Here is a 71,718-nt window from a genome sequence, read left to right on the forward strand (position 1 = left end):
ATCTCTGAAGGGAAACTTGTGATTGACGTCAAGTACTTCTTCCTTCATGTCCACCAGGAAACTAAGGATCTTTGTGAGGAAACATCTTGCCCCATCTCAAGTGGTGATTTTTCGTTAGCACACCAGCAGACACTGCCATCTATTACTCCTCCGGTAATATTATTTCTTCTAACGCTTTTGAAGTTAGGAGTATTATCAAGAGAGCAGAAATGATGCTAAAGCTATTTAATTTTTTGTGAGATCTAACAAGACATTCAAGGATACATGCTTTACATCCCTCATTGGTTTCGTCAGAAGTATGATTTGTGATGAAATGTCATGGCGCAAGCTGGCCCTGGCCCTCATAAGTAAATCTATACGAACAAAAGTAATGAAGGCAATCTTCTCTTTCACTTTATTTAGAGTGATCAATCCTCCATGCCCAGGTTCAAACAAACAAACAAGTGTCTTTTGTTTCAAGTTAATACCTGATGGTAACCATGGAGTTGCCTTATAGATTGCCCTATTTAACATGCTTATTGGTTCTTCATAAAACTATGTGGGGGTAAATTTTTAGCAAGGAAAGGAAGCTATGCCTATACGGACTATTCCTTTTTCATTAGAGAATGGCAATTCTCTTGTTTACCACAAAATTTCAGTTAGATGAAAACTATGAGTTTCCTAGCCTAAGAAACACGGTTGATACTAGAAACTTTGTTTTTGTTTTTGCAGCTGGTGTTGGTGGTTTTGGTTTTGTAGGTATTGGGTGGTACTACTATTATTCTTGTAAACTTGTCCCAATATGCATCCATGATTTGTGATCTTTGTCAGTGAGTTTTTTGTATCGAGTCATTCTGAGTAAACAAGTAGAGCAAACTAGGTGAAATAGTTCCCGTCAGACTATAAAAACTTCATTTCTGTTTTGGGTTTGCTGTCCTTGTGATTTTTCTTTACCGAATATAACTTTTGAATTTTCTGATATAGACTATTTATAGTGCAATGCTATGCCTGTATCTGTTGAGTTTATGTCATTGCTCCTTTCTGCCCCTGCTTTTAGCATCCCATCATTGGAATTCTATAGAACCGAAGAACACATTCTCCTCCATAATACCTGGTTCCGGCTTGAAACAGGTGAAAATCGCTATTGAGGAATTTGGTTTGGTCATTTCATTGCTTTTTTCTGTTTGTGTAGGGTTCATACACGATTACCATGAAGATGGTGGGAGGTGGTGGGGAGGAACTGACCTGCATTACCTTCGGCTTTAGCATTGGGTTTATCGCGCCTGTTGCTGATGCTTAAGACACGTGTCGGGATACTTTCACAGAGTATGTTGTATGGTGATTACACTTTCAGCCCTTGGTCCCGTCTCTACTTTCACAGAGTATGTTGTATGGTGATTATTACACTTTCTGCTCTTGTTCTTGTCTCAAACAGTTACGCTTTTGAACTTCCTATAGTTTCCTGCATGTCCAATGTGCATTGTACCAACTATATTGAATTACAAAACTAAAGTGCTTTAGCTGTAATTAGCTGTAATTAGTCTCTCAATATCAACCTTTTCCTTCGTGTATCCAAGTTTACACCCCAAACACTTGGATGCACAGTTTCATATTCTCACTTATAGTGCCCAAATTGTTAAAATTCATATATGCTTTGCCAAAATGTTTTGAATGTTCAGTAGATGGTATGCACGTTTAGCACGCATCAGTTTGGCACGAGGCAATATGTCCACATTAGCAAGGGAGAGTCGACTGTTCCGTGTGAGCTTGGGCTTCAATGAGCTGTATGTTAATTTTGTTATGTCGAAGTTGATGTCAATTTTTGTCGTAAAGAAAACTCCAACTTGCTCCCGAATGATTTTTTTCTCGCGGTGCTTTACCTCTAAAAAGGAATAGTGAAAAATTCTATTTTGTAGATAGTAAAATAGAATAATAATGTATACGATAGTGCGGTAATATGTTGCATTTTATTATTTAATCAGATAAATTGCTGGAGACTTAAAAATACTATTTCCAGATGGTCTATATTTGAAGAGATGTCCATATTTTTTAAAAAACTATTCGTACTAAACTTCCTCTATAATAAGTGTTCTCGGATCACATTTTGCAACTTGAGAGTTGTAATGAGCATAGCTCTTCGGAAGAACATAATTATTAGGGAAAACTTCAAACAATACTTTTCTGGTTTCACACTTTTTCATTTTAGTATTCTGTGATTTAAAATGTATCAAATTAGTATCATTTGGTTTCTCATTTTATCACTTTACTATCCTGTGGTTTAAGGTGTATCAAGTTAGTACCTTGTGGTTTTGCATTTTATCACTTTAGTATCTTGTGGTTTCACACTTTATCACTTTAGTACTCTACGGTTTAAAAAATCACAGGGTACTAACTTGATATAAAATTAAAACCACAGGATGCTAAAGTGATAAAGTGCAAAATCACAGGATACTAACTTGATACACTTTAAACCACAAGATACTAAGTGATAAAGTGATAAACCATAGGGTACTAACTTGATACATCTTAAATTACAGAGTACTGAAGTAAAAAGAATTGAAATCACGGGGGAGATTTTTGAAGTTTTTTCTAATTATTATCCAAATAATGAGTACGTTGATTATTATTATGTTATCCTATATACGTACGATCCAATTACGACGTGGCAGCGCGTGGACCGAGCCATTGAAGTCGATTGTAAATTCGCATCAGAGCCAATAAAGTTAACAACTTTACACAATCCTTTTAAATATTTTCTTTTGATGGAAAAGTGTGTAAAAAAGTGTGCAAGTGCTACATGGTCACGCGTTTATGCTAAAGCGGGGCTTTAAAACTCATCATCATCATTGATAGCCCCGTTGTTGGAGGTACCACCAATTACAAACATCTCAACTTAACAAAAATATTATCGAATCAGTAAAGCAAATTGTAAAATAGTTATCGACGTAAGAATCATCATTAGAAAATCTGGCGCATTCGAACATAATGCGTCTCAAAAAAATGCATTTTGCATAGAAAATTTTGGAATATTCGTGGGTTGCGCATCTGGGGCTTCTTTGGCTGATCTTGATTGTAAGAAACAAAAACAAGACCTTTTAGTATGAGTAAATAAAAATTAAAAAATTGTACACTGTACAGTAATAGTATAATAATGTTTAAATGTTTAAATGTGTGTATAGGAAACCCATTGTTTGGAGGGGGGAAACAGAGTGTTTTTACAAGTTTATACACAAATAGAGACGGCTTAACTACCATCTGCATCAGGAATATCAATGGTAGTAAGATTTATCATTTCTTTTTTTTTCAATGAGCGAAAAATAATGGGCTATAAGATCTGGAGTAATATAATAGCCATTAAACTCTTAATCAATTGCGTTAGGTGGTGATAAAATTGATCCTACAGTCGTATCCTTTTATAAATATCAAATCAAGCTTAAATCTCACTTAACAATAATAAAGCTGGGCTCTTAAAAAGTGGTCACATCATTTATATCTAGCTAACGGCATCTATTTTTCTGAGAGAAGAATATAATAAAAATGTTTTTTTTTAAATAAATTTGATTGATTCGAAACTCAATATCATCTACATGACTACTATATTTTAAAAAAAAATTTCTCTTTTTTCGCACGCATCGCGAATCATGACCCTCGCACGCACGCCCCACTTTGCTTTTGAGTTAGTATATATATATATCCTCTAATATCCTCCCCCCTGTAGGCTAGCTCTAGTGCCTATTCCTTTCAAAATATCAAAAACGCAAAAAAAAAGGTTTGAAAACTGCCTCCACCCCACCGCCCTCTCTCCCATCCAAAAGATATGGGCGAAAGTGGTTGGGTTTTTAGGATAAACTTGGATTGAACTTGATACCAAATTTGGTAGGATGCTTATGCAGATGTTGAAACGTGGTATTTGATATATATTGATAACTGAAATTGAAATAGTAAGCGTAATTTTATTCTATAATAAAAATAATTTTTCTAATATATTTTAAAAAATGAATAACAAACTAACATTTTTTTGCAATGTTCAATCTTATCTTATTCACAGTTTGTTAAAGATTCGAGTATTGGTAACTGAAATTGAAATTTTAAGTTGACAGATTAGTTATTTTAGATTGTTAGCTGATTTTTTTTTTTTCTTTTTGAGAAAAGAATTGCGTCAGCGCTGAGAAAGAGGAAACCGCCCACTTCGTTGTGGGTCCCGCATAGAGATGAGATGTATATAAATAAAAGTGTATGAGCAAAATCAAAACAAGCAACCACCCCTCTCTCTCTCTCTCTCTCTCTCTCTCTCTCTCTCTCTCTTCGTAAACTCTTCTTCTTAAGACTCTTCTAAGAATAAGAAAAAAAAAAAAAAAAAAAAAAAANAAAAAAAAAAAAAAAAAAAAAAAGAGAAAGAGAAAGAGAAAGAGAGAGAGAGAGAGAGAGAGAGAGGATGAACAAATTGAAGGCGAGGATCCTCCGCACCCTCAAATCCCTCCCCACCCGCGGCGTTTACGATCCTCCTCCTCCTCCGACGACGACGACGACGACGACGAAGCAGCAACAGCAACAAACGACCGGCGCCGACGACGACGCCGACGATCTCTTCTTCTTCGACGCCCCTCCGTCCCCCGATTCCATCCTCAACCCTAAAACCTCCCCCTCCTCCTCCCCCTCCTCCTCCTCCTACGTCCTCGTCCACCTCCCCGACTCCCCCCAACCAATAGCCGCCGCCGCGGCCGCAGAACCAAACCCTAGCAGCAGCGACGACGAGGACGACGATGATCGTGAAGAGGAGGAGGAGGAGGAGGAGGAAGATTTGCTGCGAGGATTCGAGGTCAGGTGCCCGCCGGGAGGGGAGGAGGCGGTGATCGTCTACACGACGAGCTTGCGGGGGATAAGGAAGACGTTCGAGGACTGCGGGCGCGTGCGGCTGCTGCTGCGGAGCCTGGGAGCGGCGTTCCACGAGAGGGACGTGGCCATGGACGCGGGCTACAGGGACGAGCTCCGCGGCGTCCTCGGGCGGGGCGCGGCGCCGCCGAGGGTGTTCGTGAAGGGGAGGTACGTGGGGGGCGCGGAGGAGCTCGTCGCGCTCCACGACCAGGCCAAGCTGCTCCCGCTGCTCCGGCGGGTGGCGGCGGAGCGCCGCGGCGGCGGCGGAGGTTTGTGTGCGGGGTGCGGCGGTGCGGGGTTCGCGGTGTGCGCGAGGTGCAGCGGCAGTTGCAAGGTGTTCGACGAGGGGAGAGGGGTCGCGATCCGGTGCGCGAATTGTAATGAGAATGGTCTGGTTGCGTGTCCTCTCTGTTTGTAGCTGCTGCTCAGGCCCGATGGTCTGTTTTGGCTCCGCTTTTACTTCTGCTTCTGTGGTGCAATGGGTAATCGCAGAAGCCATACCAAACAAGCACTTGAGTTCTTGTCTTATTATTGTCTTTGGAGATCGAATTGTTAACTTCGAAGATGATAAATGATGGGGACTGTAATTATTCAAGCAAATTGGATTGAGATTGATTCGTGTGCATCGGACGGATGCATGTAGATTTGAGATTTCTCGGGTATTGGCTTTAGAGAGAATTATAACAATATTATTATATTTGTGAAAAATAAATGTATATGATTGCGAGACTTTATACGGGTTCTCGCAATCATATTTTAACCCTGTAATGTTTCTCGTGCTGGAATGCCTCGTGCTGAGAAAGGGAATTGCCTCGTGCTGGAATGTTTCTCCAACTGATTTGTCGTCACTACATGGTCTAATTATCATTTCTGAGTTGACTTTTTGAGTTATTATTAACGTGTAATAATCCAGTCTAGTTTCAGAGATAGAGCATTTTATTGCATCTGCTGAAACGAATTGAGTGATCTAAATAATGGTCTCCACATCTTGGCTCGATTAGCAAAAACTTATCTGCAATTTTTTTTTTTAATTCTTTTAACGAGTAGAACATCTAAAAATACTGCAAAGCCTAGTACCTTCGCATATTACAGCTCGAATAATTGCACAAATTCAGATAAAATAACCACCAAATTTGGCAGATGCTACAGGCTACCTAACAAATTTTTATATATAGAATAAGAAACAAAATTCGGAAGAAGGTCAGGCTAATACATTGAAAACTATACAACATCGAATGATTTCTCCGCTTAACATTATACTGATATCTAATATCTCCTTCCAGTTCCAGAACCTAATAATGTGAACAAAAGAGTGACAGAAGAGTGCTATATAACAGAAACAAACTTCGGTTACAATCCAAGTCTGAGCCTGGAACACGCAGGTAAGCCTTCAATTTTGTCGATATTACAAGAGCTACAAAATACAACAACAATTATAATTCTACATGTTAGGGTCGTCGCTATAAGATCAAATACCCTAGTTACATGCTATCGATCGTAACAACCGACCGAAGCAGCACTAACCTACAGAAGATTCATACATAGAGACAAACAACACTGGACTCAAACAATAACCTACGACTGCCTGATAACCACCAGAGGGAGCTCTGGAAACATAGAAAACTATTTAGAAGAATCCGACATTTCAGGAGTCGGGTGGATGCTGCCCATCGTCGGAGTTTGCTAAAGGTGCTTCCTTGTGGTCCACATCATGTTTTTTATTGTCCATTTGGCCGCCGTTCTCCGTCGAAACCTCCCCTTCACCTTTTCCTTCCTTGGCCGAAGTATCCCCCTTGGATTCCGGCTGTGGGGGGAGTGCTTCTGAGTCAGCCGGTTCCTCTTCCACTTTCTTTTCTTCTACAAGAGAGCCATCCTTACTAGGTTCTTCGGAGTTTTCGGCCTTCTTTGCATTTTCCTCAGTTTTCTTTTCGTCATTCTCCTTCGTCTTATCTGCCGAATCTTGCTCTACAGCAGTTTCATTCACGGCTGTTTCCGTAAGACCCTCTTTAGAAGTTTCAGTTCCTTTCATCTCTGCACCAGCAGTTTCTTTCATCTCCACATCAGCAGCAGCATCTTTAGCTTCTTCGTCTGTAGCACCAGCATCTTTCTCAGCTCCTGCAGTTTCGTCTTCTTTCTTCTCCTTCGATCCTTTTTTTGAGCTTGATTTCCTCTCTCTTTTCTTCGGTTTCTCGCCTTCCGGGGTTTCAGTTGCCTTTGCTTTCTCGCTGATCCTTGCCGAGCGCCTTGGAGTATCACCTGTTTATTTTTTTCTTTTGAGTCATTTAAGGAGGAAGGCAAAAACAAGCGTACACACATGCATAAGAATAAAAGCAAACGAGGGAAAGGAGGTTTTACCCGTTCCCCAATCAAATTCAGATGAAGAGGGGCCTCCAGGATAGGACTTCAGGTACTGATCCAATTGCTTCTTATTCTTAATCTCCTCGCCAGTAGGCGAAATGAAAACTATTTCAGTCCTTCTTGGTGTTCCACCCATTTTAGGAGTGAACTGCAAATTCAGAAAGCAGGGACAGCGTATTGTTGAATTAGTCCATGCTCACTGAGGGGTTTCAATTTCTCATGATATTTCGTCAAAGAAAATATTTCTCATCATAAGCAATCATCTAGGGACAGTTCAAGTAAACACAGCTTTAAATGTGACAGCAGAACAGATCATACAAAAACAATTTTGTCGGAGCAACTATTCTTTCTTCTTCTTTTTTTTGAAGTGTATATTTTCCTAGAACAATTATCAATATGCTTTAACAAGGATCTTATTCTTCAAAGTTTTTCCTAAGCAATTTAAAAAAATTACAAACGAAGGTTTTGAACACCAGTGATCTATTCATACAAATCCGGAACATATGATAAAAGATGCAATTAAAATATCGTTTTCCTTTCTTCGCTTAGGCATTAGGGTGAAGTTTTCTAACAAAGAAAATGCTGCATTACAACATTTAAGGCCTTGGTACTTGTTTGACCATTTGAAAGTTGAAACATTCATGAAGGGACGTGTAAAATATATGCAAGTCCAGGATAAGTTATAAAAAAAGCAGTTTAAATATCATCAATTTCGCAAACACACTCTAATGACCTCATGGTCACCAAGCAGCCAAGCTGGGCTCCACCAGGTCGGTACCCTGCCACCAACCCCCTGCACCCAGTGGCCTTACCAGTTCTCCATCCTCACATGCTACCAGTGTTCTAGTCCAATGCTTCTGTTGGTCCACTTGCCAATCATTGCATAGCAGATGCATTGTTAGTCACTAGTACATCGAGAAAATATGTTCTGAGATTAAGTCCATTATAATTCAATCTGTGCTTCGAATAAAATATTTTATTCAAAGAGCGATGACACAAATTAGGATAGAAGTTAAAACAGATATTATTCACATTTCTAATGTACAAATACACGCAGAACATTTAAGTTTCAATTTTGAGATAAGTGAAAAAGGCACAATGGCTTTTAATCATGATAATAGCAGCATACAGTTCTTGGTAGGCAGAAATGATCGAATTGCAATAAATATTCATCAAGGTAGCATGGATCAATGAAGAAATTTCTTGAAAGCTGAAGGAAGCAAAAGTAGGAAGTGTACGACAATCAACCATTATGGGCCATACATTCACTCTGCCTTGCTATCCATTTTTGCTCCAGAAGTCAAAGAGAAGCCATCAAAGAGACAAAAGGGGCATTAGGCTGATGGAGGTTTGAGGTTACGACAATGGGTTAGCTAGTTTCTGATTTTCTGAGGTGATGAGTATTGCCTAATGCTTCAGTGGTCATAGGTCAATACGGAAAGAATCAACAGTGTTACGAAGTTCCAAATTCTGTGATTCCATGTCTGGTTCTGATAAAGAAAAGAAAACAAAGTATCTCCAATAGAGGATAGCTAGTCGTACACTAAATATCTCCCTTATATTAATAATAAAATCCAATCCCTCTGCCAAAGAAGTTGCATGCCAGGAAGCAAAAAACAGGGTAAAAAAGTTGCACACTGTGACATCACAAAGCCAACGACTCAATCGTGGAAACAAATTCACTAGATACAAGAGTACAAATTTGCTACAGCTGACTCAATTATGGAGACTTATGCACTAGGTTGCCCATTTCTATAATTATTATACTTGCCTTAGTCTAACTGTACTTGTCTTAGCAGGCTACTAGCTTCGAGACTAGCCATCTTCATAAACGGCTACTTTGGCACTTGTTCTTTGTTTTGCTTAAAAAGAAGCTGATAGGATATGAACCAGTTTAATATTTTCACAAACTATTCAAGCAAAACTCTAGAAGAGACTAATGAGCCCAGATGCAACATCCTTGCTCACAACCTTACCATACAATCTTCAACATTAGAACAACCAACTTGGTGGCAACCAAAGTTTAATCCAAGTGTTGAACAAGCCACATACTACAAGTATGATAGAAATTCAGGGTCTACAGTTAAATAACAAGCAAATTAACATTGATACATATCAAAGATGACACGAATAGATACCAAAATGTAAGAGCAAAGTGTAAATCTAATTTCTCTCCATAAGAACGCTAAGCATAACAAATGTGAAAGGTTCACTAACTAAAAATGAAAATAAATTCAGCATTGTAAAGGTATAAGATAGCATCATAATCACATGTATATATATTCTTTAAGCTCACAATTCAGTTGTTCAAAACTTTAAATCACCTTGACTCTTAGAAAGTCAATAGGGCATCATTTGTAAACAAGATAAAGTAAGAAGAAGTAACTATTGAGACAAAGCAGCTCGTTATCAAGTGGCTTTGCATAACTGATGTCAAGAAAAAGACAAAGGTGCGTAGAAGGACCGGTTTAGGGGGAATCAAAGTAGAACAAACCAGTTACGAATCCACATGTGAAGGTAATGTGCCAGGTATAACCATTAGTGAATATAGTAATCTTCTCAACTAATGAATATTGTAATCTTCATGACAACTGAGTTATACTGGTCAGCCAAATCAAGTTCCACTGATTTCTTGATTAGAGTTATAGTACACTACAAATACGTGGTTGCCTTAGCCTAATTTCCTCTCATTTAATAGTTGAAGACAGTAAGTGCTTGAAGATGCAATATCATTATGTGCCTCATCCATCATGTCCCAGGTAATGAATCTTGACTTTCTATGTATTAGTTCGAATCTCTACAATTTAAAGAGCGCTAGTGAGGAATTTAACAAATCCAAATGTGCTTGCAATCGATGTAACAGAATTCTTACTGTGCAGGGTAACTGTTGCCATAAAAATAGATATCTCTGCAGGATATCCATAAGTACTAAGAGACATAATCCACAGCTATAACATAAAATTGATTAATTAGCTACCTCTTCTGCTGCTGCCTAAGCAGCAAAACCTCGATGTAACAGTATTCTTACTGTGCAGGGTAACTGTTGCCATAAAAATAGATATCTCTGCAGGATATCCATGAGTACTAAGAGACATAATCCACAGCTATAACATAAAATTGATTAATTAGCTACCTCTTCTGCTGCTGCCTAAGCAGCAAAACCTCGATAATTTTGTATGCAGCCTAAAATTACCTTATATAACTGGCAATTAGATCAGCACAGAAACTTCAATCTCATCTTCCTATCATCCTAGCCATAAGCAGGAAGCTCATACCTAGCCCTAGCCAATCTTCACTAGTTTAGAACGGAACAGTATAATTTCCTCAACAACCATTCATAACCTCCAAATTTTACTAAACCCTAGTTCAAGAGCCACCTAGCACACAAATTCACATCGGATACACATCAAACGAGCTCAGAAACCCTAGCAACCGAATCACGAACACGCAAGCAACCAAACGAGGCGAAATTTGAGCCAAGGAAAGCGAGAACACATCGAGATCAAAGAATTCAACAAGAGCAGAGAGATCAGGAACCCTAACGAGGGGAAATCGCGTAAGGGATCGAGATCGAACCTTCTTCTTCCACCCGGGGGGAGCGGGGAGCTCGACGGAGACGACCTCGGCCTCCGCCTCCGCCTCCGCCACGTCGGCGCTCTCGATCGCCCCCTTGGGCTCGTCGCTCGCCATCGTCGCCCTCGTCCTCGCGCCCTCTCCCCCCACCCTGTTTTCGAGTTTTTTTTGGTTCCCGCTCTCGCTCCTCTCGAGCGCAAATCACCTACGAAGGTACAGGAGAAAGGGCGTACAAATTTTGGATATATATCTAATTTTTTAAAAAATTATTAATATAAATATATAAATACAAAATAGAGAACAAAAAAAAAAAAGAAAAGAAACGGCGTTTATCCATGTCCCACCGCGGCCGCAAACGCCGTTACGGAAATTTACAGTGTGCGTGTACAATCTCCTTTAACTGACATGTGGGCCCCAGCCCACTTGTCAGCCAGTTGACCGCTTGGATATACATTGAGGGTATTTTACTAGGCTTGGTGTATGGATCTATCTCATACACCGTTCCACATTGTTCTCGAAGCCAGAAGTTAATTCATAGATTTTGATACTATATTTATTTTTTATTAAAAATGAGACAGTTTTCAAAATTAATAACGAATATTAATCGTGGTGCATGAATATACGGATACACCATGCGCAGCCAATTAAGTGAATGCGGATCCACCGGGTCCATAGACCGACGCGTGGTGGAGACGGTGATGTAACGGAACGGGGTTGCGTGGGAACGGTAGTGGGGTGCGTGCGCGTGCGGTGAGCGGAAGGGACACGTGGAGAGCAGTGGGAAAAGAAATCATAGCTCGGGATTATATGGCTCGGTCTAGGAGACTCTGGACCGGACCTTGCTTGCTTTTATTTGTATATATTTATTTTATTTATTTATATTATATTTTTTTATTTTTGGTCAAAATAGGAGCATCGAAAAGAGGGCGTGTTATTATTATTATTTTTATTATTATTATAATTAATTGAAAAGGATGCGGCGCGGATGCGAATCTAGTTGCTTGGCCTCATCCGTAGAGCTTATAACGACGAAAAAACAATAATAATAATAAACAATTTATTAAATTAAAAACCATGTTGTACTTGTAATTAATTTTATAATATTTTATGAGAACATGCGTGTTCGAGATCTCTTGTGTTTGTTTTCAACCTTGATCCAACCCAATCTCGGGTTGGGCGATGAGGTTTGATTCAACCGGTTTCAGGGTCGAACCAGGCTCGGACCTAAAAAAGGCTCAAGGATTTCGAAGTAGGCCAGGGTTTAAAATTTAGGCCCCAAGTAGTGTTAGACCTATTCGGGCCTCCCTAAATCTGGCACGAGTCGGATCACAACCCAAAACTTCGTGTCCATGCTACGTCGATGTGTGTGCCTGTATGTGCATACACGTATACATAAATACATACGTACATACATATATATATATATATTGTAACTTCTCTATAATGTTTCCTTTTAGGTTATATCGACTAACAACAACTGATGAAAACAAAATTGTCAGGAAAGACACTAAATATAAAGATGTGAACTTTGACATTTTGTCATTGAAGTGCTTTTAAGGCGTGGAACTTTAAAACTCCGGCTCAAAATTAAAAATTGAAAAACATAAAAGCATCCTTTTTTTTTTAATGATAGTCAAATATGTAACCAGGCCCTTCCAATTGTATTGAACCACAATTCATACTCTTATGTATGTATATGTAATGTTTTTTTTGCGATACAGAAACATTTTGCTTCAGTTGTGATTGCGATGGTGCAACTACTAACTGCAGGAGCTTCGGCTTCTTGTTAATAAAAAACTTCAAGTTTCAATAACAATCGAAAACCTCAGAACAAATATAATCTTTTTCCATCAACAGAGACTTGCTGGGAAAAAAATTAATAATAAATTCAAACAGAATGTCAGATGTTTCAATTTTTTAGACTTCAGACGATTTACAATCAAACCAAAGTTTAGATAGATCCCCGACCTGTTCTACTATAAATCACATTATAGCTTCTATAATAGAACACTTTTTTTTGTTTCCCCGCTGACTACTAAGCCATAAATCTACTAAGCCATAAATAAAATTTGGCAGTCTTTCCCCTGCTGGGGCCCTTGGCCCCCCTAAACAAGTCATAGACAGCTCAGTAAACCAATGGGTCTCAACCTGACTTCAAGATGCCAACTACTACACACATTAACAATTAATCCACATTGTACGTAATCCCACGGATTTTATTATGTAACAGATAACGCGTTCGACGCGTACAATAGATACATGAATAGCTAATGACAGCATCCGCGGCACGCAGAATAATAGGCAGGACTAAAACAGCTAGTACATGCCACATGCAAACCCACATACTGGTACCTTCCTATGCAGCCAAGCTTATAGTTGCATCAACACTCAAAACCAAAATAAATGCAAAGATTCCATACACACGATAACTTATGAAGGACCGGATTTAAGAAGAAGATATTGATTAATTATCAAAGTCGAGGAATTAGAACACTGGACACAGTTAGTAGGCAATGGATGACACAGAGAGAGAGAGAGAGAGAGAGAGAGAGAGAGAGAGAGACTAAACAACTCTTCTATACAAAATAAAGACGGAAGGGGAGTCGGAAAACACATAGGAAAAACACTACACAGCAGTCGGTTTAAATTAAGAGGCGGAGAAAGAAAACGATTAAGGAACCTCTCTTCGATGGGCTTCCTTGATGCTTTCAGCCGAACGATCTTACATGGACTGATACAGGCTAGTGATAAGATAGCACGCCCTCACCCTCGCTTATTAGTGTCCCCCATGCAGAAACATTCTATACAGCAACTGCAGGTGCTACGGTTAGTGCTGCGCCTGTCTCTATTGGCAATGGGAACTCCATGTTTGTCTCCTTAGATGAGTCGGTGTAATGCAATTCGATTTGGAGTCGGTGGTGCAGCGGGGTAGCAGAAGCCATAAGCCCTTTCTTGATATCGACCAAAAGTTCCCTGATCGGAATGGCCGCCAAGAAGCTCTTAATGTACTCCTTGCACGACTCCTTACCCTCGCAAACGAGCTCACCGTCTGCAACAGCACTATTTTCGCCATCGTCCTCTCCTTTAGAGTTAGAACTCTGTGCGCCACTACTTGCAGCTCCATTGGAATCAGAATTGGCAGTTTTTTCCTCACTCGGAATTTGACGAATCGAAGTACTCGCATCGAATTTGAGAATGTAAGCCTGGTCACAGCCTTCATAGAGCCTCTCCCCAAGCGTATCTATAATGTAATAAGCATCACGCTCGACCTTTAACACGAAGAAGTGATCATTCCAGCTCACAATGTAGAGGCACTCCGGCCCACCATCTCTGCTAATCTCATCCCAAATGCAATCGAAGGACATGGCCCCATGTAAAAACTCAAAGCCGCTACTATCCTCGGTGCCTTCTGGATGGAAAAAACCAATAAAGGACTTGCTAGGGTTAACAGATAGCGGGCGGACATTCGCATGAAGAACAGTTTCAAGGTCAAAATGCTTATCAGGGAAGCGCTCTCGATAAGATTGATTGTCGCAGAGGCTTCTCCACTCAAGGGAGCCGTCTCGAATAAGGCTGTCGAACTGGGACTTAATAGGCATCATGTTAGGATTATTGTGAAGCCAGTCAGCGATGACGGCCACAAGGGCAGTGCACGCACTCTCACCGGCAGCCCGTTCGCTTCTTTGATCGATTGATGCGAAAAAGACTTGGGTGGAAAGCTTCATGTGGCCGTCGCGGCTCACTATCTCCTTTGTCTCCCAGCTACCAATTACAAAATTGTCATCACCAAATTCTGATACTGATGAGTGGTTAGTAGAACCTTCTTCGTCCTTTTGCTTCTGCAAGGGAAGAAAAGATGAAATATTCTCAATATTCCCCCAAGAACCATATGAGACCATAAGACAGATAAGAAGCATACCAGGGCAGAGAGAGATTCATCGGATGAACTGAGAACCCTCCGATCATAGTCGATATCGTCTCCTCCCTCCTCCCCATAAGCCTTCTTCAACAAAGGTTCCCCTTTTGCCTTTGGCGACCGAAACCCTAATTTTCTCTTCCTCCATGGGAGGATGATGCTCCTCTTTGATGCCTGCGACACAGATTGCTCCTGAACAGATGGTGCTGTCTCTTCATTACGTGAATAACCAACATCAGATCTCCGATGGCTGTAATAAACCCAGTCCTCATACTCCCCATCAAAACCAACATCACCGCAAAATGAACCGGCAAAGTTAGCATACGCTAATGTCCCGTAACTGAACGACTTCCTAACCTCCTTGCCCTCTTCTATTTCTCCTTCATCGAGATCATCATCCATCGAGTCTGTATCGAACGGGTATGCTTGCTCCACTTCTTCACTCCTAGCGGAGCACTTCCCTTCACTGCCTTCATCATCTCCACAAGTCTTTTTAGGTTTACGAGTTGACACAAGCTCTCTAAAGATTTTCACCTTTCTCAGTCCAGCTTTAAGAGCGGATAGCTCGTCCTTTTCCGCGGGCTGACCGTCTCCAGAAGAAGGCGATAATGGAGCAGGCACTATAGGCCTCTGCTCTGCCTCTGATGTTTCTTCACCAAGTCTCAATTCCAGTAGGTTGAGAGAAATCTGCAAATAAGTAAGCCTCCGAAGTCATAAAAGAATATTATTTTTGACAAAGAGAATGTTCAGAAACTCCTTGCAAAGTGGGAATGTCCAAAATTAACAATTCATGGAAAAAAAACAAAAAATAGAGGAAATCCTGAAACAGCAGGAGCTTTATTTTCTGAAATTACTAGCTGTAAGATGTACCATAAAGTCTCTATTGGTCGGGTACAAACCAAATATGCAATCATGTGACAACTAAACCATAAGAAATACGTACATGAAGTGACGGAGGAGATTCGGTGGTAACACCAGGCAGAACCAATGGAAGCTTTATCTCAATCTCCTCCTTTGCTGTCGATGCATATTCAGCCAGGTTCAGTGTAGCAGTTCCAAGAATGGATGCCTTGTTCTTGGATCCTTGATTCACGCCCTAAGGCAGAAGAAATAAGGTTAAAGATCAACCACAGTTTGCATAATAAAAAAACCGAAGGGAAGATGCCGTAATGCAAATTGCTTTTACAGTAAAAGCAGAAGAAACGCTAAACGCTAAAAGTCAGGGTAACCTCGATGTTTAACATCCTCATGGAGGATGTGACTATTAACCTAAATATAACTTTATCCTCGGGCAAAGGAAAATAAACTGAGTTTTTAATGTTCCTATGCTGTCAAAAAATGTTGGGCACTCTATGAAGTAGAAGAAGTAAAGATGGAATTTTTTACAACAAAATCCTTTCTTTCTTAACATCATAACATGCTCATAAACCAAATCGGTGGTGAGGCATATGGATTACAAGTGTTGCCCACTGATATGTTTACCAATTTTTGATATTTGTAATCAATCCTTTCTCATGCTAAACAAGAATCTGGACCTCATCAAAACTGCAGGAGACATGTTAGTTTCGTTGACCATCAACAGGTTCCTATATTTTAATCATCAAAAACTCTGAAGAACCAAGCAATTAACATATTGATGATTTGTCTTCAGAATCCTCAAATGACCAAAAATAGAGTAATCGAACAAGAAGTGCCCCAAGCAACAGAGATGCACTGTATATCATCTCAAACAGAATAGGAAAAAAAAGATAATTTTGATAAAAAGATTCAACTGATATAGGAGGAAAATAGCTTCATGCATCAAAGATTAGCAAGAAAAAATAGAAAATAAGAAGAGAAAATAACTAAAATTAAAAACCTAAGGAAAAGAAAGCAGTATGCAAGAGAATATAAAAGATCCGATCTTTTTGTGAGAAAAAATTGATGCTAATATCAACTCGCATGGTAATATCCCAGATGTAAGATGCTTGTGACTAATAAGCACCTATTAATTCCAAATCGAAACATGTTATATAGTAATTGGAAAACCCTATACACGACAAATTGCTAAAGAAATAGGTCAACATAGGATGGAGTTTAAAAAAAAGAAAAGAAAAGGCCCTAATTTTACATTCACAAACTATAATTTGATTGAAACCCTAATTCCACCCTAATCGAAACCCCAAGGAGGCAAAAAAACTACGAAAATCACTTCAAAAAACCCTAATCAAGCAGAACGAAACAGACGATTCGAGAGCAAAATTGGCCAAATTCGAACTCACATTGAAGACGACGAAGGACAACTCCCACGGGTGGAACGCGTTCTCCCTATACGACGTTAGGGTTACGACGCTCTCGAAGTCCTCGTTCCACTCCACGAAACCCCTCCCCTCCTCCTCCTGCTCCGCCTCCTCCCTCCTCTCCCCATCGTCCTTCTCCGCCATTACCTCCTCCTCCCTCGTGCAGTTCCTCCTCACCGTCCTCCTCAGCGGCCCCAGCGCCGCCCTCGGCCGCCCCTTCCACCTCACCTCTGCCGTCACCCTCGCCGGCGCCGGCGCCGCCACCCCCTCGACCCTCCGCACCACGAGCCGCACCCGGAACTTCCTCGCCGTGAGCGGCGGCCATGGACGCCACCGCATCATCTTCGCCACCATCTCCGCCGCCTCCGCCGCGGATTTCCCCCCTCCCCCTCTCCCCCAAATCGCCTCACAATATCCTCAATTCCCCACCCAAAAAAACCACAAAACCTCCCCAAAATCGGATCTTGCGGGATCTCCCGAGATTATTCCGGCGCCGAAACGTAGGTCGAAACTGATTCCCCAACGAAAATGGATTCTGGTATTTAGGTCGAAGCGCGAGAGAGAGAGAAATAAAATAAAATAACATAAAAAATAACCAAATTTATATTTTTTTTTTTAAAAAAAAGAAAAGAGTGGAGATGGAGAAATAGGAGGCACCGCCGGCTTTTATGTGTCGTTGTTAATCCCGAAACCCTTATTATATTAATCTAAATCTAACGGTAACGCCGTGGTTAGCACTTAATTAAGCACGCAAAGGGATTAAGAACCGACCAAATTTACCAAATACCCCTCAGGAGTAAAAACTTACCAAAGCCCCTAAACTATACTCTATTTTGAGAAAGTGCCTGAGCTTTACTCTTGAGCCTGATTGAAATTACTAAATATGATTAAAAAAAAAATAGGATTAATTTTATACAGGTTCTTACAAGTGAATTATAAATATATTTCTGTAAAATTCACCTTTCATATGTTATTTCCACAAAAGTCCTAATATTTTCAAATATATCCCTTTAATTTGTTAACATAAAATATTATTTATTTATAAGTAAAATAATTTTTTTGTCATCACAAATATGTCATTCTAAAAATCTCAATTATTAATTAAAAAAAATAAAAATATCAATTCACCTTATTAACTAATCAGAATTAAGTATTTTATTTATGATTAACTAATTTTTTCTAACAGGTTCTAACGACATAAATATAGTTAAAAATATCAGGACTTTTGAAGTGACAATATATGAAAGCCAAACTTTGTAGGGATATATTTATAATTTATTATATTTGTAGGGACCTATATGAAATTATTGTAAAAAATATATATAAACAAATAAATTGCCTGAAAATTTTAATTTATTCAAGTTAAACTACCTGAATTCTTTAAGAATAATTTACTGGGCCACTTTACATTAGTACAATAGCTGAGGGTTCTTGGTACAAAAAGCGACAACAAAGTGGGTGATAATTTAAAAAGGAATATATAAATGCATTCGAGAGAAAATGGAGCGTTGGAGATATCTTTCGAGGATATTTTGGAGGTACAGCTGGAGCTTAACAGGACAAACATTTAATAGGGATATTTTATATATATATATATATATATATATTTTAATATATATAATTTAAATATTTTTTTTTAAAATTATATATATATATATATATATATATATGTTATGTAGAGCAGGGCCGGCTGTGTCTAATGAGCACGTGAGGCTTCGTGTTCCTGAGCGTTTTCGATGATGGATTTTATTGAATCGACGATCGGCTCGTTAGACTAATCTAGCGATTTAAAGCTTTCTAGAAAATAATTTTGCGATTCTTTTGATATTATTTACCTATGTGCATCGAAAGGATTCAAAATCCATAATTTTATGTTGTTTGTTGTTGTTTATCTGCCCGTTTTCAACTTTAACGGTGTAGAAGTATTCAATAGATGAATTTTGATACAAAATTCTATATGGATCTTATAACAAGATCATATTTCTGATTGAAAATTTTATGCTTATTAGGCATCACTTTTTATAGGATTTTTATTTTCAGCGTTAAAAATTATTGATTTTGATCCTTTCGATTGCTAGGTAAATGATATCGAAAAATTGCAAGAAAATATTTTCTAGAATTCAAAATACGTTTAGATCAAGTTTAACGGAGCCGATCGTCATTTCTGAAACTCGCATTATTGTAATCCAAGATCAGGGCACGGAGGCCTTGTGCGTTCCTGGAGGCACAGCAGCCTTCTCTGTATATGTATATGTATGTTATATATATATATATGTATGTTATGTTATATATATTATATATATAATATTTATATTATATATTATATGTTTACTAGGATGTATGTATGTTATAGATATTATAATATATATATAGTATATATATATGTATGTATATATAATATATATAGGATAACTAGGCTACTATCTATTTATCGTGAGCCGGAGGACTCCGTGCTACAGTTGTTTTCGATGATGCGGCTTTCTATAATATTATTAATTAGTATATGCTATGTATATGTATATGTATATGTATTTATGTATATGTATAATGTATGTATGTATATGTATATATATTGTATGTTATGTATATGTATATGTATATGTAATAGTATATATATTATTGTATATATATAATATTATATATATGCGGGACTGAGGCTACTAATGAGTAGCAAAAATTTCTATTGGCTACAATTTTTTAGCCTTTGGATCAATTTTTTTTTATTATTTCTAACACTTGGAATTAGAATACTATAACTCAGTTGGGGACCACTAACCCTGGGGAACTCAACTTAACGACTAATTCATCCTTGACCCTTACAATTTTCATAAAAGGTTAGAAATTCGTGATAGAAAAAAAGATTTACTATTAATAGTATCGAGCCTTAATCTATAATATATATATATATATATATATATATTCCACCCTTTTAACAGTGATTTTAAATAATAATAAAATAATAATAATAATAATAATGTTTTGTAACGAATTACACAAAACTAGGAAGGGATTATTATTATTATTATTTTTTTTAAGAGATAGGTAGCATGCTATTCGCTTTATTTATTTTATTTAGAAATAAACTTAGCTGTAAATGTGAATCAACTAGGATTCGAACTTAGGTCTCGGATACCAATCAATAAGCTCTTTGCCACTTGCTCTGGGAATGGTCGGTCTAGGAAGGGATATATATTTTTTTTTAGAGATAGATAGCACGCTACCCGCTTCGTTTATTTTATTTAGAAATAAACTTAGCTGAAAATGTGAATCAATTAGGATTCGAACTTAGGTCTCGGATACTAACTACCGAGCCCTTTGCCACTTGCTCTAGGGACGATTGGTTCTAGGAAGAGATATTTCACTTTACATTTTCGTACCCCTTTATTGTTATAAGTAACAACAAACAAATCGATTGAAGATACAAAAAGTATATTGTGGATTTTTTAAAAGTATTTATTTATTATTATTAGGGGCAAAAGTTTAGGATAAACTCCCGTTGATTTCGATATCGGATTTGATAACATGTGAATACAAATGTCAAAATTTAGCATTCGACACACATTGTATCTTAATTTGCATTTGAAAAAAATTAAAAATATGAATATAATTTCTTTAAAAATCTAACTGTATATGACCGTTTTTAATCCTAGGAGACAAGAGATAAAATAATTTTTTATTGTATTTTCCGTTTATTTTATTATGAGTTTCATGTTAAAATTACATTTATATTTATTAAATATTAAAATATTTTGGATAGAATATAGGTCTACGAAGTTTTAACATGAGTCCAAATTTTTTTATTGTATTATATGTCTAATTTATACTAATTTTAGTTTATATTGATATATGAATACTAATATATATCATTATCCGAATACAAATTCGAGTCATATCTAAATCCAAATCTATTTTTAGTGAATATGCTAACGAAAAGTTAGCATCCGACGCAAAGTCAAATTAAAAAAAAATATGAATGTGAATATAATTTTATTAAAAATCTGATCGTATTCGAACGTTTTCATCACTAATTATTATTATTAGTGTGATAGATNAAAAAAAAAATTATAATCTACGCACATACATATTTAGCATATTTTGAATGAGATACAATAAAACTCTACTACTGTTATTGTCATATTTGTTTTTAGCAGCTGTAGTGTACATTTAAGGTGAGCAAATAAAAGCATTTATTATAAGATGCATCTTATAATACGTAATTTTAATTAAATATATAATGTATATACACAAAATATTATAACATTAGGTAATCACAAAACTCAACGGTTTTAACAATCATTGCTCCTCTAATAGTAATTTATTCAAAGTCTCAAAGCAATTGGTTAAGCATCTACAATAAATATATAGACGTATTGCATGTCATCGAAAAATTATCAAATCAAAAATACATAATAAAAATTAAGAATTTTATTAGCATTTTATTTTTGTTCAATGAAGCAGTGGCTATCAAATTCGATCTTTAGCTTAAATTTTTGGACAAAGCAGTAGCTATCAAATTTGCTTACCTTAAAATCAAAGGACTCCATAGAGAAATAAATAAATAAATTTAAATTTGCAAGAGAAGTGATATTATATATGTATATAAAATATAAAAAGCCCTGTAAATTAATTTGTTATTGTGATAGGAATGGGGGGTCGCAATCGAAGCAGGGGAAGTGGGAACGTCGTTTTAGGAAACTTTGGTTGTTTTCAATCGCAATCCCTGTTTTTTAATTATTGTTTTTAGTAATTTTTATTTAATATTCGATTCAAAAAGTCTTCATGGAATCCGCGTATAGAACTATAACCATACAATAATAACATGTACAAAAGTTCACATTAATGGTCTCTCTCTCTCTCTCTCTCTCTTTTTAAGGAAAAATTTTAAATATCATTTCACATTTTCTCATTTTAATACTCTATAGTTTAAAGTATAACAATTTAGTGTCCTGTGATTTTATTTTTATTTTTTTATTATCGATTCCACTAATCTTTTTCGTTAAATCAGTAACAAAGTTAAACTAAAAGATACTAAAATGAATATTCGATAAACTTAGGTGGGGTATCTGAAGTTTTTTGTATACAATTTAACGAAATATTAACAAAAAAGCAAACGAAACGATAAAAATGAAACCACAGAATACTAACTTAATACACTTTAAACCACAGGGTACTAAAGTGAGAAAGTGCGAAACCACATGAGTGGTATTTGAAGTTTACCCCTTTTTTTTTGTCCATTGAATTTTATCACCATTTATTAATTGATTAATTTGATCGTATTTAATGTAAATATTAAAAACATACATAATTTATCTACACTGTTTTGATCTAACCTTTCAAAAATTTAAATTCGCTATCAAATTTTTTAATTTATTTAATTTAAATCAGTCAACAGTGTCTTAACTCTTAAAATTCAAGCTAATAACTTATTTTAATGAATTTATAGAGGTTAGAACCTAGATAGTAAATTCGCGAATTATTCGCGAATTATTGAAAATCCGAATTAAACGGTCCGTTTACGAATTTTTCCGAAAGAAAGAGAATTATTCGCGAAATTTTGTGCCAGCCGAGTTATTCGCGAATAATTCACGAATTATTCGCGAATTATTGCCGAATTATTGAAAATATGAATAAAAAACTTATAATTTTATTTTTAAATATAAATTATTTTATATTTTATACCAAATCAATTTTTTAAGCCGAATTTTTCAACGAATTTAAAAATTAGAAAAAAAAATTTATACGTATTATATCCGTACCGAATTTTTGCCGAATCCGAATTAACTAACTATGGGTTAGAATTGTATGAGAGTATACTAATTAAACTTGTGAATAAAGACATATTCAAATTTTGGAGTCAAACATTGTTGATTGAGTCTAATCAAATAAATTGAGAGGTTAGACCGTAAAACTAAAATTTTGAAAGGTTGGATAGCTGATTCAAAATAGTTCATAGTCCATATATATATATATATAAAAGTGTTGTGTATTTTTACCTATTTAATATTGTTTACCCATCTATAACAACAATAACTTTGTTAATATCACAATTCTAAAAAAATATGTAAATTTTTTGCAAGTTCTTTGGAAAACCATGCCTCTAGAGAATTTTAATATTAATTAGATGGAATAGTACTTAGCTTACGCGACTAATAATAATTTTTGTGATCAAATAAGCCAATAAAATCTTATAAATGTCACATATTAAATATGATTATTGCAAATAGTGACAGTGCGCGTGCTTTCATACTTACCAACAAATTGGATGGACCGATAAAATGAATTACGTAGGAATGCACCCCAGAAACCAACAAAATCAATTTTTCATTCTGTTTGTGTTAAGAGTAATAGTCGCATATTGAATGAAAACAATAATTCTGTTCTGTATATAATCTGTACAGTTTATATGCTAAGTTAAAAACGGAATCGAAAAAACTATTAATCGAATCCTCACATTGGAGATGTTAACAACCATATATTTCTTATGGACCACAACAATGGCAATGGTTCCAATTCCACAAACTCATGATGATTAGAAATGTTATTCTACAGTTCAGAGGTTGAACACAAAACACTAACTAGTGGGATGTGGTGGAACCTTTTTTTTTAAAAAAAAAAAAAAATTATTTGAGTCCAACCACACACAATCTTTTTTGAGTTTCCTTTTGAGCAAAGTAAAGAGAAAGTGGTGGCAGGTACCAATTAACAAGTTCCTTCGTATATTGATGATCTATGTAGAAAATATTTAAGTTCGTACCATTTTTGATCATGCTCATGTGATTCGCATCACTTTTCGATTTTGCATTGTGATTTAGTAATCTCATCCGTAGATATATAACAAGTTCAACCATGGACTAGTTTTTTTTAAAAAAAAAAAAACAAAAAAAACACACATGTACGCAATGTATTTATTAGTTAATTTACAAAAGAATAAAAACAAGTGATTAATTATGACAATCACGTACTTGCTTTTGAGCTCAATTTCTCATGCATGCACAACTAACTAAGCATTAGTTGTGTTTTAATTAATTTAATTAATTATCGTCTTCTATTCACCCACGACACGCATTATTATATATTTCACACGAGTATTTGGATTTAATAACTAGTTTTAATTTTAATTCTATAAAAAATTGTCAAAAAAAAGAGAAAATTTTGATGTTACGAGATATGTGTATCTTAGCTGTCTAAAAAAATCTTTTACTTGGGGAACAAATATCTCCCAAGGAAAAGACACATACCAACACTTAGGACTTAGGAAAGTCACAATTAATTAATAGCCTACTACTGCCAAATTTTAGTGTTCACTCTCGGTTGCTTTAAATTTCGCACAAAATATTTATTTTTGTGCATATATTTAGGACAGTAAATACATTGTAGCAGTACTTTTATTACCATTTTTTGTAAAATCTTAATTGCAACGTGGGCTTCACAAACAAATAAATCAAAGCACTTCGCATTATGTACAACAGCATATTAATATTTTATAAAAGTAATATTCCAAATTTTTTTGTTATTATGCATTATTTATATCATTTATATATATATTTCTCCTAACTCAATCTTCGTTGAAAGTGCGGGTAATTTCATATGGAAAAATATTTTGCATGCTATCTGCGACTGAATGGTCGGTGCGCGGAAAAAATTTTCTATGCACGAAACTGTACATACATGCGCACACAAATGGTACCTTAAAAAATAAGTAAAATGCGTCATTTCTAAGATAGAAATATTATACTAAATTTGAAATATCAAATTTATTGGGATTTTAGAATAACCAAGTGTCACACATCCATATTATTATAATCATACATATATCGAAGTAAACTCTCAATAAACAAAGTTACCATTGCATCATCTATACAAGTAACCAAAAGTATAAGACTAGAGGTAAAAATGTCACTAAGGGGGTGTTTAGTTTCTCGCAAAAATCAAAAACTATTTCTCTAAAAAATAATAAAAATTGTTTTTTATATACTTTTTTCCAAATAAAAAATATAAATAATATTTTGCATAAAACTTGGAAAAAATGTTTTCATAAAACGCGTGTTTACTAGAAACTGAACAAACGAAAAACATTTTTCTTTGATTTTTTTTTTCTGCGAGCCAAACACCCCCTAAATTCTTTTAATTGCGAGTACGTAGCCCAACTTTGTCCTATCTCATCTTGTTGACACGAGACCCTGTCACCAATATCACCATTAGTTATTTAACTAATTGAGATTAGGTTAAGATAACACTTAAAGATTTAAGAAACATGCATATATATATATATATATATACTAATAATCTTGCGTCACTCGACACAGATTAATTACACATGCATGGGATGCTGTAATATTGGTTTAGTTGATTGAAGTTATTTATACCAAACTTTTTTGCTTATCCAGATATAGAATGTTAGAGAGATATAGACGCCTAAATTGGTCACAGCTCCATTAAGATACAAAACTTCTGGATGAAATTATATGCCAGAACAATGATTGAGTAATGAATGATTTATTAACTAATTATTCTATACAAATTTTATTTTAACTTTACATCTCACTTCTTTGTTAATAGTAAATTATAGCGTCGCACCAGTAATATGGTAAATGCTGGAGAATTAATACTTCTTAGTATAAATGAAAATAACAAAAATAGTACAAATTTCAAAGAATGTAAAAAAGGTTGAGAAATGATTCGGTACTTTTTTGTAAATAAAATAAAAAAGATCTTAACCGTTGATTAATAGAGGGTAAAAATGTAACTTTAATATTTAGCAGGTAAAAAGATTATTTTATTCAAGGTTAGTTTGGTAATTAAATAATACAATATTTAAAGAAACTTTTAATTGAGGTCCTAAATTTATGCATTAATTAGCACTAATTTAGAAAATTAATTGATTAACCAAATTTATGCAATTATTAGGCATTAATTTAGGAATCTACTTTAAATGTTTTAGTGTTTCTCAAATTATGCATTAATTTAAATTATAGAAATTTTAGAAATAGTTTTATTTCTAAATACGATGAATTTAAATTTTAAAAATTAAATACTTAAAATTTAAAAGTGAAATTTAAATTAGAGGAATTTCATATTACTATTTAAAAACTAAATTTCAACCAAGATTTAAAATACAGTTTATTCGCATCAGTTTAAAACGTAATGCATAACAAACTTAGAGAGTAAAATTTCTACAACTAGATTTCTCTAGATGAATTTCATATTACTATTTAAATTTTAAATTCAATGATTTAAAAACTAGATTGAACCGATTGATTTGACTGATTAGACTTTGATCTATTCTATCAAGTATCTGATTTTAACCTGTTGAACCGAAACCGGTAAAGATAATAAATATTTTAAACAGAATGATAATTTAACTGTTAGAGCTAATAAATATTTTAAATGTAATTTTAAACATATAAATTAAAAAGATTAGAATTATTGGTGAGAAAAAAAATAGTTAGGAATTTGAATTCGAATCTCACTAACAATCACAAAACTTATTTCCGAACTCGACAGATTTCAAAAATCCATATCCAAATTCAAAACTGACCAATTTTTCGAAACCCAAAACCAAACCTAAACCAGAAGACTAGAATTCAAACAATTATTTCTGTTTACCATATTTCAAAGTATTTATATGAAACTTAAATTTTTAAAATATAAATTTGAATATAATATTAAATTTTAAATTTAAAAGTGAAATTTAAATTAGAGGAATTTCATATTACTACTTAAAGTTTAAATTCAATGATCATATTGTCAAATCATTTGAAATTTTTTCTATATGAAATGCCAAATTATGAAAGGAAAGATAGAGAGAGAAAAAGGAAACAAAGAAACAATAAAAATTTTGAAAATATAGTAGATGTAAAATGACTAAATTGTCTATGTATTAAAAGACAAAAATATCATTTTTTGAGGTACCTGGTAACCGGTACCTCTCCCAAAGTGACCTGCTATTGCAGGTCACAATTTAAAAAAAACTAAATCTGAGCCGTTGAATACGTGTGAATGAACAGTAACAAAAAAAAAAAAAGTATAGAAGCATTACTCAAAAAGGTTATGGAGATATAGCAAATGCTAATCATTGAACTATATAGAGTCCGGCTACTATACTCTTACGAGTGTAGAATTTTTGTACTCATAAGTTTTTGATCGTTAGATTTACTCCTTTGATCATTTCTATCTGTTAGATTATAATATTCAACAAACCAGCCACTCAATTCTAGCAAATCAGTATCATTCTAATCAGGAAATGCTATCATACTAACTGCTCATTTCTTCATCCAACAGCGAAAAAATTTATGAGTACAAATAAATTAATACTCATAAGAGTATAGTAGTCCTACTCTTACTCTCTCTCTCTCTCTCTCTATATATATATATATGTAGTTCGGCTATGATACTATCAATAGCACCAAGGAATTGGTGCTATCGAGTTTTTCACTATCAGATTTAACCCTTTAACTATTTTCATCCATTGGATTATACTATTCAACCAACAACTTACTCAACCCTAAGGGGCCCACATCATCATAACCGTATATTTCCTCATCCAAAGGCCAAAAACTTAATAGCACTCCTTAGTGCTATTGATAGCATTCCAGTCTAATTATATATATATATATATATATATATATATAGAGTTGAGCTATGATACTTTTACAAGTATCACCATCATGGTGCTATTAGGTTTTAAGCCATTGGATCTACTTTTTGATTATTAATAGTCCTTGGATTAAACACTATTCCACCTACCACCACCTACCACCATCATCTCAACTTCACATCTCAACCTCACATCTCTTCATCCAAGGGCTAAAAACATACAAGTATCACCCCCATGATACTTTTACAAGTATTCTAGCCCTACTATATATATATATATATATATATATATAATTGAGCTCCTATACTTTTAAAAGTACCAAGTCCTTGATGCTTGTAAGTTTTTAGCCTTTGAATTAATAGATGTACGGTTAGAATAATGTAGGCCCCCTTGGATTAAGTTGGTGGTTGGTTAAATAGTATAATCTAACGAATGAAAATGATCAAAATCGTAGATATAACGGTAAAATATTCACAAGCACCAAGTGCTTGGCGCTTTTACAAGCAACATAGCCGGACTCACTCTCTCTCTCTCTCTCTCTCTCTCTCTCTCTCTCTCTCTCTATATATATATATATATATATATATATGTATGGAGATGATAATTTATGAGATGATTAGAAGCTGGGAGAACAATAGAGTAATTAGTAGTACCCAAAACCGTCGTAATTAACTAATGAAAACTTAATTAATTAAATTGGACCAGAAAATTTAAAAAAGATTGTAAGCTTTAAACTTTTTCATCAAAAGGGCAAAAAAAAAAAAAAAAGGTAAAAGCACAGCCACAAAAAAAGAAAAAAGGAAAAAGAAAAAAAAAAAAGTGGGACCTAAAAAAGTTCAACTCCATCCAATCACAGGGCAAAAAGCAGCTGCTGCGAACCACAGCTTATTAGGGTTTCTATGGGGGCACTTTTGTTTGTATTTATTTGGAACAGCTTTTCCAAAAAGCGTTTTTGAATATTCTTAATTTTCCTTCCTATTTTTAGAGTTGAATTTATTATTTATTTACCCATCGTATTTTATTAATTAATACTGTACTTATTTCAATTGAAGGATATTAAATACTATTATTATTTTATTGTCATTTGATCGATATCCATGCTCTAAGCTAAGATAAAGAAAATGAAAGAGTTGTTGCGTACGAACACTTACTTAAATTTTTTTGTATAAATAGACCTAATGTTTTTTTTTCTTGAATATATATAGATGCAATGATGAGATGAAAAATTAAAATATATATTTTACTAAAAAAATTAAGTAAATTTATATAAAAGTATAAGTTTTAAATTTTGATCATTTTTTACTGCGTGCTCAAGCAGATAGTCAAAAAAATAATGAAAGAATATTTTAAAAATTTGGATATTTTAGGGATTTTCTAATTGTTAAATTTAAATTACAAGGAAGATTAATTCTAGTGAAATTAGCATTGTTTAATGCTGGTGCAAACTAATTAATTGCGACAGTTTTTATTGTATTACAAGTGTAGTAACAAGTGTTAATTTGCTTTTCTATGTTAGGGCTTTTTTTTTGTCCTTTCTCTATCTTTGTTGTTTAAGGAAAAGTAAGAGAAAGAAAAGGACATTTTGTATGCATCTACAACTACAATACAACCATCAATAAATAGGATTTCATATGACTTGGCAATTTGATCATCGCATGGTTCATCTCCTCTTTCTTTATCCTCCATCACAATTTCCAAGAAGATGTTCACAGGAACAAGAGACTAATAAAAAAAACAAAATATTAATGTTGTGATGCTCATACATGCTCAAGACACCAATCATTGTTTAGTCCATAAAGTAACCAGAAAAAATAATAATAATTATTTTATATATAAAGAGAGAGAGAGAGAGAGAGAGAGAGAGAGAGGGGGGAGGTTAAAATGCTTCTAGAAGCAAACAATAATGTTTAGTTCTGCATCATTTTTAGTAGCAGATTATCTGAATCAGCAATTCATATTATTAAACTTGGTCAAGGCTACTTCAACTTTTAGATTTCAAATTTTGTTATTTTACGACATCATTTATATATCTATTATTGGAGTGGTCTCAAAAATAATAATTTTTAACGGCTAATATAAAGTGAATTTGAGATCACTTGACAGCTAGACAGATGGTTTTCTAAAATCACTAAAAGGTAAATTCTTAAAAAATTATATAGTTTAAGTCGTGTTCAACTGTACCAAGTGTTGATTTGGATTTTTTATTGTGGGGGAAATGATGCAAAAGTAAACTCCTCCGTTCAGCTTATTATTCTTGGTTCAAGCAGTAAATAGGACTTGTATGAATATTCATTCAGAAACCCTCAATTTACTCCTCAGATATGTAATGATAATATGATATTCTCTTAATATAACTATAGTAGAGTTATATTAAGGACTTGGTGGTTGCTATCCGAGGTTCCAAATTCAAATCCTAGTTGATTCACATTTCCAGCTAAGTTTATTTATTTATTTATTTTTTTTTTTTTTTTGAGAAAAAGGTAGCATGCTACCCGCTTCATTCAATAAGTAGATGAAATAAGCAACATGGGTGAGACATCAAGGCCTCAAGTAAGACAGAGACAAAAAACGAAAAACAGGATAGTGGAAGTTGTTTGCAAACTACGGCTGATTCTCCTACACTAACTACGAGGTCTATCTACAGCTCTACGGGTCAGGAGCACCCCACTGAGCTATCAGATGTTTGATCTTATGCGTCCCCCGGATCGGATCGGCCTGGGCCTTCGCGAAGATGACTCCATTCCTAGTCTCCCAAGCCACCCACCAGCAAGCAATAATACCGCTTAAGTCGTTATTCGAACCCTTCCGACCCCTCCATATATATCACAGTCGGTGTACGTCAACTCCCAATTCTCCTAGCTGGACATCCTCAAGCGACATAGCCATAAGGAATCTGACCAGAGCGCATTGTGTAAACAGATGATCAAGCGTTTCTAGTTCCGACCCGCAAAGTACACAACTTGTATTCCCCGTCCACCCTTTTTTCAACAGGTTGTCAATAGTGGGTAACCTTTTTCTGAGCACGAGCCAACAGAAGACCTTCACTTTTAGGGGGATACGGAGTCTCCAGATGTCAAAAGTCCTGTAATCCCTTGTTCCTCCATTATTTAACATAGTGTAAGTAGATCTTACTGAAAAACGACCGTCCGAGGTCCACCGCCAATACACACTGTCCGTTCCTTGTTGAGTCCCGAAGGTGAAAATCTTTTCCTTTAGGGCCTCGATGCTCTGCTGAACTCTGTGGTCAGAAGTGTTGACACCCCGTAGGATCTTGTTCCAGCACCATTCGTTTCCATTGGAGCAATAGCTGATTAACCTGGTTTTATGGGGTGGGAGGGGAGATAGCTCCGGAAAGGATGACGAAAGTGAGGTTTCCCCCACACCATCGGTCGGCCCAAAAATCAATACTTTGCCCATTTCCCAAAATGTAGGAGACTCCCCAGCTAAGTTTATTTATTAATGAAATAAACGAAGCAGGTAGTGTGCTACCTATCTCTCACAAAAAAAAAAAACCTATAGTAGAGGATTATTGCATCATATTTTCATGGATAAACTTCAGTTACCACTCTTGTGAAAGTATAAAACTACATGAGTGGTATTTGAAGTTTTTTCTATTTTTACAGATGCTCCATGCCCATTTGATTAAATTTCTTCCAGAAGGGACTAGAACTAATACAAGTTGTAACAGGGGAAATGTGGATGGAGTGAATTATTGAAACTGATATTTGTATATCCCTAGCATCAAGGACTTTACACAAGAATCTTGATTATTCAAAAGAAGCACCTCATCATAGCAATATAAGTTAGCATCTAAGAAGAAGATGCCAAAAAATATGCTAAATATTTCTCCTGCCCCATCAAGGATTTTTTTTTTTTTTTGATTAAACAGGGATATAATCTTAACAATTAATTTGAATATATTGAGCTCTTTGGGGTGTGACATATACACTACTCATCAAATCAAATGTAACCTAAAGAGGCTTTAGGGAAAAGATGGAGGGAAAAAAAAGAAAGAAAAAAAGTGGACAACAATGAGTTTTTTTAAAAAAAAACAAAGGAAATTGGTTAATGAGAGTGATCATTCTCTTTGTCTTTGTCTTTTTTTCTTTTTTTTTTTTTTGAGGACTTGGTCAACAAACTTTAAGCAATGCCCAAGTCTAATCCACTTTAAGTAGGCCATACTTAACTAATTTTCATGTACCAAAGAATATTGAAATCATAAGGAATCATAAAGAAGATATGGATGTGGTGTTACTATTTTACTCCCTCAACTATAGAACATTTTGAAAATAGTCTCACGAACTTTATTATTATTATTATTTTGGTTAAACCTTAGCTTACGCTATTATTTAGCGCATTTTTACTTTGGTATCGTGCTATTAAAAAGTTATACTTAACTATTCTATGATTTAACATATTTTCACTTTGTCACCTTGTGATTCAAAAGTGACACTCAACTATTATGTGATTTTATTTTTTTCACAATAAGAATCTATCTTTTAAAAGGATACTATCTTATTATTTTTTTAAAAAATATTTTATTATCTCATTTGAAAGCTGATTTTTTCTATGAAATAAAAATAAAACTATAAAATAATTAAGTATAACTTTTTAAACCACGTGGAGTCAAAGTGAGTCTTCCCTATTATTTTTTATTAACACCAATTTAGCCTTTTTGTTATTTTAAATTGAGTTGCTGGATTAAACTGAAGATCTATAGTTGAATACATAGGAATGGTTCAACTTGTAGCCAACAAAATATGTAGTTCAATTGGTTGGAAAATAATGGGAATGGTTCAATTTAATAGAATTTCTATTGAATTTAAGAAATGATTTAATTTTATTGGTAGAAATAACATTCAGACAAATAAGGAATCAATTTTAAAAAAAAAACATTTGAATGGTCTACTTCAAAATGGCCTATAGTTGAGGGGCCAAAACATATTTACCAAACAGAATTACAAATATAAAAGAACACATAAGCAAAAATTTTTTTTCCCTAGCTTTATGTAGTTGTCATTTGGGCACTCAAAATTCTTTGTCAAAAGAAGTAAAGGGAGAGATAGGTGGGGCCCTCTTTGTGAACTACAAGTTTACATGTGTAAGTTTGAAAACTCTTCGGATGGTGAGAGGGAGAAAGAGAGAGAGAGATGATGTGTGGAAAAAAAAAAAAGAAAAAGAAGCTAAATGTATATACATTCTTTGAGAAATGCTAAATCTACGACGAAAAAAGATTGTAATATGTATAACTTTTCATCCAAAAAAATGTAGAATTTATCGGTCCCTTTTGATAATACAAATAGAGAAAAAAACAAGACTTTTGGATGATAAGAATTGTAGGATTACAATTCAAAATAGGTTGCTGATCTAGTTCTCTTCGTATTCTTTTTTCATGATCTAATATGAATGGTATAATGCCGACCGTCCCTAGCGCAAGTGGCAAACAGCTTGGTGGTTGATATCCGATGTTCCAAATTCAAATCCTAGTTGATTAACATTTTCAGCTGAGTTTATTTTTGGGTAGCATACTACTATCTCTCAAAAAAAAAAAAAAAAATGGTATAATTTTAAAATGATAAGCAAGTGACTTATAAAAATTATTAGGACACAATACTTATATCTATATTATAGGCGTACAGATAGCATTATTCTGGATGGAGTTATAGTTCCCCATAGTTAATGGAGGAGGTTGTCCATATTACATGCTAGGAGAAGACTTCTTTTGTAGCCTTGTAGGGACTAGGATGTTCCACATCTACCAACTAAAGGCTCTGACTTTTTATTTTGTTTTAATGGGAAAAAAGAGGAGAAATTAAATGGATTGGTCCCTCTAATGCCAATAATTCAACTTGGTAACCTCACTACCATAACTTGAATATGGAGTGTGTGTGTTTCATTCTAGATGAAGAGACCTTTTGGGAGGGTGTGTGGTGTCCACTACATTTGACCTGGGCTAAAAGTGAAAAAGAAAAATGTATGAACAGTCCCTATGCTGTCTCAATTATGAACCTTGGTCCCTCCACCTTTTACTTAAAACATCTTTCTTTTTTCTTTTTATTTTCCCTTTCGGTTTTAGGCTATCGCCTTCAACATACCCCGTAATATCATTACAAATATTTTTCCACTAAAAGTCGGAAACTCAAGCACTTCGGTAATGAAAACAGTATTTCAGTAACTAAAATAGAAATACTAGGCCAGCAATTTCAGTCATTAAGCACTTAGGATGCGTTTGGTTCGCGCCATCTTTTTAAGATTCTTAGTAATCTAATAGGAATAAAAAAATATAACGGTGTTTGGTTAAACGCATTAAGTAATCTAGTTTGTAATATTGGATTTACTTGGAAATGAGATGTATCCCAAAGTACTAATCTCATTCCTTTGAGAGGGGGTGGGTATTCTTATATTAATGGATTGGGGTAATTATAATATGTCTAATCTCTTTCTTTCTTCTCACCCGTCGGCTAGTTGGTATTATTTTTCTTTACACTCTAACCTCATATCTCTTTCTAAACTTATCTTTTTCTCTCTAAATTTCAACTCTTTTTCTCTCTCTAAACTATGCTATTTCTCCCCCTCTTTTTCTAAAATCTCAACCTTCTCATTCTCTCTACCCTCGACTCTATTTCTCTTTCTATTTCTTTAATTATACTCTCTCTTTCTAACCTATATTCTCTCTCTTTTTTCTAAAAGAATGTTGAAATTTTTTATAATATTATTTAAAATTAATTAAGAAAATAAATTAACTAATTGTATATTTTCGTAATCTTAAATAGCATGACTAAATAATATGACCATACAAATCAAACACCGAAATATTATATTCTTAGTAATAGGATTAATAGAAATAAGATTCTCGGATATCTTTTTACTCCTAGTAATCTTTCATAGTGCGAACCAAACGCGCCCTTACTGTTAAATATGTTACTTAAGAACAGTCCATTCTTACAGACTAAAATACAATATATGGGAAAGTTTAGAAAATATTGGCACCACAGGGACCAAGTGACAATATTAGGATTGCGTAGGGAGCATTCATAAATTTTTACCCTAGTGGGCCGGTGTATGCTTCGACCCAGATGGTTTGGCCCGGCCCAAACCTCGCCTAAATTGCGATCCAATTTGGGCCCAGCAGCAGCCCAATCACCATTACTGCTCTGCTGCAGTAAATCAAATAGCAATCTATTTACAAATCATGCCACGGCTAAAATTCAATTGAATTGGATGATGATGATGGCGAAATCTAACCACCATCACCTTTTCTTAAAAGAAATTTGGTGAAATTTACTAGTACATAATTGGAAAAAAGTTACTAAGTACTAAAAAAGTTATCTTGCGTCGATACGATTCCGAAAAAAACTGTGTCGATCTTCAAAAAATAGAATGAGAATCGAAACGAAATCCAACCAAGAAAGAGAATGAAAATCAGTACGTGTCGTTGTGGTCGAGAGTGATGTCAAAAAATTTAGAAAAAATATAGAAGCGTTGTTGGGATCGAAAATTCACACACAACTATTATTTATTTATTTATTTATTTTTAAGTTCAGAGACCAACGGTTTAATTTGTCCTAAAAGAGTTATCCCGCAAATCGTAACCGTCCATTGCAACACTACTCTAACAATTCGATGCCGCAAAAAATTAAAATAAAAAAAAAAGAAAAAGGGGAAACACGGTCCACGCTAACTCGGTCCACGGGGACCATCCTGACGCTGACCAGAAAAATTCCATGGGCTCCGCTTCTCTTTGTCGATAGACCCGCGTAGACTGGGTCCACCACTTTTCCTTTTTTTGTGGGTCCCCTTTTTCCCTTTTCCAAATCCGGATAATAGCGAAAAAGCAGCTCCAAACACTATAATCCCCCCCTTAATCACCGTTAAAAACCGTCCTATTTCCCAATCCAACGGGCCACCCTACCATCCGCATAATGCGGCGTACGGAATAAGAGAATTTACTACATGCACCGGATGTATGAGATGTGCTTGTGCACCCGTTTTAGAGCCCTACGATAGATAGAATCTATTAAAAGGTCTATAAGCGAAAGGTCACCAATAATCATATTTGGTATTTTAAAATCGTAATCAAGAATAATAGAGTGCGGTGCATGACGCAGAAGCATACACCGGTTGCAGCCGACTATTTCTCGCGAAATAGTGAGAATCGTAGCCGTCCAGTAATGGACGGTGGATTTGCACGCGTCCGCATGGGTTCTTACACGGGGGTAGTATCGTCATTTTACGAAAGTCCCTGATCCAGTTCTAAGACAAAGGATAGGAAGTCACTCCCAACCGGAATATACAAAGGTTCCTTCGTTTCACGCACACAGAAAAAAAGAAAAAAATTAAATGCACCCAATAACTACCCAAAATAATGGAGCAAAAAATTAGAATAAACATGTGAAAATTTTATTTTAATATTTTAATATATTCTATAACAATTCATTATTAATGTGATAATTATAATATGTTGTACTGTACAAACCATAAGATTATAGTACATAAATCACAAAGTAATGGAATATACGTTTTTCAAATTTTGGGTAGTTAATTGGTTTTCTTAGCAAACACAAAGAGTTTTCTTCCAAATAATAAAAAAAATAATTATTATTAAATAAATATTAGCGCCTCTGTTCCCCCTCACTCCTTTCTCCGCATCTCTCCTCTCATTCCATCATCTTGCCCCCCCTCTCGCCTCTCCCTCTCTCTCTCTCTCTCTCTCTCTCTCTCTCTCTCTCTCTCTCTTCGCCATTTCTCTAACCCTCTCTCTCTCTCTCTCTCTCTCTCTTCGCCATTTCTCTAACCCTTGCTCCCCCTGGGATCGCGCGCCCCCTCCCCCAACCTCCATCGACATGGCCGCCGCCACCGCCGTCGCCGCCGCCGCCGCCGCCGCCGATCACCCTGCCGCCCCTGAGGACGAAAGGGTCTACCTCGTTCCTTACAGGTAACGAACCCTCCCCTCCCCACTCTCAATCCCCCTCGATCCCGATCGATCGGTCGCAATCTCGAATCCTAGGACACCAATCCCCCAATGCGCCTCCTCTCGGATCCCCCGGGGCTTAATTTGATCGGTTTCTTGGTCTAAATCGTCGCCTAGATGGTGGAGAGGGGCGCAGGAATCGGTGGCGGCGGTGGACGGGCTCAGGGGGATCCCCTACGCCGCGACCCCCGTGGCGACGTCGTACGGGATGAAGATCATCAGCATGTTCAGCTCCGATCTGGTCTTCAACCTCCGCCGCAGCGAGGATTTGAACCAGGGCGATGCGGAGGAGGGGGTCCCCGGGCGGAGCTTCGCGTTGATTCCGTCGGAAGTGTGGCTGCAGGCGTTCAAATGGTGAGTGCTTGAATAAATTGCTTTCGATGGCATGTTTGATTTGGATTGTGGACTATATGAACTTATATATTAGTTTTACGTGCTCTAACTTTCTTTGTTCGAGAAGCTTACTTGTATCTTGATGCTTCAGAAGTCGTTCTTGATGATTATTGTGGGGTATCTGTACTTCCGGATTAGTCGTTCTTTGATTTTTTTACTGGGGTTTTGCAGTCATTGTTGGTGTTCCTGAAGGGAACACCACTATAAGGCTATATGTATAGCAAGTTATTTAGGGCATTCTTATCTTGGATGATTTTACGAAAGAATTTATAACCATATGTTGTCCACTACACAATAAGAATTGAGTGAATGCAGCTCAAATTTTAACCTTTCTAATATTGAATCTCACCATGAGTTTTTGAAGAGGGTGTTCAAAAGAAATCTGCAATACTGCCAAGAAGCTTGGCTTGATTGGAGGGTTACAGACCCCGAACCTTTTCTGCAGGACCTAAAACATTGCAGATGCAGGATTATAATGCAGTGTCTTAGCATCTCATAGACTTTCCTTTTATATGTACCTTTTGTTTTCTTTACTTATTTCTTTTTTCATTTCTTTCAGTCAAGGTTAAATTGTTCTTCTATGCTTTTTTTTGTGTTATTGTTTGTCCTTTCTTTCATAGGCATACTGACTCTAATATGGCTTTCAAGAACAACAAGAACCTGTCAATCTCTGAAGAAGGCTTTGGTGGTGTTTATCCTTTAATGCTCAGGATATCTGTTATAAGGGAAACAAATATATTGGCTGTGAAGATTAGTAAAAAGGTATGTCTGAGTCATGTAATCATTATTGTTCTACTCGATGTAACTTCTAAATTTGCATGTTTTCAAAGCTTACAAATATTTAACCTTTGTATGTTTGTAAATAATTTTCTATTGAAGTACTAGAATGGTTCAACACATGCAGAACATTGAACTTTTGATTCAAGTACTTGTAACCCACGGCATACAAATAATCTGCTAGTTATTTACAAACAACTTTTGATTCAAGGGGTTTCTTTGACTACTTCAGATGCATTATGCACATTATTTTGGCTGTAACTGATGATCAATGAATTGACTAGTTACTTGCTAATTGCCAGTTAGGTCAATTTGCGCAAATTTGAACAAGTTTCTCTCATCCATATTCAGAGGGACTTCAGTTTTTTCTGGTTATTCAACCTAATCCTAACCTCGCATACAGCTAAATTTTATAAATTATAGAACCTATTTAAAATATACACTGCACTAAGGATATATATTATATTCTTTTTTTCTTCTTTTATGTTATACATGAATCATAGTTGAAACAAAATTCACTATTTCATGTCTTGTTGTTGTAAAAAATGAGTTAATTTTGTGCTCGGAATTTTTCCCTTGTTAATCTTGCTTTTGTGAAACCCGAATAACTAGAACTGAAATTGCGGTTTGGCTCTTTCCAACCTGAGGCCAGGTTGGGTTAGCATTGACAAAAGCCCAAATTGAAGATGGGTTTGAATTGGGTAGGGTTCAGAGGGTTTTAAATGTTGGGTTGGATCAGAATTGACCGTCAATCTGACCCAACTGATGCCGACCCAGATGCATCAAAGGTAGTTCTTTCATGATCATTACCTTTTGAAAGCACTAATTTGGTCACTTCGTACATAAATGGTTAGTCTTTAGTAGGTCTTGTGATTCTAGATAACTTTAGTGTCATTCTGGTAGTTTTTAGTTTTGGGAGCTAATATGCAATATTTGCATTTTTCAACGAATTAACATGGTATTAAGAGTTTCTAGAGAGACATGCAAATTTTTCCTTTCATGATTTCCAATACAATTTTTTGAAGCAAAGTCAACTTTCAATTTTTTAAATATTGTTAAGCTCGGCATCATGTGCTCTAAAAGACTCCCGGAAAGTAAAGGTGGATAAACCTTTGTTAGTTGGCATATCATATGATTGAGAGGATGATGATGAAGATAATATTGTCCTTCGTGACTTCATATGCATATTATGCTCATCTGGTATTTGGCAAATATCCTAATTTAATGAAACACAGCATGCTGTTTCTGTAGCATTCACTTTGAGTGGTTTAATGGAGTTTCTCCTCCTCATCTTAAATTTTATTCTAAATAAGTATCTTGGAGGTGTGTCTTATCAATAGTATAGTTTGGCAAGTTCACGAAAATTTTTAGTATACTTGGCTGACTAGTTTACCATATCGGTCATTGGCGCACAAATTATTTACAGAAGTTTTGTTTGTTCTAACTATTCATGAAATATGAACAATTTGAGAAATTTATTAGTTATTTGTTGCTAAGAGTGTAAATTGTCCTTCTGTTTTTAACTTTTGAAGTGAGGGGAGAGAAAATAGTATTTATTAGTTTTCCATGCATTGCAGTGTCTATAACTCTTATGTTTCAATTTGCCTAAACTTCTGCTCATTTTGTCTAATGATTTACCAAATTCCAAACTTTTCAAGCTTGTCAAGTTTGTCCGTTATTGCCTAACTTGTGGCTGTGGCTCTTATCTATATCATCATGTTTTCAAATGACTACCTACTAGCACTATCAGTTCACGCAGCTTGTTATTTGTGAGTTTTCTTGCTATATTGCTTATTTGATAATTATTTTAGCATTAGCAGTCAAATGTATTCATTTAAGATATGACATCATATTCCTAACGGTTAAGAGTGCATTAAACCTTTTTAATTTTCTTTGTAAGCATTAATGAATCGTGTATTTTCAGGACAATGCAGTCGACAATTATAAAAGAGCAAGCAAAATATTTGCTGTAGATGCTGAGCCAGTATGTTTGCCTGCTTTGAATATTTACTCTCTATTTCTAGCACAAGGACGCATACTATTTGGGGCTTATATGCACTTTGTGTTCTATTGGATTAGGTTTATATTTGGGATTTTTCAGGACAAACAAATCTCATCTTAATGAATGAGTGGAATAGGCTACCTCAAGATTGTCGCCAGTCTGATCAGGAGGTAACTCTCTAACTATTTTGATCTGGTTCATCACCTATTTCCATGTTTGGCTTCGGCTATGAACATATTATGATAAATGACTAAATAACGAGTACTTTTACTCATTATCCATTTCATTTAGTTCAGTAAATCTAGCAGTTTCTAAGTGCATCTTCTTAGCATCATCTTGCCGTAGATATCGAGCTAATATTAAGTGTCCTCTCCACTTCTATAGTTTCAGTTCTTGGCTTAGACTACAATACTAGTAGAATTGTAAAACTGTAAAGCTGTCCACTAAAACTGCCTGTCTACGTTTTTTAGGCGAATAATGGTGCAAATTATCTTAGATCATGCATTCAGAGTTCCAAACAAGCAGCAAAAGTTAGAACAACAGAAACCCTTCAGACTTTCTGAGTGCTTTTAGTGGAATTACTTTTATTAAATGGTTATGATGAGGAAAAATAGTCGTAGAAACAATAAGTACTGCAGTTTGCGGGATACTATGCTGTAACTTCTCTATCTCTTCATTGCAGGATTTGTGCAGATGTGTTATGATGCTTGGCTAATATTAATATGGCAACATTTTCTGGGATAGTATGTTTCATATTTGTGTTGTTTGATTTTCTGTCTTCTCCTCTAGTGACTTTTTGTATAGCATAGAATTGTCCACAACAAATTTCAGCCCTTAGATTACCACATTCTTTTAATTTGATCATGTTAGTCTCAACTCAAGTGGCACTATTCAATTTGCCCTTGGTTACACCGGATATATATATATATAGATATATATATATATATATATATATATATATATGTTCTTTCTTTGATTAGCGCTGTTGCAGTCCTAAGGTGAAAATGTATGGAGGTCCCTCAACTTCACGAAATTTGGAGATTTATGCCTCAACTTCTTTCTTTCTGGTTCTACCTCCTGTACTTTTTATTGATCCTATTTAGCAACACAATTATCCATTTTGGGGCTGCTATTAAGATTTAACTCCTTATTTCTCACGTGATAGTACTTGCAACTTTTAGCATGTATCTGCCACAGAATTGAGATGGAAATGACACACAAATAAAAAGAACAACACTCAGCACCTGACAAAATCGAATCTAAATAGGGGGAAGAAAGCTTGAAGAAAATCCACATAAACAACCTTTTCCATGATAAAATACCATCTCAATGCATGCATACAAACACAGACCACACACAAAACAACCCAATAAAAAGAAAAAACCAAAAAACCCACTAAGACCTTGTTCGGTACCTTTGTCTTTTATTTGTTTGTTATTTGTTAAACACATTTTGTGTAATCTATACGGCTGTGGGGTTGTTTGGCAACAAAAAACAAAAACTTTGCATCTGGTTGGGTCATATTATAAGCTAATTCACAATGACAAGAACAGAGAAGCATAAACACTCATCCAACAACATAGAATTTGTGTTTGATAAAAAACAATACACAGCAACAATACCAAAGGACAAATTAACAGCTAGATGCCTATAGTAAGAACTAAAAAGGTACTCTTAATGCTGCAGATAAGTATTATTAATCACTTTTGAGCAGTATTGTCCCTCCAGACTGCAGTGCTTGATGAGCAAGTAAATATAGACTTACTCTACATGATCAGAGTGTTTACATCTTTTATGATAAGCAACTTCATATGCGGGGTTTACATTTTTAATTGTTATGATGTTCTATATGTGCAGATTCTTCTAGAACTACAAGTCTATGCATTATCTGAGCCTATGGGTTGTAAAGTTGACGGGAAGAAAGATGAGTTGACACTGCAACAAGCTAATATTACTGGCTTTTCTGGTGATGATTTAATGATGAGCAATGGCAGTCATGCGGATGTGAATTCTGACTTTTTAAGCAACAGCTCAAAAGGAGTTGGTTCCTTGGGGTTAACGGGATTAGAAAATCTTGGAAATACATGTTTCATGAACAGTGCCATCCAGTGTTTGGCACACACACCAAAGCTTGTTGACTATTTTCTTGGAGATTATAACAGAGAAATAAACCCACACAATCCATTAGGAATGAATGTAAGTTACATAGTCAGTCTGTCATTATCCGTATCAGAAATATTTTAAGTATAGCTCTGTGTCATGGCCTCAGCTGAAACTCTTTACTTTTCATTCTAATTGCATCTTGTTATATGGACGGTATCAGGGTGAACTTGCTTTGGCATTTGGAGATCTATTGAGGAGGATATGGGCTCCTGACAACAGTCCAGTAGTCCCACGCCATTTTAAGGCAAAACTTGCACGTTTTGCACCACAGTTCAGTGGCTATAACCAACATGATTCGCAGGTTACTGTTTACTTGTTTTCAGAATATAGTTAAAAGTTTGTTTTGAAAAAGCAATATTTTACTTGGGAACTTAACATCGAAATTACAGCGGGATTTTGAAGAGGGAAGTACTTATTGGATCTTAATAATGATTTGCAGGAGCTTCTTGCTTTTCTGCTCGATGGACTCCATGAAGATCTGAATCGTGTAAAATCTAAGCCGTATATTGAAGCTAAGGATGCTGATGGTCGTCAAGATGAAGAGGTGGCAGATGAGTACTGGGGAAATCATTTAGCTCGAAATGACTCTATTATAGTCGACATATGCCAGGTGAATAGGGCCTTTTTCTGTATGGTTGGAGACTAACAGTTTTTGAGATTTTCTAATCTCAAAGATGCAATGTCTTGGTTGAAACTTTACTGTTGCCAACCAAAAAACATGGTGCTTTATAGGTCTAAGTTTCAACTTAGCTTACATCCCTCTATGCCTACCACGGACTCTTGCTCTCATGCTTCTAAATTACATTGCAGCATTTTTCCTGTAGCTGAAAGCAAAATTTACAGATACTTCCACTTGTTGAATCTTGCCATCCTTGTTTCTTTCTTTTAATATTCTGAAATTTGAATGGTTAACTTTACAAAGTTTTGGCAACGATTGCTTAATTTGTGTATTTGGATGACAGGGTCAGTACAAGTCAACTTTAGTTTGCCCCGTTTGCAATAAGGTGTCCGTCACATTTGATCCTTTCATGTATTTGTCACTGCCCTTGCCTTCAACAACAATGAGAGCAATGACTGCGACAGTTTTTAGTTCTGATGGTAGTTCAGAGCCATTTCCATACACCATAAGCGTTCCAAAGTTTGGAAACTTAAAGGATTTCATTCAGGCTTTAAGCATTGCTTGTTCATTGAGAGACGATGAGAGCCTCTTGGTTGCTGAGGTGTGTTTGCTTTCTTACGCCAAAAGTACTCTCATTTGTCCAACCTGTATACGCTGTATGTGCAAATCTGTGTCTTTGATTTTCTGTCTGAAAGACGTAGTTGTGCAGGTTTATAACAATCGCATTATCCGTTACCTTGAGGAGCCTTCTGATGCAATATCCTTGATTAGAGATGGAGATAGGTTGGTGGCATACCGGCTACCAAAAGATAATGAAAGGGCTTCAATTGTAGTGTTTATGCATCAACGCAAGGAGGAGTAAGCATTATTCTGTTTAATAGATTCCGAACTGTTTTGTTCTTTTTTGCTGAAATTTTAGTATTATGCTTGTTTTCATAATTTGGACTTTCTCTTTGTTTGATAAGCAAGATGTAAATTTCATTGCTGCGTCTTGCATGAATCTGATCCATCGTCATGTCTAACCAGCATTGCACTTAGTTAAAAGAAAGTACTGACATGAAAAGGCTGTGGAGAATATTATATTTTAATCTTTTCTATTAACTTCTATGTTGGCCCAACTTCTCTAGTCTACCACTTCTCTAGTCTACCACTTCTCTAAAGACTAGCAAGGGGACTAAAATTGCAAAACATTGTGCATGTTTCTAGTCTTTTTTAATATTTATTCTCTCACTGAAAGAACAAAATAAGTTGAATATAAAAGGGAAAATAAATATGATCGACACATCTATTACTCTGTTAGCATTTTTATGGATAAATTGGTATCTGATATTTCTTTAGTAAATGTCTTTAACTATCACTGAAAAACTCTTATGTTTTTCTTAATTGGAAGGATCGTTCTGAAATCTTTATTTGATCCAAAACATATGGCGAAATACTTTTAGATGCATGATAGAATATCATAAATGATTTATATAAATTGTTATAGAACTGGAAAGCATCCAAGGATGGGTGTTTAGGGCTTTTATGTAACAATCTTGAATCATCTGTTGATTATAGCATTTCATCTTGCCTGGAAGACTGGGTGATGAATTTTCATTTCATTCTTTTGAGTGTTATAGCTCAGGGCAAAGTCAGCTAATGGTAGAAGCAAAGAATGATTAGGTGATGCCCTTTTGATCACAAAAAAGAGGATAATTGGTCTTCCAAAATGGTACAATTAATCTAGTGGGTTGCATTTTGTTTAACTAAAGCCATAAACAATCTTTATGGTTTTAATAAGCAATTAGCTCAAGAGAAGTAATGTCCTAGTTACATATTTTATATTTCCTTCTGCACTGTAGCATCAGCCAATTTTCTTTTTTGTTCTTGTAAACTCTTGTGGAGTGCCCATGTGATATTTGAAAGTAAATTTGTACTTATTAATACCAAATGAGTGCCCATGTGATATTTGAAAGTAAATTTGTACTTATTAATACCAAATGAGTGCCCATGTGATATTTGAAAGTAAATTTGTACTTATTAATACCAAATGGTATTGCATCATACACTTCTTCAATCATCATCATCATCATTGCTATTATCACTATTATTATTTTAGTTGTTATTGTTTTTGTTGTTGCTGTTGTTTTTGTTATCGTTATTATTATCATCTGATACCCGTTGCATTCAGGAGTTCCATTTTTGGTAAAATGACTACACGTTGGAAGAACTTTGGTGTTCCTCTTGTGGCTAGGCTTCCTGAATCTGTCAATGGATCGACTGTCCACAGTCTATTTCTGACAGTAATGAACCCTTTTCGACAATCGAAGGATGTTGTTTTCGAATCCGAAAAACAAAATTGCGACCAAAGTCATGTTAACGAAGTTAGTGATATGGATGCAAGCTCTAGTGTGGCAGACTGTGATGGGACGGCTGATACCCTTGAAGGCAACTGTATTGAGGATGAAGTGCAATTTTACTTAGCAGATGAAAGGGCTCTAGTCCAGCAGGCTAAGATTGAAATGGATGAACCGATTTCGCTTGCTAGTTCGGGAAAGCGCTTGCACATGCTTGTCTGTTGGCAGGAGAAGGCAATGGAGCAATATGATCTCAGCCTTCTGAATACCCTACCTGAGATTTACAAGTCTGGGTTTTTTGCAAAGAAGTCTCAGGACTCTTTCTCGCTCTATTCATGCCTTGAAGCCTTTTTAAAGGAGGAACCACTTGGCCCAGAAGACATGTGGTAAGTGTGTACTGTTTTATGTTTCAGTATAAGACCTTTAAATTTACTGGTTGATATCTGCTGCATTGACCTTGAAATAAAACTGCATGACAGATTTGACATTCTGCTGTGCCTTTTAGCACAAACCTCTGTGTCAAATCATGATGAAACTAGACTCAAGAAAAGGAAAGGGCCGCATCTGGCTGAGGCATAAAAAAGACAGCTTAAGTAATACAGTCTCATTATAAATTTGATTGTGATACTTCTGAGAATAGAGTTGAGCTACAATACTTCTGAGAAGTGTGCCTCCACTAAGGCCTAAATCTTAGACCCTATTGATCCAAGGGTCAAAAAGTTGATAGTAGCAACCAGTTTGCTACTATCAAAAATATTCTAGCCCCGCTATCTGAGAATATACTATTTTCTTCCTGTTTTATGCTGTCTTTGAATTGTTGACAAAAGTAATAAATGCTGATTACAAAACAACTTGATTCAATAAATGCACTAGCAGCTGCTAGTTTTCTGGATGGTGGCTAAAAATGGTCTTATTAAAGTTCTATATGTCAACTTGTGGTACTTTTTCTGACATGTTTTTAGCACTCCTACTAATGAGGATCTCTCTCTCTCTCTCTCTCTCTCTCTCTCTCTCTCTTTCTCATAGTTAGTTAATTCGGATACGGTAAAAGTTTGGTACGGATAAAATACGAATAAAATTCGTATCTTGATTTTTAAATTCGTTGAAAAATACGGTTTAAAAATCGGATTTGTCAATAATTCGTATACGCGATTTATACGAGAATTTTACGTTTATCATTTAAAAATTCAAAATAAAAATTCGTCTATTAAATTAAAATTTTTCTTTAGATTTATACTAGTATCATAAATAATTATAATTGTTATAAATATAAAAATAAAATTATATATATATAGAGTGAGGCTGGTATGCTTCAGGAAGCATGTGTTTGAAAAGAGGTGCGCGCCTCAGCGCTCTCAGCAAAGTCTTTCTTACTGAGAGATTTGAAGCACGTGAAGATGCAATAAATGTTATGCATGTATTAATATTGTTATTTTGCAGGTACTGCCCTTCCTGCAAACAGCATCAGCAAGCGAGCAAGAAATTAGATCTTTGGAGGTTGCCGGAAGTTCTTGTTATACATCTAAAGAGATTTTCATACAGCCGGTTCATTAAAAACAAACTGGAAACTTTTGTAGAGTTCCCTATTCATGATCTCGATCTGTCATCATATATCACTCACAGGACCGATCAGCCATCCACCCATTATAGATTGTTTGCTATTAGCAACCATTATGGGAATATGGGAGGTGGTCACTACACCGCATATGCCTATGTAAGTTGCATTTCTCCTTGAACTTTTGTATCTTCTTACATGTTGGCGTAGTGATTTATATTAGCAATCACTGAGCTGTATAACCATCATTTAATTAATTATAGTTGATTGGCCTCCCTGGAGAATGCTTCAGTTAATTCTATGTTGTTCGCTGGCTAATAATTTAGTAGGCTTTGACCTTGTTCTTTTACCTTGTTCTCTTTTCTCTCTTCAGTTCTGTGAGGTTAAAACTGCTTAGTATGAACTTCTTCTTTAGTTTGTACTGTTGATTTGGTTGCAAACTTTTTTTAAATTAAAAAATTAAAAACATACTTTCGCAAATGAAAATGCTTTTTATTTTTCAGACAGTAACAAATAAGAGTTTGCTAACTAGCAACAACAATGCTATGAAGCTGATTCACTAACAAAATTCATGAAGTGCCAAGCTCACGCTTTGTGATTTTGCTGATGTACCATCCGTCTTTTCGCATAAAATGACAACCTTATACATACAACTTGTAATAATTCATCGTGCACACTTAATGTGCAAGCTAGGTGATGATAGAACACAATTCTCATAACTTCTCTTCTAGGAAAATAACTTCATTATCCATCCGATATTTATTGCGAGCCTTCTCAACAGTTAAAGACTTTTTTCCTGTCTAACATTCATGCAAACTTTTCTTTAATATTGACATGGTTTTTACTGTTGTAGCACGAAGGAGAAAAACGGTGGTATGACTTTGATGATCGCCATGTCAGTCCTATACTCGAGAACAATATAAAGACATCTGCAGCCTATGTTCTTTTCTACAGGAGAATATAAAGCAAAGGAGTGTTCACACCAAATGACTAGATTCTTACCATGTCAAAGATTCAAGGTGAAGTAGCTAGTGACCGACGATCTGAAATATTGCAGCAACTATTATACTCTGTCCTTGTTTTCTTTGCTGATTTGGATATGAACAAAACATGAAGATCTTGGTTGGAAGTTGAGACAAAGTGGAAGTGGAATTATTCGTGTGTACAACTTTGTGACTAACAAAAAGCAAGCCCGGATGGCTACTGTATGTTCAAATGCCTTTCTCACCCAATTTTTTCATGAGGGGGAGAGTTTTGATCTCGCTCCCTGTAATTATCTGATCTCATCAGGTATTAACTGTAATCTCTTCTTCTTCTTTTTTTTTTTTCCTGCATTCTTAACAAGTCTCACCCTAATAGTATTTGAAAGTGTTGTCACCCTTTCTCTATTTTTAGCTGATTATGATCTTAATCACCGATCAATTCGGTCTGCTGAAATTGTTTCTGGTTCACTTTTAGTTATTTATCTTCTTTGTCGAGATTCTTTCTGTACCATTTAGTTGATTGTGAAACTGTAACTGCCAATTTGTTCATTCATGTAAGTTTACTCTCATTTCCTTCAAAAAGAAAAGAAGCTGACTGTATCAACTATACCTGGATTATCTGGGTTACCAATCAGATGCTCGCACTTCCCGGATGCTTCGTTGTTGGTGCATGATTTAGTACAGTATTGATGTTCTTGTACTAGCTAAGTAGTATGGTTTCAAGTGTGATTATTATGTTTCACTGTTCTGTTCGTTAGGCTAGTGAATTAGCATCGAAGTGGCAACTGAAAGACTAATAAATGGAGATTGTGTGCTTTTATTATGGTCATTGGAGTCTCAGTATATTGTTATTCTCGTGATAATTTTATTGGTGTAAAGGGACTAGGCTGGAGTGGCCCAGCCCAACAACTTCAGTCTCAGATCTCTCTCTCGCTCTCTCTCTCTCTCTCTCTCTCTCTCTTGCTTGTTTGCGTTCAAAACTTCAGTTGAGGTTGAAAGTCCCAAACTTTCAGGGTTCAGGCGAAGTTGCACTATGAACTCGGAGGACCCGATGATCTCGTGGGAGTACTTGTCGGAGCACGCCGTGTGCGCGGTGCATGGACGTTATAGATGTTCTGGCATGTTATTGTACAGTGCGGAGCTGTGACATCGTCCGGGCACTCAGGAAGTCGGATTCTTGTGAATCTCCACCTTTGCATGCTCGTGTTTCATTCTACCGTACAGGCTGCGGGAGGCGAATGTTGTTGCCCAAATGTCCAAAACCATCATAGCTTGCTCTCAGCTGGACAGCCTGAAGGGTATCATCTTCGCTCGGCTGTCATTTGGCTCTAACATATGTATAAATGGGCTGGATCCGAAGCTGAGACTTTTGATAGCAACATAATTCTGGTCAAAAATAGGTCCAATCCTGGGCCACTAATTTGTCCTCATTGTGGTGTGCACAGAACCCATTTGGAACACCTGATTGGATAAGACAAGAGTAATCAAGAGGCGTTAAGAGCCATGGCCACTATGCATTGACGTCCCCTGTAAGTTGCTTGCTAGACTCCTCTTTTTTCTTAATTCTACACTGCTCATTCAACTCATCCTATTCGATCCTCATCTTCCGTGTCAAAGCGTCTTCGTGCCTGTGTAAGAAGACTTGTGTGAGATAAATGACACGGAGTACTTGCTAGCCATGTGCATTAAAAGTTTTTTTTTTTCTTTCTTTTTTAATCTCTTTTCCTTTGGCGCTTGGCTCGTGTGGTTGGCGCTCAAATAGTAAGAACTACGGCGTCGCTCCGTATCTTTCTACGGCGACAAATAAATTAACCATGCGTACAAAGAGGGAAAGAGTAGTACTCCAGATTTCCAAAATATTGCCCTTACAGATTAATAACGTGCAATTAAATTTATATAATATTTTAAACCAGTGCGTTCATTAACCAATTAAAATTTTTATATTGTAAGTGCTAAGACAAGACTTAACCCAGTATGATCACAAATTAACGAAGCAAACGAAGAGTCAAAAGGGGCGGGTCAATCTCCCGCTATATATATATATAGTAGAATTGGTGTTCGAAACTGACCGTTCCTAAAGCAAGTGGCAAAGGGCTTGATGGTTGGTATCCGAGTCCCAAGTTTGAATCCTAGTTGATTTACATTTCCAGCTAAGTTTATTTCTAAATAAAGTAAACGAAGCGGGTAGCGTGCTACCTATCTCTCAAAAAAAAAAAAAAAAAATGGTGTTCGAAAGGATAAATCACACTTATGTTGTTGCCCATAATAAATTCGATTCGATTCAATTCAATTCAATTTAATTCGTAGTACATAGAAGAAATAAATTTAGAGGAAAGGTAATATGAGCGTACGCGTCACAAGCATATGGCGAGCTAGCTGCATGTGCACGCGAGATGCCCTCAAGACCTGCAGCTTCTCCAATCCTGAGAAGTCCAAGTGTTGTACCTCGCCTCAGGGTTTTCATTGGAGAGGTGTGTGGTCCATTTTTTCATGTGGCCCATTTCTATTTACTCACTTTCAAGCTTTAAGCGTAGGACAGTAGTGTCGAGCATTTGCTTTCTAGCTAGGCCGAAAACTTCTCTATTAGCATGAAAAATAGCAGACCCGCTAGCAACATTAATAGCTCGTTGGGTCTAAACCATCAGCCCAAAATACTTAAGCCAAGTTATTATTATTATTAGCGTGTAGGTCTCATGTATTCTAATCAGAATCATTTTTTTATTCGATGTGAAACTATTGGGGCATTACAGTTCATCAAACAGGTTTACTCAAATAGTACTTCTATAAAAATTGCAGACGAAACGATACATCACGTATACTTAACCGCTTTGTTATAAATGCAATTAATAAATTAAGACCAGGGTGGACATGCTCCTCGATCAACATTACTGATTAATGGAGAATTAAGGATCAAATTTGTTGGCGGTACCAACAAATTACAAGCGAAGTGAGAGCCTGAGGCTGAGGTTGATCTGTGGTGAATCATGCTTTTAAGAGAGGGAGGATGGGGATGGGGATGGGGATGAGAGGATATGGCCATGGGCATTTTAATTCCCAATGGGTCTCTCCAAGCCCTTTTCACTACACAACATATATATATCAACCTTATCTTGAGGAAAGGGACAGGGCTTTGCCCCCCTCATCTACCTTGTCCCTTACCTCCCACACAAGAAGCCAATGTGAAAATTTCTCACTAGAATACAAGAACCAACACATTCATTCACACTTTCGCTTTTTCATGTTTTCCTTATCTTTTTATCTTTTTATCTGCAGGTGCATGCATCACGCGCATCGGTTGTTTCATACAGCATTAGTAACAGTTTGATCACATGTCAACACGCCTAGATCGAAAACGACGAACAATATCGGCATTAATTATTGTATAACCCTTGCTTTTATTAATTTCTTGATGAACCGCATCCAAAGCGACCGATTAGACTTTTGCAGAGCGGAATATAGCGGTGCACAATAACTCTAGAAGGGCTAGAACTTTTGCAGATCGCGCATTATAGCAAGTTCAGATTTCGAAAACGCACGTTGGACCGACCAAATATTGTCACCATTTTGCAGGAAATGCTCTAGATGAGAGCAAAGACTAATCGATCCCCAACGCATTTGAACGCAGCCCGCCAGCCTTATGATGGAATCTTTTGGTGCAAACCCTCCGCAAGCTCTGCGTAGTAGGAAACTCCGTTTGATAGGGATATTTTGTTTCCATTAGGACGGTTATAGATTATGAGACACACATACAGGAGCTTTCTGTGCATTAGATCTAGATCTAGAGAGGATTGCCCTTGGTCCTTATTTTCGTCGTTAGGGAAGATGCTACTTGTGGGACCCACGCGAGCACGTGATACTTCTTGCCCCAAAGTGGAAAGCCTTGAGCTTGTTGGCTGCCGATTGGTTGCATGTCAGCAAGTTTATTGGACGAGCTAGATTTCTCCATGCATGGATGATTGATTCCAATAGCCGTGATGTGTTTGATTGGATATATAGTCACGTCACATATTTATAAAGCATGCATGTGCGCATAATTAATTTGAAACGAGGTTTGATTTGTTAGATGCTCTGGTAATTATTTAGTTAACTAAGCCAGTGAGTTTGGTGCATGATAGATTTGCATAATTAAGGGAAAGGGAGCTTTGTTTATAAGTTCAACAGTGTAGAAGAATTTAAATTGCATAAAATTTTAATAAAAAATTCTACTTAATATCAAGAGCAAAAATAATACTTCTGATTTAAATTTTGTCTTTTATCATTATTTTTTTATGAGATTTTTATTTTCAGTGTTTGTTTTGAGACTACTCATTCACTAGGCAAATAAATAGTTCTAATAATATAGATTATACCTAATGAAGCCAATCGTCGAATCAGATGTTCCAACATCGAAAACAACTTACAAGTACAGAGACCTTCGTACTTTCGAAAACGTAGGAGCCTAGTTCCATGCATTATTTCCTTAGTTATTTTGTCAATTGCACTAAACGGAACGACAACTCTTATGGACAGTCTAGTGAGGCATGTTTTATAGGTTTCCAATATCTCCCAGACGCGATGTTTCGTTGGATGGTGAGGGACATGAGTAACATCTTGAATTTTGAATTTTAAAAAGTTTTTCGATTTTGGGTCTTGTTCTAGAGTTCTTTCAGCAGAAGAAAATTATTTTGGACATTTTTTTCCCGAAAGATGAAAGGAACGAGGTTTTAGGGTGAGGCCATTTAGAAATTTGCGCCGCGCCCTTTATATAACTAGTTTTACTTTCACTTGGATGTATTCTTTGATAAATTGTAGCTTTTATTATTGTATTTTATTCCTTTTAATATAAAAACATGTACTATCATGTTTCTCTTCTTTATAAAAAAGAAGGAAAAAAAATAAAAGAAATTAAGGAACTTAATCAAACTCAGTTATTTAAAAGTAACTGAACTATTATAGTAGGCCAAAATATCTGCATAATCATTACATGTATTTTATGCTACTACCATTAATCCTTCGACCAAAATCAAGCACAAAATTGATTGTGCTCTTAACTATCCAACCATAGCTACAAATTTAGTACCGCACTAGCTCTCCTTTTGTTACGGCTAACCTCTCTACCGCGCAATTCACATGCGACTGTTCTGACCCTTAAATTAGTATATTTTTAGACAGTATTAAGATGTTATACAGCTTCTGTTTGCTGGTTGACACTACAACAAAAACGGTCTATAGCGACACTTTTAAATGTAGGTACATATCAAAAAAGTGTTGTTAGCTAAAATTACCGACACTTTTAAAAAGTGTTGCTATATGTGGGGTCGATAGGTAAATAGTGACAGTTAAAGAGTGTCGCTATAACCTAAAAGAGTGCTGCTAATTTACCAACACTTATTTAAGCATTTAGCAACCGCCGAAACTCTATCTCGTTGGCTGCGGTGGCGGAGGAGGACGACAGGAAAGACTCTTCGTCTAGAATTTCAGTGGATTGAGTGAAGAGAGAAGAAAAGATGGTAATTGATTTTTCTTTTTTCTTTTCTTTTCTATTTGTAATCGGGCCAAATGGACTGGGTGTGATGGGTTGAGTAGAGTAATCTTTTATTTTTGGTTGGATTGGGCTTTATATTTAGGCATTAGTAGATGTTTTTTTAAGTTTTAGGATAAATGGGACATTTACTCAAAAGTGTCCCAAACATGTGTCCCTATAACCTAATTCTGTTGTAGTGTGAGTTGTTCATGTAACCGGTGCAAAAATTGAAGTCAGATTCGGAGGTCATTTGGTAGAAAACAACACACCGAACGCATTACCATCGGTTGATAGCCATCTAAGGCTGATTAGACCTTCTGTGTAGCTTTTGATGCCACACAATTAACGCCTCACAATCGCTTGACGAACCGAGTATGGTGTAGCAATATTAGGTTGCTGAATCATTCTTGGCTCTTCTACAAAGTACATAAACACTCTTCAAGCTCTTTATGACACTACTAGCTCTTTTGAGCCCCTGCATCTAAGTATGTCTCTCCTTGCCCTAAACCCCAGAGCCACAAGTTAATTTCTATATATATACTCCACATGGATTTGTCGCGTTATCTTGACGTAGTACTCTCCGTCCATGAGCCTGTCGAGTTCACAAGAGCAGCCAAATCGGTTGCGTCCTATCTCTTGAATACTAGCCCAAGAGCACCAAACAGTTTGTCGTGTTCCCAATCGCGCGTTAAGGAGATTAGGCCCAACCTTAGCCCAAATATGCCGAAGAACGTAACGTATCTATCTATTGAAAGTCATCTAACCCAAGAGCTTAAACATGCAAGTTTAAGCCTCACAACTTGATTAAACTTTAGAGTAACTTGCAAAAGTCATCACCACAATTCGCACTTTAACGGTGTCTGATCATCACTATCTCCTAACACAAAAATTGCATCAACTTTCACGGTTTCACCCCGCCCTTTGCAAGTTTCCTGTGGGCCCAAAAATTTAGGACAATTGTTGGATTTTTTTTTATTTATTTTTTTTGTAAACTTATAAAAACAAGTTTTGTAGATGGCGCTAGTCATATTTAATGGAGTATAATTATATAAGTTTTAAAAAGAAATTTGTTCAAGAAACTATCGGTTTCGATATTCTTACCAAAGAAGAGAAACTCTTTTATTTAAGTTGCAAATTAGGTATAGATGTTAATATGTTAATAATGTGATAAGACAACTCATTTTAGTGAAGTTTTACAACCGAGTTTAAGAAGATTCAAAATTTTTAGGCCTGATTGAGACCGTAACAAAGCACCGAATAAAAATTGATATAATTTTTTATACATAAGAATAAATGGATATATAATTGGGGCACTAATAAAATATAAAAGAGATTTTCGTTATTTAGCCTATATTTTTATTCGACACTTCTACTTGTCACCACAACAAGGAAAATCTCTTAATCACGAACAACTAGTAAATATATTAAAACCAACTTCTTCTTCTTCTTCTTCTTCTTTTTTTGAGAGAGAAAGATAGCATGTTACATACTTCGTTTATTTCATTAAGAAATAAATTTAGCTGAAAATATGAATCAACTAGGATTCGAACTTAGGTCTCAGAAACCAACCACCAAATACTTTTGTGACTTGCGCTAGCAACGGTCGGTAAAAAACCAACTTGTTAACACCTTGAGCACATCAAAAGATGGAGTCATACATGCAAAAGTAGTAGAGGACAAGGCATACATATACAAGCACTGTAAGGAACAGAATTAAATTATATAATAAGCAACAAGCATTATTTTATCAATGATCCATCGAATCTACGCAAGATTATTTTATTAGGTTAAACGCACACACAGTCTCAATCATTGCAGGAGCTCACCGGGGATCCAAACTGTCCACTCGAAGTGACACCACATGGAACGGAGACATACTGAATCACTGACCATGACTCGTACACTTTGTTTCCGCACTTGAGATAAAAAAAAAAATAAATAAAAAGGTGAACAAAATAAAAAATAAAAAAAATGAAAGAAGGGCATTCTCGTCGTTTTTTTTTTTTTTTAAAGAGAGCCATATTATTGTAGTTGGAAGTGCTTCTAAGCATATCAGAGTAATAGGTGGGAATCATATAAACTTATTGGAGAAATTCCAGGACATGAAATGTAGGAATGGCCCACATTTTGGGGTGACATGAAAAAGAATAGCAAGTACATGAATGATTTGGCATCTTAACTTTTTATGGAAAAATATTCTTATCATGCGCACTAGATCGAGCAAGATTCCAGCAAAAGTGAAAAAAAATATCTATTAGTCAAAAGAGCTGAAAATAACACAACAGTTTTAAGGGTTTTTTTTTTAGAGAAAAAAATAGCACATTATCTACTTCATTCATTAAAGAAATAAATTTAGCTACATAAGGTGAGGCAACACGGGCCTCAGAAGGGTGGAAAAGCAAAAGGACAAAGATAATTCGCGGAAAAAAAGAGTAAGAAAAACCAACAAAAAGGTCAAGATAAGAGCCCCCCAAAAAAAAACTTTTAGGCTGCATTTGGTTACAAGATATAATGGAAATAATACATTTTATTCATGCAATTCTACCAAACATAATTAAAATTGAAAGGAATATTTAATTCCGGTCAAAACGGATTATTCTAGAATATTATAGAATAATCCGTTAATAACTATTTCTCTCCAACCGTGGAATAGCTGTGTCCTTCAATTTATACCCAAGGCAGTAAATAGAAAAGTTGCCTCCCTGTTTGAGCCCACCTACCCTACTCTATACTCCTTAGCCAAAAGCCTCTTTAGTTAAAATTTTTTACAATATTTTATATTAATTTATATACTATTTTTGATTAACTATATTTAAGGTAAAAATATTTTATAATTAATTATTAAAATATTTTATATATAATATGAATATTAAATATTAAATATAATTTTCTTTCACCAACATATTTTAATGCATATATTATATTTTATATGAAGTGTTGTTCATTTTATTAAATATTACGTATAAAAGAGGCATACACAAGGACAATATTAGCATTTTAGAAAAATTCAATCTATATACCTTTACTACTATTCTCTATTATTCCTAAGCAATTTTTCAAACATAAATTTTCTTATATTCTTCTGAAAAAGAGAATTTCATACCAAAACTAAAATTCATTTTATTCTTCTATATCCTAGAATACACGCTAAATCCAAGAATAAAAACATTTATACTTCTAAATATTATTTCATTACCAAACGCAACCTAAGGGTTTTGTAATTTGATAAAATAGCATATTACAAAACTTAAGAAAGGATTTTCCCCTCAAACTTTAAAGATAATTAAATATATTTTGAGGGAAATAATTTAGTGGCAAGTTCAACTAGGAGTGTTTGTCTGAACAAAAAGAAAACTATTTGTACAGAACTGAAACTAAAAGGCTGTTTGGTTGTATGTAGTTGTACCTGTATTGCAATTGTAACTAAAAAATAATATCCAAATTTGATATTTGGTTTAATGCAATTAAATTCAACTATTATAGTTGAAACTACATGAGAAGGTCCAACTACTCCCACTACAGCAGCATGCCAAAGAGAGTAATTTTAAACAAAATGTAAGCTTGTCTCTTTAATCACATTTTAAAAAGAAAATATTTTTCTTTTCTACATTATAGGTAATTTTATCACCGCATATATAAATTGATAAAACTTTGAAAATATACTTATCAACTCTATATAACCAAATTAATTATTTATACTCGCAGCATTTCCTACTATATCCAATCAAATAAGATGTATATATCTAGTAGTATATGCTGCATTTCAAACTGTATGTATTTTTAACCATACTGTATTTCTAATTACATCAAACCAAAAGGTCTCTAAATGCATTGCTTTTTTTCACACACAGAACTAGTAAGATTCTACACATCACGATTTTTTTTTATAATTAACGAATGTTTTTGGCTTCTTTGAGTTTTGGAGAACAAATTAATTAATCATCTGTTGATATCATTTAAATTTACATAATTTTATTTCTCATTACATATAATGACGACGTTTGTCTTTTATTGGTACCCTCTTGGCTCTTTTGATAAAATTAGGCGCTACAAATTTGATTAGACTCATTCAGATAATAGAAGCACTTAAGCATACTAAACCATCTCAAGTGGGATTTGAACTCAAGGTTAAGGCGTCTTATTTTGGTACCATGTTAAATAATATAAATTATTATTTTTTTCTTTGACAGTTTATTTTTATGGAGATTGAATGACGATTATTTCACATCATTTAAGATCCACAGCAAAATTTTGTTAGCCAAAATCCTATTTCTCAATAAATAATGGCGTTGATTACAAAGGAAAATTACTTAGTCTACTTCAAAAAATCTTAGATTTTTTGAGTTACGCTAATGCCAAAGTTATCTATTAATTTTATGTGGCTATTATAATTATGATTTTACTCATGAAATACCCGATTTCCCTTATGAATTGCATCAACCGTCCAATAAGCAAAAAGCTATAAAATACATAAGTGCATGTCTATGGAATTACTCAATAATAAAGAATAGAAATTGTCAAACTGAACTAAATGATGGTCAAGGTCACCCTATTTGGACGTCGCAATAAGATATACAATAATAACTTATTTTGATATTAAGATTTTAATGTGAATAGAAGTTAGAAATTTAATTTTTACTCCTTAAAAGGTCAATCTTGACATCCGTAATTTGGTAGGATAGCATATTTCATTATCAGATGATTTATCTTGATATTCTAAAAATATAAATTGAAGACCTAATATGATATTCATTCTAGACATTTAATCGCGTTTCTCATTCACCAACTATTATATATATGTTTCTTGCATAAATCAAAAAGATATACCGCATAAGATATTCATGCATCTGGATAGGGCCGTAAGGCATATAGTCACATATATATGTACAATATAACTTTGGAAGAGAGCTAATTAATAATGCATTTGTCACTGTTCTAACTGGGAACATTGTATCTATGTCAGGTAATTAACCTAACCTCAGATTTCGTATTTCTCCATCCAACAAGATCCTACATATGATCAGCATTATCATTTTATTGATTGCGTTACCAATACGTACTACACCATTTTTTAATTAAAAATGCGACCATTTGATAACTAAATGTGGATATTAGTAAGCATCTAACGATGGCAATTTGGATTAGCAAATTGTATTCGTGTTTGATAATCAGGTTAGTCTAGTCAATCTAAAATTGTGGCCAAATATTTATAATATTTGTGTTAAATTCACAATTAATGATTATACCCCCGTCTTTAAAAAAAAAAAAAAAAGGAAGAGGAATTGTGTCTAAATGTTAATTTGTAACTTAATATTAAAAATAACCTATTTGATAATTGTGCCATGCTGTGAAATTTTCAGGTTAAATGGATTCATGTTGCATTAGTTTTCGATTTTTCTAAGTAATTTTGAATCGTGTTCAGGATTGCAATTCTCCGAGCATCCAAGTTCAAAACCATAAAATGAAATTTAACTGTTTGATGCTTGAGATAGCTAGGCATGGCAAAATCGTCCAAGGATCCAAAAACAATACAAACTGTAGATGTATTTGACATATTTTGGTCTCATTCTATTGACTTCATGATTTGTCAATGTCAATTAGGAGCCCTATGCATAATTCCAATCCCTTTCCATTTGCTCTTCACTCAATTAATAGTGAAACTTACCACCACTAACTATTTTGTTATGATCATTCATTGGCGTTGTGAATTTAAGACAAGGACCACAAAGCAATTTATTAGATTGCTGTAATTTCCTAAATGAGAAAAGATTTGATTGCGTATTCGATCTTATGTCCAGGTGAAACTTACTTTGTTGAAAATCTAATGCATTTGATAATCCATGTCGCGTGGGTTTCATTTTGAAGCAACTATATAGCAATATCAGATAACCAGGAAACTTTTAAACCATATATATTGCGTATGTCGTTAGCTTTCCACTTTCCTGTTTTTGAAGCCTAGGGTTAGGGTTAGGGTTAGGGTTAGGGTTAGAGTTCAGGTTAATTTGGCCGCCTTAAGATAGCAGAATCAGAAGCACTTGGCATCTCTCTTTCCCATCATTAAATATCCTCTCCTTGTACCCACCTGCAAGGACAGAGAAAGAGAGAGAGAGAGAGAGAGAGAGAGAGAGAGAGAGAGGTAATTATTGCACTGGTCATTCACGGCACTCTCAAGATTCAAGTCTAATTGATTAAACCTTAAAATTAAATAAATCTTAGTTAGTTTACATAATATGATTAGATATTCTTTTTTTTTTAATTGTTAATTTGATGTCGAGTAGAAAATTGATATTGCTAGAGCTCCTTTCGATGGTGGCAGAGTAGGTAAATTATATCTACTCAGAATTTCAAATCTCTTTGTTAAAAAAAAAAATCTTGCATGTCCACGTTACAGTAGCCTAAGAATATAAGATATTCAATTTAACATATCCAATCTAAAATTCAAGAATTTAAGTGCCGTGGTATAGAATTATGTAGAAAATTTGCCGGTACGGTTCAGCACGGTGCATGCCGGATCGTGCAGATGTATATCGGTCATAAAAAATATATATGTGCCGAAACATAATGAGATGAAATATTTATTTTTTTTAGCAATAAATTTTTTTAATCGTTTATTATATATTTTTATCAATTTTTTTAAACTTTATTAAGAAAATTATTTATTAATTTAAAGAAAAGAGTGTTTTGAACTATGCTATCGGCACATGCGCTGCATCGTATCGATATCTTATTGGCACGATAGGATACGATAGATGCTATTCACGCTGGTGAACACTTATAAATTCTTACTAAAAACTTAAAAGTACATATAAAGTCTCCACACCAAACCTCTAATTATTATTATATATGTACGACGATCTAGTATTTACATCTGTAAACTCTGAAAACTATGCGTAAACCTTTAACTTTGTAAACAAGTGACACACATGCGGGTCTTAATTCTCTATTGAATATAGAGTACAGGGTGCACCGGACACATACAATAATTTTGTGCGTGTGTGTGTGTGAGAGAGAGGGAAAGAGAGAGAGAGAGAGAGAGAGAGAGAGAGAGAGAGAGGTAGTAGTAGACTCCCACCCACTCATTCCCTCAATCATAACCTTCACCACCACCACCTCCCCTTCACTTCTCTCCACCCTAAACCTTTGATAGAGTCACCACCTCAAGAAAACCACTCCACACTACTGTTGCCCCCACCGTGGTTATTTCCCCCCACTATCCTTTTGTACCCTCCCCTCTCCTCCCAAAATTAAAGCAAAAGACAACAAAAAAAAAAAAAAAAGGGGGAGGAGAGGAAAGGTGGCCTTCTACATCTTGTATATAAAAGATATATATCATACACTTTTGCTTCTCAAAATCCTCTTCTTCTTCTCCTCCTTCTTCTTCTTCTTCTTCTTCTTCTTCTTCTTAATCTGTTAGCATATACATGTCCCTCGACTTCTTTGGAGATCGGAAATGTCGTCGCATCATCTACCACAACATGAGTCCTATATCGGACGATCAGATCCATCAAGCGCTTTAAAGGCTTTAGCATTAGACCTCCTAATTGTTCATGGAGGTCTCAAAAATTTAATATTTTCAGTTTTAAAAGTCTTGGAACTAAAATTGATACTTGTGCTAGATGATTCTTTTCTTTTTTTGGTTTTTCCCTCTCCTTTCAAAGGACTAAGTTCGTGTAGACATCGATAAATTCGTGATTTTTTATGCTGCATTGCGAAGAGCTAAATGGTCGGTTTGGGGACATCGAGGAGTTTAATTTCTTTCATGCATATATCTCATGCATGCTTTTTCTCTTGATTCTATTTCCCATGCCTTTTCTCTTTCTTAATAAAAGGGTAAAATAAATTTAATTCTATATCTCATGTCTAACTTTTCTGAAGAAAGGGGTTACTTCCCAGAATAAATGACTCGCGCCTTTTAAGAGTTGATTTCATCACATAAGATGTATATATGGTTTCTCTCTTTACCCATGACATATCCATGATCTTCAAATCAAAGCTCTTTGATTTGATTTGATTTTATGAATGCTTTACACTTTCGAACTTGTTAATATGGGCAGATAGGATCCTTTTTTTCTTTTTCTTTTTTTTTTCCTATGGAAAAAATGGGCTGATAAGGTCTAGGCTTGACATCTTCAAAGAACTAAGGTTCCATATACTTCTCTTAAAAAAAATAATATCCTTGTCATAACATTTGTGTTTGATGGATAGATCTGTTGTACCTACACAATTTTTCGTTGAGGGTTTGTAGCAATATCGGTTCCTCATCGCTGAATTAATTTTATTAGCTTTTTCTACTTGTTGCCTAATTTTTTGAAACTTTTAATTGGTGATTTATTTAGAGAAATGAAATCATTCAATTGTTTCAGGAAACTGGTGCATAAATACGCGGTTTTAGTGCTCTATAGCATGCACAACTTCAACATTATGTGTTTCTCAAAAAAAAAAAAAACCTTATATCTTCGTTGGATTGACTTTTTAAAAAAAAATTTATTTTCTTTCTGTTTAAACAATTCCATTTTTTTTGCAATTCTTCTATCACTTTGTTAATTTCAGAAGTCACAAAGAAGGAAAATGTTACTGGGATTCTATCACACAGGAAGTTCGTGATTTTTATATCTTGAAAGATGTTATTCCTTTAATTTTGTATCTCTACAAATAATGCAAGTTACCAAGCATCAAAAATGTCTCTTTGTTAATAATATACATGAGATAGCTAGTTCCTGTATATTTCCATATTGTGTAGCATTCTTCTCTTTGAAACTTTTCATATTACCAAATGTGATTTCTGCATACTCGAGATTTAATTAATTCGGCATCTTTTATTTTTCATGGTCCACTAAATGTCACTCACATTTTGTAGTTTCCTATCTTTCATGTACTACTGAGAACAATGCAACCGAAGTCAACGCATTCATAGAAGCTGCTTTAAAATATGCCTCTGAGCGAATTATATACTACCTTGCTCTCATTCAACATTGCGAGAGATTATTTGAAGATGATTTATCCACAATTTCTTATTGCATCTTTCTTGATCATATCAATAACATGAAAAAACCTCTCTCTCTCTCTCTCTCTCTCTCTCTCTCTCTCTCTCTACCCTATTACCCCACCACACAACCACACAGGCACTTCTTTGCAGGTGTGGGAGTGGGTCTATTGTCATGTCGTTTTCTTCTTTTCTCTTTTTCCTCTTGACGTTGGTGTAGCTTTTTACCTGCTTTTGTGAACTTTGAACTAGTGTGTGTGTGTGTGTGTGTGTGTGTGTGAGAGAGAGAGAGAGAGAGAGAGAGAGAGAGAGAGAGAGAGAGGAGTCAGAAAGAAGAGGGAAAGATGAGATGGGTCTTATTATATATTTCCTTTCTCTTTCTTCACATTTCTTATATTGCATTTTTCCTTTTTAGCAAAGCCTACACACCATAGATAGGTTTGTATTTGTTCTCATTTCTTGGAGTGAGTGCATAAGAGAGTAGACACCTTTTTCCCTTTGAGAGATACGATTGTAGCTAGAGGAGCCTCCAGGTTTTGATCTCATAAAAGCTAGCACATGAAAAGGTATTCCATCCAACGAGTAGTGATAAAATTAGTAATACACTAACCCTATATGAAAAAAGTGCACCCTATATAACAAAGAGTGTTTCCTTCTTCCAAACTGGCCTTCCATTTTTCAGGAATCAATTTTATATATATATATATATATATCCTTTGCAATTCCAACACTCTTTTCCTGCTCTATATAAAGCTCTTTACGCAGCATATTCTTTTCCATTCTCCTTATGCTCCATATATCACCTCTTATTTTTCTTTGCTTTTTTTTAATCTCCTTTTGTTTTATCACTAAAACAATATGTAATACTTTAAGAACCTTTAGTTTTATTATTATACATACTATGCGTACATTATACCAATGTTCCAACCTGTACATTCACATACATATGCAGATATATATATATATATTCCGAAATCAAGCAAAATGAGTTCGAGCTTTGTATTGCATCTTCTTCTGAGATATAACCTTGTGAATGTGCATTATAGTATATAGATGTATCCATGTTATATAGAGAGCAAATTTTGCAACAACTAGCTATTAACTAGGCATATTTAAATATTTCTTAAAATGGTTAGCCATGTTTATGCTTCAGGTTAGTGTCCCCAACAACAATATACTCAACATTGTAACGGTTCGATGCGGTCATTGTGCTAATCTGTTGTCCGTGAACATGGGAGCATTTCTCCAGTCACTTCCTCTTCAAGACGCTCAGGTAAATTAAAGAAAAATCAAAAGTGAAACTTTTACTATTTTTTGAAGTTCTGTTAGAACCCTAGGAGGTTATACTTATTCCAAGTTATACAGGATCCGAACACACAACTTGCGTATTCTCAGTTGCGTTTACCAATCAATATCGTTTATTTATGCAACGTATAGATGATAAAAGAGCCTAACTTCAATTTTTCATTTGTTTGAGAACGAAGAGTTTTATCCCCGAGTTAAAACTTTGAAATTAGTTTGTTTGTTTATTTCTCAGTTATTTCTTTTCCATCCCATGCTTCATTCTTTCCCTTTTGACAACTTTATAGGGGTACTTTTAATCCACAAAATAATTTAATATGCAAATTAAACATATTTCAAACTATGGATATATACTACTGATTTTTCAACAAAAAAAAAAACATTTACAATACTACTAGCTCTTCAAGTAGTATTTTTTCTTTCATTTTTGTTATAGATGACTCTCTCTCTCTCTCTCTCTCTCTCAGAAGTTTCTTTAAGTTTCTAAGCTACAACGTCGACTACTAAAGATAAATGTAAAATTAATGGTAAACTATATCTAGTCGAATGATTGTTCAATTTGCTTGGTGGGAGAATCTGCAGGTTCATAATATTGGCTTTCATGATAAATGCGAGTATGGATCATCTTCAAAATGTAACAGGACAACAGTAATGTACTCGATGCAAAGCGAGCAACAACCGACGGTACCCATACGCCGTAAGCATCAACAATTTTTTTTCTTCAGCATTCAGTTGTCATTCCTGTTTTTTAAATTTGTAACTACTTCCTATAAAATTAGCTGATTAAATTCTGAATCACCCCACATTTTTCTTGGTCAAACTTTTGATACTCTACAATTAATAGTCACTACTTATCTCTCTTTTCATTTTTAATAAGAGCAATATAATTCGGACCTAGCCTGAAAACCATCTATGGGGGACTTAGACCTATGACCTCAATGTTGAGTGCAAAAATCCAAAAAAAAAAAAAAGAATCAGGAAAGAGAGAAGAAAATAAATGCACACAAATATTTACATGGTTTGGTCACTAGTCTATATTCACAGATGAAAATGAAGCAAAGATTTTTATTATAACCAAAATAGAGTACAAAAAAATGCCTCTCTCCGAAAATCCTAGTCCCAAAATACAAACGCATACCCTCTCTCATGTGCCACATCAATAAGTAGAGTAAAGAGTATATATATATTAGTGACTAAAATCCAGTAAACTGAAAATAATCTTAACAAGATTATGCATAATATTAACTTAATATGTTGACCGAAATGGAATAAAATTAGAAGATCCTGTAGTTCAGAATTCGAGACACATCTAACAGTTACCAATCAGCTCTAGCGATTACCAGAAATAGGTCACATGTCTGTATATGTGCGATACTTTTGTTTTCTGAGAAAGGCTATAGAGAAGCAATGGGAACTTGTGTGGATATTGCTATAACAAACATTTTTCTGAGAGCTAGCAGCTTCTCTGTATACTTATGCCATCACAGAATAGCAACTAACTTGTATTTCTTTTCTTCTTTTACCGGCCGTCCCTAGAGCAAGTGGTAAAGGGCTTGATGCATGGTTGGTACCCGAGGTTCCAAGTTCGAATCCTATTTGATTCACATTTCCAGCTAAGTTTATTTCTAAATGAAATAAACGAAGCGGGTAGCATACTACCTATCTCTCAAAAAGAGAACTTGTATTTCTTTTCTTTTTTGGGGATAATACAATTTATCTTATTAAAGCAGCAAGTAGGGCGTGATATGAAACAAGAAACAGATTTTTTTTTATTTTTTTCCCCGAGTTTGCTCTCGGCTATTCATGGAGTTTCTTATTAATAGTCAATGTGTACCGCAAAACTGAAAAGAGTCTAGCAATATATTATGGAAATTTGGCCTTCAAAAACTTGATTTTATCCATTTCTCCACAAGAATATGATAGGCGCGTGGCTTTAAAAGTGTTTGTTACAAAATTCTATATTTTTTTCACTTCATCATGTTACTTTTCTTATTGGGTGCCTAATTAGAAGTCCACTCAATTTTGAACATCAATCATAGTAATTTTATGTTTACCTTTGAATGTTTTTCTTATGAAGCCCCAGAGAAGAGACAGCGTGTTCCCTCTGCATATAACAGATTTATCAAGTGAGTTTTCCAAAATAATCCTTTCAATTTGTTGTCTCCTATTCATTGTGTTTTAGAATATTAAACATTAACCACGTGAGTTTTAAAGGGAGGAGATACAAAGGATAAAGGCTAATAATCCCGACATCAGCCATAGGGAAGCATTCAGCGCTGCAGCAAAGAATGTAAGTATTAGAGTTTAAATAATGTTACATATAGTTCATCTATAACTTCATATATACTTGTTTCATGCATGCATCAACTACATTGGTATGCATTGTGTGGGTGCGTGACATCAAGAGTTTAATTTATTTGATATTCTATTAATGCGTACCGAGGCGTAAGAAATTATGAAATAATGAGTACTATCGACATACTGGTTACCACTTGAAGTATAACAATCTGAAACAATGTTAACTAACAAGTTTTCACAATGTAAGCAATTATATGATCAAAACAAAATAAGAAGATGTAATAGAAGCTTGCTTTGGTTACACGTGAAGCTATATTTTGTTCCGGTCCCTTTCTTGTTATTTATTTCCCTTCCTGAACCAAAACTGGCATAACAAGTAGTGAGATCACACAAATAATGGTGTTAATTAGTTTAGCAAGGAGATCTTCCCAACCTAGATACATAAAGGGATATATAATCCAACAATTATCCCCTAAAGAGATTACATTCAATAAGTATTCCTAATAATCATGTTTATATTGATTTAAATTTTAAAGTTTCAGTTTCTTTACATGACATTAATTCATTAAGATAACAATCCCATTTCAATTATCAGGGCTTAGGCCGAGCTATCGGCTGCTAAGCCACAAGCTCGAAGGGGCTATATAAATCTAGGCTACATAAATTTTCTAGGAATCAAAGTTCATACCTAAGATACAAATTATAAAGTAGAATATGGCAATGAGGTTAGAAAAAAGATGTTTCCCAAATATTTCTATAAGCAACCTTCTCTTCCTTTCATTGCGATGTCATCTTGAGGAATTAGAAACCACCGAATGATTAATGAGACATGAATTATTATCTTCTAGCTCCTCATATATATGTTCATCCTTCTATAATTTTGTGGACCAAGCAATGTTTCGACCGATACTTTTTCTTCTTCTGCTTCCTCCAACTTGCGTCATCCGGCTTCACATGTACCAATGGATGATCCGTGTATTGCTCGTAGGATTTTCCAATATCTATGATTCATTTAGAATTGGTGTAGATGAGTAAGAAAAGAAGAGTGAGTTGATGGATTTTCTGTTTAAGATGATGGTATACTGCATTCTTGTTAAGTCTATCCCGTAAAACTAGCCAAAATCTTGTTAAAGACATATGTAATTCAATAATTTTCAGCAAGAAAAAGACCAAGAATTAGATAGATATAGAAGTATATATTGGCTTTAGTTATGAGTTGTTATCAATCCAAACACAAATACACTCTTGATCAAATCTATAGGGGCCATAGATCATACTTACACACGAAAGAAAGATCGAGTTGTCTCAAAATGTATAATTCAATAGTTGATTTCTTTTCACAATAAAGACACTTTCTCAGGAGTCACCCCTCACAGGTACGGGAGAGTGGGTGATACTAAAGGAATCACCCCAGTGACAAATGGGGAATGATTCAAATTAGGTGTTATTTGATCCTAATAGTCTAGATCAAGATTAATAGAATGCACTCTCAATTGAAGACTGAGTCTTAATTAACCTCTGTTTTAGTAGATAAATATTAAGTCTACAATCCAAAAAAGGTCATAAGACAACCAAAATTGATAGTCTTTCTTGGATTTTAGTATTAGAAAAAAAAAATGAATAATATGACTAGTGAAAAAAATAAGCCGTTAATTGGATAGATAGTTGTAAGATTATAACCACAAAGTGATTGTATCTCTAGCATTGTTTTGATTTTAAAAAATGCTACCTGAACATCTCTTATAGAGGCGTAAATCTTACACCACTACATCCAAAGATTGATAAAACCTCTCTTAGCTAGGTTTTAGTAAAAAAAAAAGATAAGACAAATAGAGAAATATAAGTCACAATATCCTAAGGTGTAAGCTTAATTACACCTATACGTACTATAATTTGTATAGATAGCATTGCTCTTTTAATTTAGAATTTTTAAATGTATTAAACTTATATGTAGTGTTATAGACCATTCAACCAAGATGCTTTATCATCGATATCGAGAAGAAATGAAGTATCAATTAAGAGCCGAATACTTCTCTATTTGACCCGGCCCCTCCCCCCACTCTCTCATTCCTTTATGTGATTGTAGTACATGACACTTAATCACCGTTCATTTTGATGCAAACTGTTTAAGTTAGCTCATTAATCTCATAGCATTGGAGTGTACTTCACTATTTCATGCATTAGGGCAGTGGATGATAAGGTCACGAAAAATGTCATTATGCGTTTTGTACCGTGGACACACCTTGCATGTGCAATGCCTCATGTACAATCACATCATGGTCATTTAAACTTGCCTCTTCTTGGAAACGATTTTAAATGTAGTTGTACGGATCACTGCCATTTCTCTCATTCTATGTCAGCTTCTCCCACGTCAAACTTCAAAGCACCAGCTCAATTATTGCACCAATTCTCAAAATGATAATAATTAATTAAATGCAGTACTACCGTGGTTCTTTCGCAATAATTACTACTTGGCCCAGAAAGCTATAAAGCAAAAACTTTGCCATCTCAATTAATTAACTTTGATTCACAAAATAGTTCCTACATATCATTTTCTTCTTAAATCTAAGATTGTGTACTCTAAGTCACACCTTACTATATTTCAATGGCGTAACATTAGTGAATCACCTTTAATAAAGATAGATTAGATACATAGAATCTAATTAAATTTAATGAGTGACTAATGATAAGATCTAATAAACTTTATTATTGATATCAAAATTAGCTCCATATTTGCTCTTCATAGAGGACAAGATTAGTAGCTTTCTCTCTCATTTGAAATTCAATTGCTATTTTTATTTTCATTCTGGTCTCTATGTCAATGAAATTCTAAACACTATCATCAATTTACATGCATGAATTATGTTGCAATTAGTACTTTTTTTTTTACAAAAATAATGATAAATTTGAACAATCAGTTGCTGCTTAATTTACAGTGGGCGCATTTTCCACATATCCATTTTGGGCTAACCCTTGATAGCAAAAAGCAAGTAAAGCTGGATGACACCATTGCTACACCAGCACCGCAAAAGGCGAAGGGTTTCTATTGAGATGATTATAATTAGCTGCACCTCAATGCTCTATCTTGTGTACTAAACTATATATTATTGAACTTGTTGCCAACAAGTCAAAAGTAGGAAATCGATCCTAATTCTGAAGCATTATGCCACTGCCTTTATTTCAGATTCATATTATGGAACAGTGGAAATATTAATTAGTAAGTCCATGTGATATATATATATATATATATATATATATATATACAGGACCAATGTACAATGGATCGGCTTCAATTGTACGCTCGCTTCGACCTCCTTTTCCAAGGTGAGACATTTTATGACCTTGTAATAACTAATAAGATGTACAATGCATTGCCTTGTATTAATTGTTGTTGTTGTATGTGTGGGTATATATGTATATTAGTAAACAGCTGCGTGCCTTTTGATACAAATTATACATGCACGTGCGTTTCAAATTCATTAAACCAAATAAATTTAATTTAGTCAGTTATTAGTATCTAGATTTATCTATATGTCAATGGTAAAAATGACTCATTTATCATATAGTGCTCATGAAAAAGCATGGACTTTAAAGGAAATTAATTAGACTTGCAATCTAGTGAAATTTGAGATTACGAATATGAAGACGTGGACTTAAATTAAATGAGTGAAAATAAATAAATTAAGACTAGAAGCCTAGCTAGTGGGGTTGGATCTCACAACCTTCTATTATAATATCATGTAAAATTATATATAGTTTATTGGGAAAATTTAAGCTGCTTGTTCTCAACAGTATCCAACACATTTTACGTACATTACTTTCATCTTCAAGTTCTCATAATAACAATATGAATAAGCATCATCAGTGCATTATATATACCTGTGGTAGTATAAGTTCAAAGTTCTCACTAGAGAACATGACACTGGGGCAAGTGGAAGAGCAAAATATACATATAAGCACTTTGGAACGAATCTTTTCTACTGCAATTAGAAAGATTAAGTTCATAATTTCCAACATATGAAACATTTTAACCATGCCAAGAACTTTTTTTTTTTTAAAGTAAAAAACTGACTTTAACAATGGGCTATTTTGAGTTGCTACCCAACTTTTTAAAATTTGATTATACTACCCAGTAATTTAATTTGAAATTAATTTCAATTAGTTAACAGTACTTTGGCTTTAAAATTTAAACTAATTATTTATTTTAATAAATTTATAATTATTAAACTATATGAAATATATTAACAAAATCTGTAAAGATAAACAACGCATTCAAACTTTAAAATTAAAATATCATTAACTGATTCAAATCAAATAAATTAAAATGTTGGATAATAAAATTAAAATTATAAAAAATTAGATAATGAAGTCAAAATTGTGCATAGCTTTAAGTTTTTAAGAGTAATTATTTGTCCGTTTATGCGTCTTTAAGAGAGAGAGAGAGAGAGAGAGAGAGAGAGAGAGAGAGAGAGAGAGAGTTACTGGATGGAATGATACATGTGAAAGATATATATAATGTGATGTCGAATAGTAATTGACTGGAACCTGCTGGGAAAGGTGCATGTCAACAATCAACAATAAATACGAAGATCATACATTACCTTATATCACACGCACACACACAAATGTATGTGTGTGTGTGTGTGTGTGTGTGTGCGTGTGTGTGTGTGTGTGTGTGAGAGAGAGAGAGAGAGAGAGAGAGAGAGAGAGAGAGAAAGAGAGAGAGAGAGACATGTGGGTGGCCATGAAGTGTCACTTTCAATAGCGATTCAGAATGTGTAAGACGTACGCTAGCTGCGGCATCCACAAGATGCCAAACCACTCTCCCGAGGCCCTCCCTCTCCATTAAATTATTCTACTATGCACTCTTCTTTTTTTTTATTTCTTTCTTTCTTCCTTCCTTTCTTTCTTTCTTTATTTTTACAAAATTATTATGAAAATTTGTTCAACCTTACTTAGTTGTTTGGCTTATTGCATTCGCCTCACATTTTAACTATAGAAAATGCCACATGTACACCCAAATATATAAATAAAAAAAATCTAACCTTTCTTAAATTCTAGGGTTCACAAAATTTAAAAAAAATCTTCAGCTAAAAAAATTGATAAGGCTAATATGAGAACCTTGGATGAATGTAGTGTAAAATGTATGTGTAGCATTGCCTTTTAGTTATGGTCATCATTAAAAAAAAAATTATTTGATAAATAGAAAAGTTCATAGTTATATATATGGGAAAATAAAGACTAGAATTGGAGCCCCAAAAGGCATTAATTCTCTAACTTGTTCTCTTTGATCAATTTGTTGCAATAACAACAACAAAAAATAAAAAAGAATTGTTGAAGGTAGTTCATCATATATATATATATATATATATATATATATATATAAAATTGAGGTAGAATACTTCTAAAAGCACCAAGGATTTGTGGTCTTTTGATGGACTTGTTGTATTGGCTAGGATGATAGTAGTCCACTTGGATTGAGTGGTGGTAGATGAAATAGTATTTGATTCAAGGAATAGATTTAAGGGCTAGAAACCTAAAAGTACCAATGGGTTGATACTTTTAGATGTACTCTAGCTCAACTCTCTGTCTATATATATGTATACAGAGTCTGGCTGGTACTTTTAAAAGCACCAAGCACTTCGTGCTTGTGTGTTTTTTGCCGTTAGATCTAACCATTTAATCATTTCCACCCATTAGATCATACTATTCAATCAACCACCTACTCAACTCTAGGGGAATTACTATTATCCTAACCGCACATCCCTTAATCCAAGGTCCAAACACCGTACTTTTAAAAGTGTAGAAGCTCAATTCTATACATATATACATTATCATTCTGAAATTATTATTAAAATAATACTTTGTCAAATAACATTATACTCTCTAGCAGGTCCAAATAGCTAGGTACCGTAAGTATCAATTTAGCCTATGCTCTATTTTTGCTTTAAGTTATATACATTTGTCTTCAATAAAGCATTTGACAAACTTAAAAACTTAAATAAAAAATAAAAGCTTTTTAAAAATTTGAAGCTTCTACATTCTAACACAGAAAATTTAAATCTACTTGGATAAATATAATCGTCAAACATAAAACCTTCATGAAACATTCAACTTTGAGACAGGCCAAGATTCTGTGTGGGGCCCATCGACGATTTGCATGCTGCACCGAGGGCGAGATTCGAATAGTGAAGGAGCTCAAGGGTGTAGATGCAAAACAACAAGCGTAAAAAAAATAATGAAAAACCAAAGGGCT

At 34.9% G+C, this 71,718-nt stretch overlaps 6 protein-coding genes across 9 annotated transcripts in view; 4 read left to right on the forward strand and 2 right to left on the reverse strand.

The window, feature by feature from the left end:
* Positions 1-1,516, forward strand: part of LOC109712918 (phosphatidylglycerol/phosphatidylinositol transfer protein-like) — a 4,395-nt gene extending 2,879 nt beyond the window's left edge. Inside the window, exons 3-4 of the mRNA XM_020236724.1 lie at positions 1-153; positions 1,172-1,516. The exon at positions 1-153 is cut by the window's left edge and continues 8 nt beyond it. Coding sequence (XP_020092313.1) covers positions 1-153; positions 1,172-1,279 — 261 coding nt within the window. The 3' untranslated portion in view covers positions 1,280-1,516. The remainder of the gene's footprint in view (positions 154-1,171) is intronic.
* On the forward strand, positions 4,415-5,429 carry LOC109712739 (uncharacterized protein At5g39865-like). The gene is made up of 3 exons (XM_020236484.1): positions 4,415-4,657; positions 4,760-5,243; positions 5,347-5,429. The coding sequence occupies exons 1-3, from the start codon at positions 4,415-4,417 to the stop codon at positions 5,427-5,429; spliced, it is 810 nt and encodes a 269-aa protein (XP_020092073.1).
* Positions 6,168-11,016, reverse strand: LOC109712986 (methyl-CpG-binding domain-containing protein 11-like). 2 transcript variants are annotated; one of them, XM_020236887.1, is made up of 4 exons: positions 10,789-10,852; positions 7,946-8,117; positions 7,210-7,360; positions 6,168-7,110 (listed from the first exon to the last, which is right to left on the reverse strand). In XM_020236887.1, exons 3-4 carry the CDS (start codon positions 7,346-7,348, stop codon positions 6,500-6,502), a joined length of 750 nt encoding a protein of 249 aa, XP_020092476.1. In that variant the 5' UTR covers positions 7,349-7,360; positions 7,946-8,117; positions 10,789-10,852; the 3' UTR covers positions 6,168-6,499. The 2 variants fall into 2 exon arrangements, with proteins under 2 accessions (XP_020092476.1, XP_020092475.1); XM_020236886.1 differs by lacking the exon at positions 7,946-8,117 and having other exon boundaries at positions 10,789-11,016.
* Positions 13,231-17,625, reverse strand: LOC109712940. The gene is made up of 4 exons (XM_020236760.1): positions 16,963-17,625; positions 15,645-15,797; positions 14,705-15,388; positions 13,231-14,624 (listed from the first exon to the last, which is right to left on the reverse strand). The coding sequence occupies exons 1-4, from the start codon at positions 17,332-17,334 to the stop codon at positions 13,587-13,589; spliced, it is 2,247 nt and encodes a 748-aa protein (XP_020092349.1). The 5' UTR covers positions 17,335-17,625; the 3' UTR covers positions 13,231-13,586.
* LOC109713010 (ubiquitin carboxyl-terminal hydrolase 8) lies at positions 36,280-47,983 on the forward strand. Of its 2 annotated transcripts, none has more exons than XM_020236919.1 (13): positions 36,280-36,512; positions 36,666-36,902; positions 37,562-37,703; positions 39,643-39,702; positions 39,798-39,890; positions 41,578-41,916; positions 42,044-42,184; positions 42,323-42,493; positions 42,846-43,103; positions 43,212-43,360; positions 44,673-45,224; positions 46,279-46,552; positions 47,247-47,983. In XM_020236919.1, exons 1-13 carry the CDS (start codon positions 36,421-36,423, stop codon positions 47,355-47,357), a joined length of 2,619 nt encoding a protein of 872 aa, XP_020092508.1. In that variant the 5' UTR covers positions 36,280-36,420; the 3' UTR covers positions 47,358-47,983. The 2 variants fall into 2 exon arrangements, with proteins under 2 accessions (XP_020092508.1, XP_020092509.1); XM_020236920.1 differs by having other exon boundaries at positions 37,590-37,703.
* LOC109713067 (protein YABBY 2-like) lies at positions 62,986-68,847 on the forward strand. Of its 2 annotated transcripts, none has more exons than XM_020237021.1 (5): positions 62,986-63,135; positions 63,747-63,861; positions 65,242-65,290; positions 65,379-65,454; positions 68,399-68,847. In XM_020237021.1, exons 1-5 carry the CDS (start codon positions 63,001-63,003, stop codon positions 68,510-68,512), a joined length of 489 nt encoding a protein of 162 aa, XP_020092610.1. In that variant the 5' UTR covers positions 62,986-63,000; the 3' UTR covers positions 68,513-68,847. The 2 variants fall into 2 exon arrangements, with proteins under 2 accessions (XP_020092610.1, XP_020092611.1); XM_020237022.1 differs by having other exon boundaries at positions 65,248-65,290.

The sequence above is a fragment of the Ananas comosus genome, linkage group 7 (genome assembly GCF_001540865.1).
Source record: "Ananas comosus cultivar F153 linkage group 7, ASM154086v1, whole genome shotgun sequence".
Classification (NCBI taxonomy): domain Eukaryota; kingdom Viridiplantae; phylum Streptophyta; class Magnoliopsida; order Poales; family Bromeliaceae; genus Ananas; species Ananas comosus.

What these genes read in the sequence shown, in the direction of transcription:
- LOC109712739 (XM_020236484.1), top strand. Translation starts at nt 4,415, where the DNA reads ATGAACAAATTGAAGGCGAGGATCCTCCGCACCCTCAAATCCCTCCCC. An exon ending in CCTCCTCCTCCTACGTCCTC is followed by an intron (nt 4,658 to 4,759) that starts GTCCACCTCCCC and finishes CGTGAAGAGGAG; the next exon opens with GAGGAGGAGGAGGAGGAAGA. An exon ending in CGCGAATTGTAATGAGAATG is followed by an intron (nt 5,244 to 5,346) that starts GTCTGGTTGCGT and finishes GGGTAATCGCAG; the next exon opens with AAGCCATACCAAACAAGCAC.
- LOC109712986 (XM_020236886.1), bottom strand. Translation starts at nt 10,902, where the DNA reads ATGGCGAGCGACGAGCCCAAGGGGGCGATCGAGAGCGCCGACGTGGCG. An exon ending in CCCCCGGGTGGAAGAAGAAG is followed by an intron (nt 7,361 to 10,788) that starts GTTCGATCTCGA and finishes CTGAATTTGCAG; the next exon opens with TTCACTCCTAAAATGGGTGG. An exon ending in TGAATTTGATTGGGGAACGG is followed by an intron (nt 7,111 to 7,209) that starts GTAAAACCTCCT and finishes AAAAATAAACAG; the next exon opens with GTGATACTCCAAGGCGCTCG.
- LOC109712940 (XM_020236760.1), bottom strand. Translation starts at nt 17,334, where the DNA reads ATGGTGGCGAAGATGATGCGGTGGCGTCCATGGCCGCCGCTCACGGCG. An exon ending in TGTCCTTCGTCGTCTTCAAT is followed by an intron (nt 15,798 to 16,962) that starts GTGAGTTCGAAT and finishes CTTCTGCCTTAG; the next exon opens with GGCGTGAATCAAGGATCCAA. An exon ending in AATCTCCTCCGTCACTTCAT is followed by an intron (nt 15,389 to 15,644) that starts GTACGTATTTCT and finishes ACTTATTTGCAG; the next exon opens with ATTTCTCTCAACCTACTGGA.
- LOC109713010 (XM_020236919.1), top strand. Translation starts at nt 36,421, where the DNA reads ATGGCCGCCGCCACCGCCGTCGCCGCCGCCGCCGCCGCCGCCGATCAC. An exon ending in GTCGCCAGTCTGATCAGGAG is followed by an intron (nt 39,891 to 41,577) that starts GTAACTCTCTAA and finishes CTATATGTGCAG; the next exon opens with ATTCTTCTAGAACTACAAGT. An exon ending in AGAGCCTCTTGGTTGCTGAG is followed by an intron (nt 43,104 to 43,211) that starts GTGTGTTTGCTT and finishes GTAGTTGTGCAG; the next exon opens with GTTTATAACAATCGCATTAT.
- LOC109713067 (XM_020237021.1), top strand. Translation starts at nt 63,001, where the DNA reads ATGTTTATGCTTCAGGTTAGTGTCCCCAACAACAATATACTCAACATT. An exon ending in TTCCTCTTCAAGACGCTCAG is followed by an intron (nt 63,136 to 63,746) that starts GTAAATTAAAGA and finishes GAGAATCTGCAG; the next exon opens with GTTCATAATATTGGCTTTCA. An exon ending in ACCGACGGTACCCATACGCC is followed by an intron (nt 63,862 to 65,241) that starts GTAAGCATCAAC and finishes TTTCTTATGAAG; the next exon opens with CCCCAGAGAAGAGACAGCGT.